General features: G+C 46.0%; 2 protein-coding genes and 2 long non-coding RNA genes across 6 annotated transcripts in view; 2 read left to right on the top strand and 2 right to left on the bottom strand.

Moving 5' to 3' along the window:
* The window catches only part of LOC126542313 (proprotein convertase subtilisin/kexin type 4-like), a 210,132-nt gene extending 207,828 nt beyond the window's left edge, over positions 1-2,304 (top strand). For all 3 annotated transcript variants that reach the window (XM_055077166.2, XM_050189332.3, XM_050189331.3), the window contains one exon: positions 440-2,304. In XM_055077166.2, coding sequence (XP_054933141.1) covers positions 440-1,005 — 566 coding nt within the window. In that variant the 3' untranslated portion in view covers positions 1,006-2,304. The remainder of the gene's footprint in view (positions 1-439) is intronic.
* A 13,207-nt stretch (positions 2,305-15,511) lies between these two features.
* Positions 15,512-18,018, bottom strand: LOC129387715 (uncharacterized). Its single transcript, XR_008614898.2, has 2 exons — positions 17,074-18,018; positions 15,512-16,010 (listed from the first exon to the last, which is right to left on the bottom strand). It is a non-coding gene; the product is annotated as an uncharacterized lncRNA (long non-coding RNA).
* Positions 18,019-25,231: 7,213 nt separating this feature from the next.
* On the top strand, positions 25,232-47,660 carry LOC129387714 (uncharacterized). Its single transcript, XR_008614896.2, has 4 exons — positions 25,232-26,579; positions 27,088-27,186; positions 27,420-27,485; positions 46,794-47,660. It is a non-coding gene; the product is annotated as an uncharacterized lncRNA (long non-coding RNA).
* LOC126542325 (survival motor neuron protein-like) lies at positions 36,291-54,075 on the bottom strand. Its single transcript, XM_055077168.2, has 8 exons — positions 53,763-54,075; positions 53,570-53,641; positions 53,422-53,487; positions 51,432-51,632; positions 49,092-49,151; positions 44,411-44,473; positions 42,906-43,025; positions 36,291-36,440 (listed from the first exon to the last, which is right to left on the bottom strand). Exons 1-8 carry the CDS (start codon positions 53,796-53,798, stop codon positions 36,408-36,410), a joined length of 651 nt encoding a protein of 216 aa, XP_054933143.1. The 5' UTR covers positions 53,799-54,075; the 3' UTR covers positions 36,291-36,407.
* Positions 54,076-72,089: the final 18,014 nt, after the last annotated feature.

The following is a 72,089-nucleotide window of genomic DNA, read 5'->3' as shown; positions in this document are numbered from 1 at the left end:
CATACTCTTTCACATAGTTTGTGCAAGCACTAAGCTTCAAGGGAACAATAATGCAGTCAATGTGTGTGCATGCAATTACATTTTAGACCAGATTTTTTAAATGATTTGAAAAGCTGCAATGCATGATAAAATTCAGCTATGCACACATTATTTTTACAATCTTTCATTGTGTCGCACTAAAGAGGGTACAACAGGGTAGATTTTATTTGTTAGGCATGATTAAAGGGGCTAAAAAAACTGACAGTTTTTCTTGAGCGCTTGTGATCAGCTGCTTGGCACAATCGGAAAGCTGGGTCTTCAAAATAAATTTTTGATATGTCGAGACACGCCTTTCCAGTGCACATTAGTTTCCATTATTTCCATCAGCTCTGTGGATTTAAAGGAGCAGCTATTTCTAACATCAAGTGCTTGTTTTTTGTGGCACACCCATCCCTTGCAGAGTGCCCGTATCCCCAGTATGCCACGTGGTCCGGCTGTGTCGACAAGTGCCCGGACAGCACCTACCCGTCGCAGTCATCCTCATCTCCACTGACACTTGCTGGTTCCTCTGAGAGAACTGCTGCACTCACGTGCGAGCGCTGCCACTATTCGTGCCGTGTGTGCCGAGGCCCCAGTGATGACCAATGTATGCGCTGCTTTGGTGATGCCGACTTGGTGGATGGTGGTTACTGCCAGTCCAAGGTCCTTCTGGCCAGGCTCAACACTGCGGCTGTCTGGTACAAGGCAATGACCGTGGCCCTAATGACCCTCTGTGTTGTCATCGTGTCCGTGGCAGGCCTTGTGCTGGTGACGCAGACCAACTGCTTGGCTGCTTGCTGTGGTGGCCGAACTAGCAGCCGAGACGCCCCTGGCGGCCGCAGCGCACGGTACTCTGGTTTGCCAGTGCACACGAGCACCTTTCCCGAGGATGGCATCATACAGGCACCAGTGACACCGTACCACTCCAAAGACAGCAGTACACCGAAGAAGCCCAATGTCAAGCCTTACAGAGACGACGACATTTAAGACATCTTCCTTTGACACAAGAAGCTGGCTGCTAAGTCTTGTGCAGCATGCTAGGAAGGGTGCAGTTTGAAAAGCTGGGAGTTTTATCTACTACTTGTATTGTGTATGAGCAGCCAAAAGCCATTTACCAGTTGAGGTACCACCTAGTAGTGGTATTTTACAAAGGTAGTCTGCTGCTTGAAAGGCCATTGAATTAAGACTCCTCTATGTCATACTGCCTAGCATTGTGTGCCAGGTCTGCGAGGTAGCTGATCCTTCCGGAAGTTGCTTCGAAGTGGCTGATGGCGTAATGCGCCGCAATCATCCTTTACCGTCGACCGAAGTGCTTTCGTGCAGTGTGGACTTGTCACTGATTGAGAGCTGTGCCAGTCTGTGGCTACAAGAGACTTACAAGAACTGCCATGCTGGCACGTGATGAATGAACAAGCAGTGAAAAACTTTAAACAGACATTTGTCTTTTGTGAGAAAGACTCTGCGACGCCAAGTGTGTAAATGTGGCCTACAAGCATGGCGCTGTGATCTCCTGTGCACGTTGCGTTGTCTGCTGTTTGGTGCATTATTGTGGGCAGTGCAGTATAGCCATTAATTCAAGTGAGGGGAGTAGGGAGCAGGCACGGAACAGCTCATGCTGCGTGTTGCTCTGGGTGATGCCACATGATCACTCATCTCATGGAATGGTTTCCAAGACCTCGCAGCTTTTATCAGCTGTTTTGCATTGTAAAACATCAATTTCAGCATGCGAACTAAATTGGCCTGCTGCCCTTAACTTATGTCGAAGCATCTGGTTACGTGTCTATGCAGTTCGGTCAAAAGTCGATAAGTACATTGGAGGAACGAATGCATGTGGCGCTTGTTTGGCTCTGATTAGCAGTGAACACGACGACTGTGTTGTGTCCCACTAGTTAGTTTACATAGGTTGAAAAATTGTTTGAAGCATTTACATTTGTACTTCAAGGACCAACCTGTTTCTCTTTACACGAACAACACTAAAGTGAGCCAATGTTTTATCTTCTTTTAGGTTTACTCTAAAAACTTGTTTAGCATGCATTTTATGCAGTCTTTCTATATACTTCTGTTTTCTGTTATACCTACACCTTTGTTTACACTTGCTTTCTAGTCTGTTTAGCTGCAGGATTCACTAGAACTTTCAGTAACAGTCTCTCTAAAATATTGATCATTCATTTGAAACATGTTGCGTACATTGTTGAAAATACACATTGCAAATACTGATCCGCTGTACGCTTTGCAAGTTATACAACAGAGCTGTTTTCTGTAAGAAAAAAATTTCTGATCAAATGATCTGCGTTTTTGTTGTCCTTGCAATACCTGAAGAATGGAACATCCACAATCGCTAAGCTACTGTCACTGGCCCTTGTCATGAAGGATGACAGCTGCCGGTTTCATTTCTTTTAGCAATTTTTAGACTTAGCCATTTATGGAGAAAAAAAGATGTGTGCTGCTATATACAAGTGCTATGTATTTAATCATTGCAAAAAATGCCAGTCTCCTTCTAATGCTTACAGTAAGCCTGTACCATGCTGTTGTGCATTGTATGAAAACACCACCATGGCAAGCAACTGAACAAGAGTAGGTTGCAGCAGTCAACCTATTTTGTCAAAGAAGACAGCGAAATAACTAAACTTTCTGTTAAGCAGAAATTAAACTAAAGAAATGTGTCAATGTGCGACCTTGAAGAATAGAGAGTATAAGCTTTTAACTTGCATGGAATGCTATTCCACAAGCCATCCTGGCATAAACCACAACTGGCATGTGATGTCTTATTATTGTGCAGTTTATAAGTTGAAAATAAGTCTAGGTACACATGGTGTATCGTTACTTCAACTGAGTTGGTGAACTGGGGCCTTTTACTTTCAGGCAGAACCCAATTTTACCCAGTTTTCACACCATAATTGAGTTCTTTACAAGCTGGGTTAAACTTGATTTGAAGCAGTCATCAAATGATATAGTTACAGAACGAAGTTGTAATTTCTCTTTGGAATGCCATATTCAAGAAATATATATTTGTTAAATAGCATAGTTGAGAAGACAGAGTACATGAACAGAAAGCAAATAACAGAAGACACTTTAGTGGGTTGAACATTAGGCAGCAAAAACTATTACAAGCTTACAATAATAACACAAGCATAACAAGCTCATGAATGATGGTAAATTAGAAACAACTAGGTCAAGGCTCTCCTAGAGTGACATTAGTGATTGTTGCATTGAAGAGTTTTGCTCAACTATAGCAATATGGAAGAGATTGCACATGACAACTGCTACAGAAGTGAACTGGAGGTGTTATAGCTATTGTGGATGTACTTCAGAAAGATCTCATCAGCCAATTGATGGAATAGTATTCAGCTTTGTTTTGAACAAATTATCCCAGATACAGCCTACCTTCAGGGTGAGTTCGAAGAGTAGCAGCTCTCAGTATAGAATATTGACCTAAATCTCGCAATGATTTTTGCACAAACAAATTCAGATCTGTTACTGTATGTTTCAAATGGCCGCTGCTATAGTCAAATGATGCTCCCCGAGTAGTAGGTACTCTGAATTTACAGCTTTTCATGCTCAGTCTTTCGAGTGACATTGTCTGGGAGCAACAATTTTTCTTATGAACAAAAAGGTATAGTAGTTGAAGAACACTTCCTTTAAAATAATTGTTAAATTTGTGACAAATTGCAAAATTTTCATTGGCTAATTGAGAAGTATTTCTGTTGTTTGCTTTTAGACGTTAAAAATAACCCAACATATCCCCATCTGCTCAAATACTGACAAGAACATACTATTTCCCTACTGTTATAAACTAAAATAGCACCTTATCTGTTTAACAAATAAAAGTTAAAAAATTATGCTGATCCCACGCACTGTGGGAGTCGATGTAACCGCTTTCTGTGCTGTTTGCTTTGACGATAATTAGCGGTGATGTTGATGGCGAATATTTTAATTTCTTCGTTTTGTCTAACATGAGTGGCGAGTTGATGTTAAAGGTACACTAAAGGCAAATATTAAGCTAAAGTTATAGATTAGTGCTCTGGAATCTCTAAGGTGCTAATATCGCGAACAGAGCCTTAATAATCGAAATTTAGGTAAATGCAGGACATGGTTAGACTTCCCCGGGACATTCAAGTACTTGCCTGATGACGAAAGCACTCCTCAGTTAAATTCTGGCACTAGTACTCAACCACTCGTTGCAGAAAACATCCTTGTATTGCATTATAAGATGAAATAAAATGCTACTTCTCCGGTTATATTTCATTTTTAGAAAACAGAACCCACTGAAATTGCCCCTGATAACGACGTGGGCAGTCGAAAAGTATAATTTTCACTCAACCCGGCGCCATCCATGCTTTTGCGTTTCAGATGTTCCATTATCATGTAGTACTGTGCTGGTTTTGCTGGCTTGAGAAACTAGCACAAACTGCAAGTAGCAGAGATTTTAACTTCCATGTGATGTCGCGAGATGCCGGAACAGTCTAGGCCACTCAACCAAAAAGCAGCTGCAGCGGCGAATCCACTGCTCAGTCTTGGCTCGGTACCGTCGTCTGTCGGACGCCGTTTTACTTGCCGACAGCAGCAAAGGGCGGTGATGGCGTATGCGATGTCACCAGCCCACCGGTTGGGTTCAAAAACGTTATTCGGACCCTTCAAATGCAATTTTCTTGCAAACTGTCTTTTCTTGGCAAAAAACAAGCCTTGCGAGGTTTCTGGAATGGTATTTAATTAGTCCACGCCGACCTAGTATTTGCCTTTAATGTCCCTTTAAATGTTACCATGTGTGCACCACTGCTGTTTGTCTGTGTAGCACACAAAACACAAAGGGAGAGGTGTTTGCTCGAGGCATTGTTGTGCGCCATATTTCATAACCTCTGAGAGCGTTGAGCATTGTCATTGCCTCACATGGCACATCGCATCGTGGCAGAAGCATTAAACTTGAATTGGATTATATGGCTGTACTTGCCAAAACCACAATCGGATTATGAGGCAGGCTGTAGTGGCGCACTCAGGATTAACTTTGGCACCGTGGTGTTTTGCAACGTGTCGCTAAATCAAAGTGCACGAGCGTTTTTTATTTCGCCCCCCATCGAAATGCGGCTGTCTTGGTCAAATCCACGACCTCGTGCAATGCCATAACCGCAAAGCTATCGTGGTGGGCACAGAGGTGTTTATTTGACATGCGACCGCTTCCGTTGTGTCGCCTAGACCCTGCAGTGTGCTTTAATTAATGCGGCTCTGCTTCTTGCCTTCTCACGTTACGTGAGAAGGCAAGGAAACTTGTGTAATGTCCACACCAGCTTTGCATTAAATCCACTTTCACAGGGTGGAACGCAGGTGGATTCTTTGCTTCCTCCATGCCCCTGAAATACCATTACAGTACTATTCCTCAAGAGGAGCGTCAATGAAGAACACGCTTTTGATATGGTACATGCTCTAGACCATATGGACAGCGCTTCATCATTTTGTAAATGTATTGTAAATGCATTTTCCTGTTGTCTGCCTCCAGGTAACATTGATGGAGGTGCTGGGGGTCTAACACAAGACGGAGCTCCGCAGTGGCCGCCAAAGTGCTACTCTAGGAATGTCTGCCGGTGGTGAAACTGCGTCAGCAGCGGCCGCCATGCCAGCCATCATCTTAGCTCCACCCCATGACTTTGGGCATCCCCTCCTCTGCCCTGGTACCCCAATGGCACATTACAGATAGGGCCCAACCTTGATGCTGGTGAACATCACGTTTTATCTAAAAGGAACTGCAAAGGCCTGGTTTGATCACAATGGAGAGGAGCTCATAAGCTGGAGCATTTGTAAGATACAACTCCATGAGTTGTTTGGTCAACTTGCAGGCTGCCAGTGTGCCGCCAAGAAAGAACTCGCCTCGTGTGTGAAGATGTCCACCGAGTCGTACCTGATGCACGTTCAGGATGTGCTGGCCCTTTACGGAAAAGTTCACGCCAAGCTGATTGAAGCCAATACGGTCGCGCACGTACTGAAAGGGATAGCAGACGATGCGTTTAACCTGATCGTGCTTAAGAAGGTTTTTGAGAGTCAATGAGAATGCCGGTGATTTGAGGATGCTAAAAGCCGACGTATCACCCACCACTTCGCCCGCCTTCTGAGCACGGCAGTGACATAAATGTGTGAGGATGTTTGCATGGCAACTCAGCCTTCAACATTGCAGCCTATCACCTAAATAGTTTGACAGCAAGTTGAAGCCGCATTGCCAGCACATTTAATATGCAGAGAGCCCAGTGATCCCCAACAGACCACATACAATCTATTGTTTGTCAAGAACCAGCAAATGTAGGCCTTCAAACCGTCTGTAAACCACCCTGACATTTACCCTTTGGCAACCTTCAACCTTTTCCAATACCATTGTCCTACTCCAAATTATTGCGATCCAAATGCATGGAGGATGCCTGACAACAAGTCAATTTGCTTCCGATGTGGACGTGTTGGACATTTCACTGTATTGCCAAAGCCCTTGGACAAACTTCTCTGCTATCCGCGCCGAAGTCAGCACCAGGTACCAATCCAAGCAGAATCAGAAACATCTGCAAAGGACACCATGAATGCTGCCCAGTACAGCTACTCGCCCTCACCACGATGCTGACCTTCTCGTTCACCTCCACCACGCCGTCCCCATCCTGCTCCCAGAGTTTCCCGAGCTCCTGGAGGTGATGCTTTGGTCGACACTGGTGCCTGTATTTCTGTTATGAGCTCCCACCTCCGTAAGCAGTTGGAGAAAGTCAGCACCCCTGCCCTGTCACGTGTTGTACGTATGGCCGATGGTGGTACGTCTCCCGTAGCTGGCCCCTGTATTGCACATGTCAGCATCATTGACAGTCAAATTTCTGTTTTGTTCAACGTCCTTGCCCACTGTTCCATTGACCTCATCCTCGGTCTTGACTTCTTATACACCAACTCCGCCCTCATTGACTGTTCTGCTCGTATGGTACAGCTTGACCTACCAAGTATAATTGATCAACTTAAACCAATCAAGAGTTGCCTCTGTTCTGCTACACACGTCCGTTTGCCACCACAAGCCATGATTTGTGTTGCTGTTACACCCTCTCCACCAATACCTGACAGTGACTATGTGCTTGCTTCGATCACTGCCATTCTGTTAACGCACAGTGTTGGGTTTTCCACATACTGTTCTAACTCTACGGGACAATCTTGCCTGTCTTCCTGTGGTGAATTTCAGCCTGTCCTCATAAGTGCTCCCACAGGGCATTTCCCTCGATATGCCGACACCCTCCTACAACTGCACTATCTCGGCCTTGTCTCCACCTGATGTTGCTTTCTCGCACACCGCTGATATTCCACCTTCCTCACCAGATCCGTCTCCTACCAGCTTGAACAAAATTATCGCTCCAAACCTTTTGCCAGATCAAGCTGACAATCTCCTTCGCCTCCTCTTTTCTTATCGGGACTTGTTTGACCTTTGTGACCGTCCTCTGGGTCAAACGCACTGTCAAGCAACACAAACACTGGCGATGCCCATCCGATCCACCAACAGCCATACCAGGCATCTCCAACTGAGCGCCACATCTTTCAAAAGGAGATTGACAAGATGCTCGCCAAAGATACAACTCAGCCATCCTGCAGCCCTTGGAGTACTCCTGTAGTTCTTGTTAAAAAGAAAGACGACAGTTCGAGATTTTGCGTGGACTACTGGCAACTTAACAAGGTCCTGGACCTCGTTAAGTTGCCAGTAGTCCATTTGGAGTCCACAGTAGTCTAAGGGAACTACTTGGCGCCTTCATGGCGCCAAGTAGTTCTCTTCAATCAACCTTTGGTCAGGGTACTGGCAGATTGCCTTTGGTGACATAGACCGTGAGAAAACCGCTTTTGTTACCCCTGACAGCCTATATCAGTTTAACGTCATACCGTTTGGTTTATGCAATGTCCCGCCACCTTCGCACGCAATTATAAATGGTCCATTTGCCTGCATTATCTTGATGACATCATTGTACTTTAACTGACATTTGAAATGCATCTCGATGGACTTTTCTCTATCCTTTCTGTGTTTTGCAAAGCTGGCCTGCAACTTAATTCATCCACGTGGCACTTCAAACGTCAGCAGCTTATCATGCTCGGTCATGCCGTCAACTCGACTGGTGTTCGCTCCAACCCTGACAAAGTTCGAGCCGTGCAGAAGTTCCCCGTTCCGACTTGCACAAAGGAAGGCCATGGCTTTCTGAAACTGTGCTCTTGCTTCCATCATTTTGCCAACAATTTCGTGGAAATACACCCTTTTACAATCTTACCGAAGAAAGGCGGCTTGCTTTTTTTGGGTGCTGCAGAGGCTGCCGCCTTCTCTACCCTCATCACGCCGCTGACTACACTGCCTGTCCTGGTTCATTTTGACGGCTCCGCTCCAACAGAGCTATGCACCGATGGCAGCGGCCACGGAATCGGCGCTGTTTTGTTCCAGCATCAGAACGGGCATGCCTGTGTTATCGCTTATGCCAGTTGTCTCCTTTCCTTAGCCGAACTACTCAATCATGGAGCTGGAGCGTCTTGCTCTTGTTTGGGTGGTGGGCAAATTCTGCCCCTACATGCATGACCGGCATTTCACTGTTACTCCCAATCACCACTTTTTGCTGGCTTTCGTCCCTTAAGGATCCCACTGGGTATTACTCCATTTCTTAAAGTCGGGCCGATTGCACCGGGACGCTCACTATTTGTCCCGCAATCCAGAGGATCCGCCTGAAGCCTCGGATGATGCGCCTGCATGTGTACTCTCGCTCTCCGCTTTAAGCCACATCTGTGATGAACAGCGCCCTTATTCCATCTTATGTGACCTTATTCAGGAGCTCAATTCCACAGCACCTGATCTGTCCCTTCGCCTCTTCAAGCTTAAAGGTGGCACATTATATTACCACAACGTCCACTTGGACAGACGAAAACTGTTGTCGTTGTTCCTAGGCACCTGCGCTTGAGCATTCCTGGCCAGCTCCACAACACCCAGACTGCTGGTCACAGATTTTCCTCAAGCTACCTTCTTTTTGCCCAGTCTTTAGCGCTCCATTCATAGCTACGCCACTGCTTCTGAACCACATAAATGCTGAAAGAAACCACCTATGCCTCCTGCTGGTCTCCTTCAGCCCCTTGACATCCCACCTAACCCCTTCTTTAGAGTTGGTGTCCTTGGTTCTTTCCCAGACTCTACTTCTGGAAACAAAGGGATTGCTGTTGCTACGAACCACACCACCCGCACAATTACACACACCCTCTCTACCAGTTGTGCTATGAAATGTCACCGATTTCCTACTACATGTTGGCATCTAACATCATGGAGCTCCCTGTCAACTCCTGACTGACCATGGCCGCTATGGTATCTCCAGAGTTATCAATGACCTGCTTCGCTTCTACATGTGCCACAAAACACAAATTTACGATGGCTTACCAACTGCAAACAACAGCTTGCCTGACCACTTCAACCAGATGCTGACATGCTTTCTATGTCTGTCTCTTCTGGCCATCAAGACTGGGACTTTGTGTTGCCCTTCGTTACATTTGCCTACAATCCAGTCATGCTACTGCTGGTTTTTCACCCTTTTATCTGTTTGGCCGCAACCCAAAGTTACCTTTTGACACTATCGTCCCCGCTGCCGTCCATTTGCCCACCGAGTGCACAGGCAATGCCATTTCCAGAGCCGATGAGGCACGCCAGGTTGCACGCCAGGTTGCTCGCCATTGCCTCACCATATCACAAGGCTACTAGAGGCACCGCTACGACTCCCGTCGTCAAGACGTCATTTATACTCCAGGTGCCCTTGTGCTTCTGTGGACTCCGACTAAGCATGCTGGACTCTAAGAAAAAATGCTTGCCTGGTACTCCAGACCCTGTCGTCTCTTACATGTAGCATACATCACGAGATTTCCCTGCTTGAGTCTTCCTCTCCATCCATTTTGCCACCTACAAACATTGTTCACGTATCGCGCCTTAAATCGTAACTCTCGCCCACGTCATAGCAAGCACTGTGACAGTGCATCAGCAGCCGGGGATCATGTCATGTTACTATTCCTCAAAAGGAGCGTCAATGAAGAAGACGTCATTGATCACGCGCATGCTCTCAACCATATGGTTCAGCACTTGAGCGCTTTGTAAATAATGCATTTTCCGGTTGTCTGCCTTCACATCACATAACGACATGAAGAATATAAATGAAACAAAATAAAGATCAGTGCAGTCAGATGGCTGGGCGGGGCACTGAATTATTGACTAGGCTGAAACAATGACACTTTCCTCTACTACCACCGATTTGGCAGCGCAACTTTTTACCCCGTCTTACAGCATCCTCCAAGAGCTGCAGGACTGTTACCACCCAACTACTACAAAACTTGTACTAAAACCTTAACCAAAGGAAACTTCAAAACGCACCCTGCAACAGCCAGACAGTACTGTGACTGTTTAATTTGCCCACCACTGCAGATGATGCCAGCTGCTTGGGCCTTGATGGAAGTCACATCCTAAGCAAGATTGATCAGCCTGTTTTGTTGCTCCTGCATGCTCCATTCTGCCCTATGCATGGCAGTTGGTGTTTTGACAGAGAACAGTTTTATTGTGACAGGAGCTCAATACTGGGTTTGCTATGTCTATCCACCCTTCTCGTAGCTCTGTCATTGTCATGCTGAGATTGTCAGGTTTTATCTCATCAGTTTTACCCTCACCACATGGCGAAGAAAAACTCAGCCTTTCCCACTGCTGCCATAGGGTTTTGGGCTCCTGCTTTGGTAATAATTTTAGTTGCGAGCCTGTCCCGTCAAGCACTAAGCTGTCACACAACATTCACAACTGACCTGTTGCGTTGGATTCTGTACGCTACAGGCTCTAAGGCTACATTCAAACTACACACAATGCACAGATATTTTGCAGCATGCATAAGGAACCCAACTATTTTATCCAGACTGCAGTCGTGTGGGGGTGCAAAGAGGACAACACACATACACGAGCGTCTTTTTTGGAAGGCCCGCTACTTTTACATCTGAGCCAGATACGACTGTTGCAACATGCCGCACTTTCTATGTTTTCGGTTACAGCATTTCTGAGCAGCCGTTGCCCGGCAGAAGTGGTGTGGTCGCTCAAGAGCAGTGGCTTTGCATGCAGTGGCCGTGCTTATGGGTTTTTAAAGTATTTACACTCCATCGGCACTTATTTTTGTTTGTGCGGCCTCCCAGACTGTGAAGATGTCGATTACATGCTCTGTAGCAACAGACTGGAACGGCCTTTCCAACGAAATCACAGTCATAACCTGTCCTAGCACATTTTTAAACACCGTAACAAATTATCTTACCCTGTAATAAAAATCTGGCCTTCAATTTCTTTATGTATGTACCCACCCCTTATATAATACCCCTTCAATGGGGCCTTTAAGGAAATAAAATGAAATGAAAAAAATATTCACTGGATAGGCACAAGGTATACAACTGCCTATGTGAACAGCTTTGGTAAATATGACAAACGGGCACTTTGTAAATGTTGCAACCACAGTATGAACAGAGGCCCAGGCCCACCCACATAGGTTGGGCCCAAGGCATTTCAACCTATTGCAGAGGGCCAATGGCAGATTGGAATAAAAACACAAAGAAAAAGTTTTACATTACCTCGGTTCAAGTCAACAAATAGGTATGCTTTTCCATGTAACAAAAGACCTAATAAAGGAATGGCAAAGCTGATAAACAAGAAAACATGTGATATTAAAAATTTAACGCTGCAAAGATTAAGGAAGCAGTAAAAATAGGGGCAGCATAATCTGTGAGAAGAAAACTTGGCATAGGAAAAAGCAAGATGTATGTCGTCATGGATAAGCAGAGCAATGCCATCAGCAATTTTGATGAAATAGTAAAGGCAGCAGAGGAATTCTATACTGAGCTGTACAGTCCCACAGCAGCCATGCAACCTTGATTGGAAGTAGTGACAAACAGGACAGAGAAGTTCCTTGTGTAACTAGCAATGAGGTTAGAAGGACTTTGCAAGCCATGCCCTGGCAAAAAGCAGCTGAGGGAGAAAGAACAGTAGATTTTATCAAATTTAAAGGGAATATCTCGTACAGCTTGCGACCCTTTATTCTTAATGCCTCAAGACTTCAAGTGTACCAGAGAGTTGGAAGAATCCCAACATTATACTAATCCATAAGAGACATACAAGAACTGAAGAATTGCAGGCCCATTAGCTTGCTTTCAATATTGAACAAGACATTCACCAAGGTAATTTACGATAGAACCAGGGCAACACTTCATTCAACATAGATAACAAGATGGCTTTAGGAAGGGGAATTTTATAATAGATCAGATCTGTGTCGTCAGGTAATTGAGAAATCTACAGGGTACAACCATCTCTCTGCGACTTTCTTATATTACGATAAGGCACTTGATTCAGTCGAGATACCAGCAATCACAGAGGCATTCAGGGTGTCTACCAAGTTACATTTTCAAATTCCCCCGAGTTTTCCAGATTTTTCCGTGATTGCCTTTGCAAAATTCTCTGAGTGACGCAAAACTGTTTTATGTCAAGACGGGCTAAACCATGTCACCCCATGCTGTCACTCTCTAGTAAGCAAATGAAAAACAGTTAAAAAAACGACTTAATCCAGTTTGAATACTAAGTAGTAGTGTTTAAGTTATTCAAGAAGAGAATAGAAGGAAGGGGTTAGTAAAATGCACAGCAAATAAAATGTCTACGAAAAAAATTGCAAATTGAGTCAGACATTCTCAAATACAAATAAGGAGGAGATGCATACAGAAGCAAATATTTTCGAATACGAGCTGTTTCTATCAGCTGATAGCAAGTTCAGTGGTATGAGGCCTGAACTTTGTCACAATTGAGATGCTCTCTCAACAGCTCCTAAGTCAATCTCAACTAACCTGACATACTCTCAGCCCGCGCACGACACCTCTGTGTTGTGTTTCATTGCTTTAAAGAGTTTGTTTGGGTTTGGGTGAGGGACACCTTCATCTCAGCATCAGCCAACACTTTGTCTTCTGAGCTCAAGCTCCTTCAAAACAGCGGCAGCATGCTTCCTTTCTCTTTCATTCCTCAATGCGTAGGTCCTTGTTATTCTTGTCCTCCTTCCACCACTCATTAGCCACACGGACCATTTGAAGCATCTTCTTGGTCAGTTTCACAGTCCATATCCGATTTTTCGAACTCCCTAGGGGCCGCAAAAACGTCCGAAAAATCGGCCAGTTGGAAAAAATAAATGAATGTCATTTACTGCCCTCAAGGCCTCAAATCGCCCCAGGCACATTCGAAAACGCTCTGATGGCCTGTCGGTACACGTATAAGGCATATCAGTGCTCATACGGTGACAGGAGATACCAGGTGCACGTGTGCATAATTAAGGAATACATACTGTGTCCCGCGGCAATAGCCCCTTCCCACGCTTATGCTTCATTAAGTAACATTTCTGTACAGAGGCGAAGCTGACTCTCGGGAACCGGCATTGTACAACGCATCGTGCTTTTCAAGCTTATAAAGCCAATCAAGAGGACCACAAAGGCGGAGTCGGTGCCATTGCTAACAACAGCGAATTCTTTCAACGGAAAACACGGCACTTAACTGCAAGAAGCTTAATAGCGAACGTCGAAGCAGCTAGGTGTAGCGTTGCTGCAGTGGTGGCTACGGGTGCCAGCGGATCTGCATGCGAGAGCGCTGGTTCGAGGCGGCGAGGTAATAAAACGGCAGTGGTGGTGGCTTTGATTAATGCCCTTTCGGACCTGTACTCGCAGCAAAAGGCGCCGGAAAATCGGACGGCAAAGTATGCTTGCGTCCGAAATTTCAGACGTTCTGATACATTGACTATGGGGTACGTGGTGGTGCCGTGAAGCCGTCCAGATTATTGCGTATCCGGAAGGTCGGTCAACTGTGCACTAGCAACTCCTCCAGCCGACGACAGGGCGTCAAAGATGATCCATTACGATTCCCGTCTGTTACTCGAGCCAGCATTACCACGACTTTCGACCATTTCAATAAAATTACAGCTAATTTTCCCTGATAGAGGCACAAATTCCCCGAGTTTTCCCCGCCTACTCAAAATCCCTGAGAATTCCCAGTTGGTAGACACCCTGGGCATTGTGTAGTATGAGTATAGGAAGCACACATAAATATCTTGGCAAATACCTATAGACTCCACAGCTACCTTAAATGTCCACAATAGCAGAAAAATACCAGTCAAGGAAAAGGCCGGGCAAGGAGACAATCTCTCTAATGCTATTCACTGCATGCTCAGATGTATTCAAGCTGTTCGACTGGGAACAATAAGGACTGATCATTAACAATGGCTATCTTGGCCACCTGTGGTTCGCAGATGACATTACCGTGTTCAGCAACGATGGAGATGACTAGCAAAAATGATTGAGGGCCTGAGTCGACAAAGTGCAACAGCAGGTCTGTAGAATAAGGTAATGCACAATAGCCTAGCAAGAAAACGAGATATGGCTATATACAGTCAGCCTATAGAATTGGTGAGAGTAATTATATTTAAACTAATTAGGCAGAGGCAACCTGCAATCTGAGAACAAAATTTACTAAATAAAAATGCATTGGAGTGCATGCGGGAGGTATTACCAAGTCATAACAGTAGATTACCATGACCCTTGATAAGGAAAGTGTACAATCATTACATTCTACCGGCACTAAAATATGGGCCAGAAACAAGTTCAAGGTGAACAAAAGAAGCTTGAGAAGCTAAAAAATGCACAACGAGCGATGGAACAAAAATGTCAAGTGTAATGTTAGGAAAGCAAAAGGGGGTGGTCAATATTCCAGTTGATGTTAAGGGGGACACTAAAGAGAAAATTAATTTGGGCTGTATAAGTAAATTAGCCTCCTTCAATACCAATAATGCCTCTCTTACCATGAAAGGAGGCTTGGTAAGTCGCAAAACATGAAACCAAGGCAGCATCGCCACCTGTCTTTTATGTTCCTGCACCAGCTTCTCGGGGCATCGTTAACTTTCATGGCATCTGATGGGGCCTAGTTAACTTTTTATAGGTAAAGGTGGAATAGACTATATTCTAAAAGAGCCAAAGACTGAACTTGGCAAGTTTCAAGAACGTTTATTGAGCAACGGCAGCCCAAATACTTTTAAATCTGAAACATTACACTTGCATCGTATTACAAGTGCTGGGATGAAATTCGAAAAATGGAACTTTGACTTTCCTTTTTTATGACATTAATTGACCTATTACTGGGAAATCAACAAAAATAGCATCATGAAAGAATACTTTATCATTCTCAACAGATTAAGCATTTCTTTTTAGTGTCCCTTTAAGACGAAAAAAATGACACTGTTGGAGCTGGGCAGACCATGCAAAGCATAGAGCAGATAAGCGGTAGTCTATTATAGTTGCAAGATGGGTGCCAAGAGAAGAGAAGGAGTCAGATTACAGAGAATTAGGTGGTGCTATGAAATTGCAAAATTTGCAAACACAAGATGGGTAACTGGCGATTGCTGGGGTGAAGCCTTCGTCCTGCAGTGGACATTAAAATAGGCTGATGATACGTTAAACCAACAGCAATTTTAATAAAAACATGATGCGAACGACGCGGAATCTGTTTGCACAAGCATTTTACACACTTTCGAGGACAATTTCTGTGAACAATTAGTCGTCAAATACATAGGTAACAAAAACTTCTTAATTCACCTTTCTGCTGTCACAATTATGGTACAAGTTTATATTTGAAACATCAAGACAATCGCATTTGAAGACAACACACTGATTTGATTCTCCTGGAGTGCTTGTGTTCAGAGATATCAAATTTGACAGTCAGCTAATTTCGCATTCAGGGGCATGGTTCTTGACGTCAAGCTGTGAGGGAACATCAATCCAAGGGAAAGGGAAAAAGTCATTTGTTGCTTGTTTTCGCCAGCCTATAGCAAAAGCACAGCAGTAATCAGCTTCGGCCACTTTGCAAAGGATATATAGCATAACAATGTGGGCTACATCACAATGGGGACTTGACATGTCGAGATCCAGGCTCCTGAATGCAAAATTAGCTGAAAGAGTCAAATTTTATGATTACCTCAAAACAAGCACTCTAGGAGAATCAAAATGAACTTGTCTTCAAATAAAATTGTCTTTAAGTTTAAAATATGACCATATATTTGCGATATAAAGAAAATCAAGATGTTTTTGCGACTGTCTTGAATATAGTGTCCACCTAAGTGCATGAACCACTAGTGCAAGCATATTTATTAAAGTTACTGTTAGTTGAACTTAAAAACTCTGTGTGTGTGTGTGCACGTGCGTTACTATACAAAATGATATGAATTTGCATTTATGAGTGGTACAAGTCAAGCTGTCGCTTACAAAGAGAAAAGCCAAGGTTGGTTCTGCTGGGATTTTTCACACTGCAGACGTTTCTAACGCATAACTTTCATTGCAGAGGCACATTCTTTAAAGAGGCTATGATGCGGTCATTCGACTATTGTCAGTTTATCACTGTAACTGAAAAGAGAGGGTCCAATGTGGTTGCATGCAGATTAACTGGGCTCTCAACACACATTTTAACTCGAAATTCCAATTTGAAATCGTCACTAAGCCCCTCCCACCATTGTGTCTAAATGGAACAAATATGTAACCAAAACCTTATCTTGTTTCAGAGTGAAAACTAAATATTTATCAGTTTTCGGTTCACTGGGAAAGTCGACAATCTGAAACAAGACGCCAGGCAAAATCTGAATTGTGCAGGGCAGGGATAGTGTAATAGCAGGTGTAACGCAGCACTAATCTGAGCCTGCCACTCAATGCACAAGTGGATCGGCACCATAGTAAAACCCAGGACTTGTGCGCTGAAGGGCTTATTTCGTTTTCTACGGGCACAACACTCTGTTACTGAACTTTTCTTTGTTAAGTTCATTTTATCAGAACAGCAATCTCGCATTTCATCGAGTGCACTCAATGACGTGTTGCTTCCGAGATCATGCTCAGTGCCTTGACTAATAGCATTGAGCATGATCTCAGAGTTCTTAATTCACTAATTCAGAAAAATAAATATGTTTTTATCATTACTTTGCTTCGAAAATTTTTGCATGCGAACCAAAACCGTTTGAAACTTACGGATCATTTTTTTCCCCCATTCCGGAGCGGAATGTTTTTCAGTGGAATGAAACTAAAACCAGAACAAAAAACATTTCATTACAACACCCTGCTTCCCACTGACGAGCGGCATTTTTGCATCAACTGTACAACGCCAAGGAGTAAGGGGCCACCACTGTGTAGTCTGCTCGAAACAGTTCCAAGACCACACGGAACATTTCACTGCACACGCTCTGGCAGCCAACAGCATAGCAAGGGCATTGTCATTGAATTGTGCCCACAATTCCCTCACTTGCACAATAAAAATCACCAGTAGATGAGATAAGATTTCATTGCTCTGAGAGAGCAGTTTCCGGGGGTATGATTTCATTTTTTTTTGCCAAATGCTGTATGGTTCAACTGCAATATAAAAAAATTCAAATTTTCTAAAGCACTGAATGGACACAAGTTTTTGCCAACTAGTAGTTCGACATGTACGGTTTAACATCCAATGCACAACTCCAGTTTAAAAATTTGGTGTTCTGGCCCCTTAAATAGACGTGCTGTTAAGAAGGTACAGTTCACTCTCAAACATTTTCTTAGCTAAGTTATTTCTTCACAGCTGAGCACTAGTTCAATATCCTGTCTTGCGCTTAATGTGGGCTCAGCTTTCAAGTAAATGATGCAGGTTGCTCTCGAGTGAAATTACACCAAGACAAAGAAAAAGTGCCTGGAAAAATTTATTTACAGCAAGCACCACCAATATAAAGTGTAGTTACAAAAGCCTCGTCGCGTGTAGGACACAAGTCTGCAGCTAGAAAGAGATACATTGAGAAGTTTGCCTGCAAAGTCCCCCCACAGCTTGCTCAAACTTGTGATGCAGCTTTCCTGCCAATTTTTCACTGGAAATCTGGAACCCCTTTTCGGGCATTTCTGAAGGGACGCTGGCACATCCTTGGTTTGCATTGGGAGGGATGGCCTCCCAACAAACCTCAGTCTTTTTGTCCAGTTTCTGTTGCCTTTTTCTGTTTCATACGCATCACTTCTGCATCCCTGTAAGAAAGATAGATAAGGTGTTACGATGAAAAAAACAAAAAGACAAAGGAGCAAAGCACAACAATATTCAACCAGGAAGCTCAAGACATTCGTATTCAATAATGCCATATCAAAACAAATGCTGACTTATACTGGGTGGCAGATAGTGTATTTGTGTCTTACAGGTATTTGGCAGATAGTGTGTCCTATGTATTTTTTTAGGTAAACCTTCCATTTATTTTGCACATAATTATCTTACACCTAAGAGCATGTTAAGTGCCACTCCCTTTATCTGAATTTTCTCTTGAGAACATACACTGAGGGAAGGCTAAACATTCTGTGCATGTTGCGAAGTCATGAATGCAGTGAAAAAGCCCTCGTGCCTCATTTTACATCCAGTTTCTGCATACTAGTTTTACAGCACAAGCAGGTTAAATAACGAGGCACAAAAAGCGTTAGTGACTAGTGAAAGATTCAAAACATGGAAGTCCCTGAGCCACTACACTCTGTGCGGACCTCACATCTCAGCACCTTGAGGTGAATATGCTGTCATGCAAAATATTCCTCGCATTGTTTGGGGCATTGGGACCATTCAAATGTTTCCAGGCGCAAGTGGTTTAAAAAAAAATGAATCTTTTTGAGGAATTTCCTTTCTTAGGCATGAAAGATCCCAGATTTTGGGCACTTTCCCTACAAAGGGCTAATAAATCCCAGCATAATTTTCACAGTGTATATGCAGTCCCAGTAGCTCAGTTACCTTCTCAGCCACAGCATAGCTGGCCAGAGTGAATGCCTGCACACACATTATTGTACTCCAAAGCATACGCAACACCTTTCACAGAAAGTTGTGAAATGTGTGTGGAATCTAAGGCCATCCTCTCACAAAACTTTTATGCAACAGAATATATGAATCGGTCTCGCATGAGCACAGTTATTGCCAATCAAATGCCATGCCTTCATGGCTTTTTCCTTTTTTTCTATTAGACTTAAATTACTTGTAATTCACTACTTATATTCAATTACATTTTCTGGTAGTTCTGCAATAGATCAATTACCTTTTTTTATTCTCTAGAGCTCAGTGTAATTTAGTTACTTTGAGTAACCAATTCAATTTTATTCAGTTGCACTGGACCAAGTAGGTGGGATTTTATACATCATTAAATGCAAAAGTAGAAGCACTTATACACGATACAATCTATGTAATTACATGTAATCAATTACATTATTGTACCTCATTGATGGGACAAACTGTTACAGGCAATGCAGCTTTGAACACCTGATTTTGGCAGAACTGCAGCAAAATGCCCACTTTCGTGCCACGCAGATGCACATGCTCATGCAGGCAAACCCGCTCGTTCAACACTTGTTTCCTCATCTTAACGACCCACCAGACACTGACTGACAAACCGAAGTCTTCACAACAAGAAAAGATGACCGACCAACATTTTGAAAAGCAGTTGTTAGTGATGACAAATAATGTGCAAAGAGCCGCAGAGGACTCAGTGAACAGAGGCAGGCAAGATCACTTTATTTACTACATTTGTGCAATGTTAAAAGTTAAAAGGAAAGTAATGTAGAAGTCATCAATTACTTTTTAGTAATTGCTGATTACTTTCATGGATCAGTAGTTGTTAGCTTTAATCAGTTACTTATTTTTTTTTCTGTAATATGTGCAAGTCTGCTTTCTATTGTTTCTTTAGCTCTCGAGGCTGTGCAGGTGCAAAGTAATGCCTGCATTGCTCCACCCATCATTAAGCTGAGCCTCGACAGACATGGCATCTGGTATCAGTTCATCCTGCCACTCAATCTCAAAGGCCACAGTATCACTACGGTTTGTTTCTCCGCAACCAGGTGCTGCCCCCCACCCTCATAAGTCACGTCCCCTCGATTCCTCGAGGGGACATGACAACGGAGATAATCAGTGGTGGAGGTATCAAGACACTGAAAGAATGGGCAGGCACCTGTTGAGTGATATTGTAGGTTCCCTGCTAAGGGAACAGGAATAATACCTGGCTCATGAAAGCAATGGTCTAGTGGAAGAGCAGGTTTATTTATCATGTTTAAAGGGACCCTGAAACGATTTTGACAATTTTCTACAAATGTACTGAGTTGTTAGAGTAGGTCCTTCTGATCATTAATTTATGCATCTAAGTGCCCCGCATAAAGCATGTAATTTAGTATAAGGTTTTAAAAATGTACATTGCTGCCGATCGCAGCACACTGCTCGGCGGGATTTTAAGCCGCGCCTACCCATATGACGTAAATCACCCATACGACGTCAGTGGGGTGAGCTATCGAATTGGCTGACCAGGGCGTGTGATCGATAATTTTTCCACCTTTATGGTAAACAAATGGTGTTCGTATAGTTGGAATGTTAGTTAATTTATTTTTATAAAAAGAAAGTAACAAAGAGAATGCACAAGAACAATTTTTCAGTACACGTTAAGCACATCCGGCACACAGCAAGGGTCTGCTTGTGTTACAACGTGCTCCATCTTTGACGAGAGCTACCCAGTCAGTGTCGGTCCCAGTCTTTTCGCGAGCACCATGATTCAACTTTGATGCACTGTGGACTGCAAACATAGCGACTGGCAATATGTCAAGCTGCGACATCGTGTCCCTGTGCAAGGCAGCAGACGAGTGAACTAGCTGCAGCGCATCGGACTGTCGCTATCCGATCGGCGCCAGGATTTGCGCGTTTGAGGCCATCATTTTACACCGGAAGATTACTAACGCAATAGTGTTTCGCGAGTCTGGTATTCGGGTAAACGCAAGCGCAAGGGGACAGGGCCTGGCCGTTTGACCGTGCCGTTTTACGGGATGAACAGAAGCGCAAATGTGAATGGTCTGCACGGTGCAGCCACCTGGTGGCACGAAGCTCAACCATACACAGTAGCAGTAACGAAACCTATTCTTCGCTGCTGGTGTAAGCTTTTTGCAGGAGTGTAATCATCGAAACGTTGTTCTTGTAAATGTTTAAAATGTTTTGCACTTGGTTAGAGCAATATTAGCGCTTTGTTTGGCTGGTTAAGCTCTGTGCCAAAAAGTTGACTGGACCGTGCACACTGATCAGACTGCTCACGTACGTCTACACTAAAGTTCCTTGATCAATTTGAGTTTATGCCTCCAGCCATCTGCCGAAACGCCCAGCTTGCCTGTGATTACCGGAATGCCAGACATGTTCGGCGCTTCGACAGAATGCTCACAATGCACACTGCTTTGATAGCTCTCGCTTGCAGTCGACTGCCAAGCAAGCTAATGGAGAGTTTGGAGAGGCTTCGCGCGTGCGCTCCTAGAGAACCGGAAGTCGACTACACGATGTGCCATCATGACGCAGAGCCAGTGAAGACGGAGCTTAGCCCCAGTCACTCAGCGAATGAGTTGAGGGGAAAATGCATGACAGTGGAGGAGTGCAACTTGTAATCGTCCGTAGCTCTCTTAATACGAGACATTTCACACAAATTATGGTGCAAATAATTAACTTTAGCTGTACCCTACGCGTCTACAAAATTTGTCTGAACCGTTTCAGGGGCCCTTTAAGAAGAGTTGCAGGGCCCCTTCAAAAAGATTTTGTGAGCACCACAGGTTTGTTAGCATGTACCCTTATGTGCAAAATGTAATTGATTCCCCTCTGGTATCAATGGCAATTGTGGTATCAGCTGGCGAACACATCATTTTACTTGATGATGTTCATCAAGCCTTTTAAGCAAAAACTAACAGTCACTATTCCATCAAATGATGTCTAATGCGTTTCTGAAAATGCTTAGGTGTTCATCCATCCTGCATACGACATACTTAAGTCACCATCTGCGTACTCCTATGTTTCGTGTGTGAATTAAAAAAAGGATACCAAAGCACTGTGCCCATGCTTTACAGCAACATTGTTTCAGCAAATTAGTTACCATTACCTTACTTTGTAAACGAGCAAATAGCAGCTTCACAGCTGCAGGGACTGGGAGGCACGGCTGGGAAACAAAGGTCACCATATTTTCCCCCTTGCCAATAAATAAACAATTAAGTGATATTCTAGCAACAAAGATACACCGGACTAAAATGTATCTTTTGATATGTCTAGTGCAGCAAGTCCAAGCATTAACATTTTGTGCATGTTGTGCCAAGGAAAACTCCTTACAGTAGTCGCAATGGCAGCATAATCAGACAGCAGCAGTCCCAGATCTGTGGTGACGCCAATGTTGTGTACACAATAAAACACTCAACAATCTGCAGCTACATCACACTAAGTAGTCAGCACTGCAAATTTGATAGTAAGTTTCTCATAATTTTAAGTCTAAAAGCACTGTCTGCCGTACTTTTCCAATATCACCATCACATTTCCCTACTTTCTAACATCTTGTATCCACAGCACAGCTTCCACATTTGCAGCACTGTAAATCCAAGTATAGATTCCACCTTTTCATGTTATCTGTATTAAAAATCCTTTTCTTGCTACTACAGTGCAGTGATAGAACAGGCTCCTGAGTGCAAGGCCAGGAATTTGTATCCTACCTGTTTGGATGTTTTACCATCACATTTAGTTTTCAGTTTCCAAAACAGTACTCTCAAACACTTCATATCTACTGAGTAATGAAATTATGGAGTTTTAGAGCGAAAACCACTATGTGATTATGAGGCATGCTGTAGTAGGGAATATGCTGAACAAAAACGAATTTTTCTCAACAGCCAGAGATTGCCCCATTCCGAAATGAATACAAGATGGCTGCCCGCTGTTCGGTCAGCCACTCACTACTTGCATGTGCCGGTGAGCATGGATTTCCGTATAATAAAGCTTTTTGCGGGGCAGTAAAATGTTATCGAGCCCATTAGGTATGTATAAGACATTGCTCTGCCAACTCTTCCTTGCCGATTATCTGTTTTAGTGGTATTCTTAACCTTCCACTGCATGCTGCTGCGATTTTCAATCAGCCACCGCAAGTTAAGTAAGGGAAAGCAGACCAATCGCAGATGCCAGCACCACCCTCTTCCTCCGGTTATCTACTTTCATTACTCTGGCTCATCCCCGTCGAAACCCGCTCCACTTCAGCGTGCTCAGCGAATAAGAAAAACCATCAAGTCGGCAATGTTGCTTGTTTTAAAAGAGAACAAAGGTGACCTCCTAGGAACAAGGACAGCATTTGATTGAGCTGTGCAGACAACACCGCAGGCCACTGCCCGATGCTTGTGTCAGCGGTTACGTATATCCGACGTCATGAGATTGAAATACTTTTATGTTATAGGGCCCCAGTTAAATTTCACAGTCCAAGCCCTCTCGCACCAAGAAGAATCTGGCGTCTCTCAATGGTGTAATTTCTTCGAGTAATTGTCTTATACTTCGCTATCACTAATATTGCTTCACCTCTCCAACGAAACTGCACCCTCTCTCTCTTCTATTTTTTTACTTTGAGTGCGAGTATCAGCGCTGCTGCGTATGACTATTTGATTTCGAGCGAATCCGGCTTGGCCTCATTTCGGTTACTGTGTGAGATATATATTTATGACCTCTGCATGCAAGTGTCGATATTTCCATCCCTAATAAACGTAAATTATTAGAAGAGTTTTTTTCGGGACCCACAGGCGCTGCCTACTGGACAGAGAAGCAATACTGAGACACATATCATTCACATGCTCTTCACTGTGTACACAATTGGTAAAAGACTCTGCTGAAGGGGTCACCGAAGTCTGCAGGTTTCTTTCAGGGTCAAAAAAACATGCAAAGCAATTTGAAGTGACATGAAGATGTAGCACCACATTCGTTCTCTAGGCATAGGACATCCATACCATTAAAAATAATTATTTGTTGGCTACCTACATCGCTTTAAAAAATATAGTAAATTTTGTCCTATGTGCATACTTAAGTATATTGTGTCTGTGCATGGTGTTTACAGTGGAACTAAAGAAGGATGCTGAAGTGAGAAAATAAGGACGAGGTTGCCTCTGGTGCTTCTATGCACTGGTCCTCCCATTTTCAGGATTTGCAAAAATAAAGCGAAAGTATGAATTAAAAGCCGTGCATGTCAGCACCAACAATGATGCAGTAAGCTTTTAGCCACAATAAAATTTTAAGTGAAAAGGTAAAGGCAATTAAAGAGACACCTCATGCGGGTGACAGACCAATGGTACTGACACTTAAGGGAGAGGGGGTTAGGGATCGGCATCGCCATGGGCCCCGAGCCCCCTCAGTAGTCGGCGCCTATGCGTCAACATATTCCAAGTATGCAATCAAGAATCGGCTGTCCTGGATTTCTGCAGCCAACTACCACATGCCTTAACTGCAGAAATACATGTTGACAGGTCCAATCTAAACATTACCGCCAAATAAATTCATTGTCCACTCAGATAAAATCATACTTGATTAAATTAATTTTAAAAACGTGCGCAAACATTGTCTTCGTGACGAGACGCAAGGTTTCAAAACACGGAGAGCTGCCTCAGCAATGTAGTCATTCAAACGGTCATATTGAATTGGTAGTTTCGACAGTGATAATTTGACACCAAGACTTAAAAGGCGCACCCAAAAGGGGCCACGTGATCGCGTACCGGCCGATCATGCTCAAGAGTGTTACCGAAAAGACCAATGAATGGTCCTCGCTCGTCGCAACGCTGCGTGGCACCTGAGAATGGGCACAAGGCACTTCCTTCACTAGGCCAGTGGCATGCGCGCGTTCTGGTTATTACCTGTGACGACGCTCTTCGAGGGTTAGACCTCTGTTGCCGTTTTTATCATTGGCACTTTTCTTCTTCGTCATCTCCTGCTGCTTCTTTGCGTTCTTAGCGCGGGCAAGTTCACGCTGGTTTCCACCTGCAAATAGTACGACTTAATAGCGGGAGACGTCTCGGTAAATTTATGAAGCTGCACATAGCAAACTACACAGCGGAATATTTTCACGGCACGCGAAGATGCATTCATTCACATTGCTTCTATGCAAACTAAGCTCTGCAAACCTCGGTGGTGCTGCGAAGCTACCGCGCATCATTAGAAAAAAATACTATGGCGTTAGGGTGCATTAAGATACCTTCCTGAAATGACAGGACGTCATGACCAGGACCTGTACGCATAAGGATAACGCAGACGAAAGAGGCTCACATTCTTCGATGGCATCAAAAGTACAAAACGAGGACGCAAGAATGTGTGGTTAGGCTTAACATCTCCGTTAGTCAACTTACGTGTCATACTGCTGCTCTCGAAAAGTAGTGAAATGCGATACAAGGAGAACCTCCAGAGGAGAACTCCTCTCGCTGAAAAGCAGCCAAGTGAAGTTCGGTTGTGGCTCCACACGGGGAGAGAACACTACGACCGGAACCGTGCGAAAGCGACGACGCGCCGAGCGAAACGGCGAAACCTAGACAAGCTCGATGGTTCTGCTCCTCCTCTAGGCGGCAGCAGCATGCAGCAGCAGTGAAAGCAACAGCTGCAGCCGCTGCAGCGAATGAAATCCAATGTGGAATCGCTGACGCTTGCAAACCGCCTGGCGATAATTGTTTGTGTTTTCCGCTCTACAGTGAACCAGAATAAATTTGTGCATATAATTTCTTTGTACCCCGCACCTCCACCAGATATGTTACGTAGGAAGACACCGCCGCAGTTGGCCAAGAGGCAACAGCCCGCGCTAGCTTCCAATCGTCGTCGTCGTCTTCTTACTGCTCGGCTCTTCGTCATCGGAAATACTATCCCGTAGCAATATGCTAAAAAAATGGGTTTGCGCCACTTGAAAGAGTATCCAAGATCTCAACAAGGCCAAAAACGCTCCCCTTTATTCGCGGCACCTGAGACTGCACATTGCGCAAATATGCGCCGTCGCAATCTCAGAGGCCATGCTTCATTGATCGGAGTAACCGTTTTTTTCCGACAGATAGCGCGACGTATTAATTTTTGGTGCAGAGCGTTTGCACCAAAAATGCGGTGCGCAGAGCTTTCGGGAAGTGTGATGTGATAAAACGGTATCAATAATGAATAGACGAGTAATAACATGCAGTGGCGCACCAAAGGTCGAGGGTTCCACTCTCACCAAAGGTCGTGAGTTCGACTGTCTTAATTACCTTCTCCCTAATTAACACCAAAGGTAGTGTGTTCGACTCCCACCAAATGTGAGTTCTAGTGTCATAATGAACGATATCCTAATTAATTGTACTTTAATTAATTTACCCTAATGCCATGGTTTTGCTCCTACCAATGGTGTGGGTTCGAGTGTCATAACGAACTCTAGCTTAAGTAAATGTACCTGCCTTAATTAATTTACCCTGCCTTAGCAGACTCTGCCTTAATTAACATTGGCTCAATTAACTTTGAATTAATTGACATCATCAACTGCCTCGATTGGCTCACTTGACTTTTTGGACCATCGGGGTCACACCAACGCCGACAACACTGGATTTTCAGCCTCGTGAGCCATATAATGTTCCCGCATCAATAACCAACATGAGGTACAAGTGCGCGATGTGGCAGTAAAGGGTAAAAATCAAAATCAAACCCAAGCTCGTTCAAAACCTATACAAGAAGAAAGCACTTCCAGTTAAGGGTGAGCAAGAACAGTGAGAACAAATATGAACTCATAATAATAGATCAAATTGCAAACGGCAATAGTAAACAAAATGAAGAAAAATATCATTTGCGAAGCATGTGCTGCTGATGTGATGCAACGAAATGACCCGACATGTAAAGTTGATATCGAGCATGGTCAAGGAGATAAAATTGTGGAAGTACGTTCCACTGCGCAATAATCTCGTGCAAGTAATCCAACACACAGTCAAAACAACTTATAAAAGGAATAATGAAGAACCTTTCGAAAACAGTGTAAACAAATTACAATACACAACATCCACTGAAATGGCAAGAGGTTCGGGAATAAGAAGATAAATTATATTTAAAGAAAAAGACAATTACCAAGGCCACTGAGCGTGCGTTCCCGATGTAACGCAATTGCCGAAATGCAATTATTTTCATCTTCTCGTTTTCAAGTGTTCTAGCTTTTCTTTCTTTGCTGTCCTTTCATTATCGAGAGACTTCGTGAAAAACTGCAAATGCAGAAGATGTTGCAAGCCCACCTGCGCCAACTCGCCGCAGTGCATGCAGGCCGCCAAGCAAACGACAGCGAAGAGCATAGCAGCTGGATGGATGAATGGAAGGTAGGAGCGTCCCCTTTTAAGTGGGGTGATGGCATTTGCCACCATGCTCAGCTTTTTATTTTTGTTTAACTGTGCTGTAAGTTATTGAAATTCACCATTTTCATTAAATATGTCTTCCTACACTTTTAACCTTATGTCACCTCTCTGCTTTTCAGCCACCAATATTCCAATCGCTTTTTGATAATTTCCACCGCATATTTATTTACATGACTATTGTTATCTCTGAACCCTAGGGCCTCGGGAAGTGTGACTGTGCCCTCATCGACATCAGGATGGATACCATCACATTTTAGTATAAGGTATTCTATTGTTTCTACAGATTTACCACGCACAGTACATGTGTCTTCTTCTTCGTTAAATTTCTTTTTACAGCTCCGCATTCTAAGACATCCTGACCTAGCTTCAAAGAGTAGGGCACTGCCTCTTAAGTTATCATAAAACGCTCCCTTCCTGATCTGCTGTTCCAGTATCGATATAGTTCAACACTATGCTTCTTTTCCATTGAATTTATCCAATTATTACCTTCCGCGTTTTTAACCTGTTGTTTAATGCTCTGTCTTTCTCCGTCCTCGTGTCTGGCATACTTACTGGTTAGCTTCCTAGTTCTTTTCCGCCATTGTGAGTCAACGATCTTTCTGTATAGGTATTTAAATACCTTAGCTGCCCGCCTGTTATCGTCCAATTTCCTCAGGCGTTTTTCATATAGGATTTTACTCTGAGCTTCCCGTGCTTCGAACGATGCCCAGCCCATATCCCCCTGTACTGCTTCGTTTGTGGTTTTCCCATGGGCATCTAGTGCTAATCCTCCAACAGCTCTCTGATTTACTTCTAGTCTTGACTGAACTTCTGCCCTTAAGCACAGGACCGCATTCCCGAAAGTAAGCCCCGGCACCATTACTCCCTTCCAAATACCTCTCAGTACCTCATACCTGTTGTATCCCCACAATGCCCTATGTTTCATTATTCCGGCATCTCTTCGCCCTTTTGCTATGAGAGACTGTTTGTGCTTTTCCGTGTACATCTGCCCTTTGTTTATCCATAACCTGAGATATTTGTATTCAGCCACTCAGGGTATTTCATGGCCTTGTATTGTAAGCTCCTGATCAGTTGTATCGTTGGAAAACATCCCACCGGACATAGCTGCACTAAAGCTGAAACCTAGACTGTCTCCTTCGTCTCCACAGTAATTAACCAGAGTTTGCAAATCTTCCTGGCTATCTGCTAACAGTACAATATCGTCCGCATACATTAAACGCGGTGGTCGTTGCTCAACAACCTTTCCGCCTAATTTGTACAACAGGTTATACCCCAGATTGCTTCCTTGTAGCCTTCTTTCCATACTTATCATATAAAGCATGAACAGCAGCGGTGATAGAGGACAACCTTGCCTTAATCCTTTGTGTACCTCGACAGTTGTCGTACTCTTAATTCCTTCCCCTGTCATTTTAACATTATTTTCGCGATATATTTCCTGTAGAAAATCAATTACCTCATGACCGATACCTTCATCTTTTAATATGTTCCACAGGAGTTCCCTGCTCAGGGCGTCGTATGCACCGCTTATGTCCAGGAAGGCTAAATACAGAGGTCTACTTTCCGCCTTAGCTATTTATATGCACTGGGTAAGCACAAACAGGCTATCATCTAAGCGCCTACCACTTCTGAACCCGTTCTGAAGTTCTCCAAGTATATCATTACTTTCTACCCATGACTGCATTTTTAATTTCACCGCCTGCATCGCTAGCCTATATATAACTGATGTTATCGTAATTGGTCGGAAGGATTTTATGTTCGTCTTATCGCCTTTCCCTTTATAAATCAAATTCATTTTACTATGTTTCCAGCTGTGAGGAATTTGCTTATTTGCTATGACTGCCTCCAATGATTTTATCAGCGTTTCCTTGCTTCTTGGGCCAAGTTCATTAATTAACTTGATTGGAATTTCGTCTATCCCTGCGGATGTGCATTTTGGAACATTTGCTTCCGCCTTTTTCCAGTTAAGATTGGTCAGTCCTAAGATGTTTCCTATTGTGCTATCCTGTGTTGCTCCCTCATTTGGGGCATTTACCCTATGGTCTTTCCTAAGTGACTCAGCTATAACTGAGCCAATGTAGTTCACAGCGTCATCTCTCTCTAAACAATTTCCCTTGGCATCGTGAATCTGTTCCTGCTTTCTGTGATTTGCTTTACCCAGGTTACAGAATTTTCTTGACCCCCCTTTAGTTGCATCGCGAACTTCAGCCAGCCAACGATCAGAGGACTGCTTTATTTTAGCCTGGACGAGGATCTGCACTTGTTTCTTTTGTCGATAAGATCCCCATTTTTGGCCTATTTCCTCTTCAGAGAACTGTGCCCTTTTTGCTTCTCTGTGTATCCATCCATATCCTCGATGTGACCATTCATGTCACCCAGCAGACAAATATCGGCACCTTCTCCATACTGCTTTATATCGTCATTGAGACACTTCACTAGATCCTTGTTCTCTTGCCTGCATTTGTCCCCTGTCCATATATAAACTACCCCTAGCCATGTCTTTTTACCGGCAATTGTGCCTGCATACCCAGACATGTTCTTTGCAAGTTGACTTTCTTCTTTGCCAATTTGTTCCTCGATGTATCAGCATACCTACTCTTCCTCACTTCCTCTCCCGTTTTGTTATGTTGCTCTCTTCCCAGATGTAGCCCTCAATAAACGGTGGGTCTTCTAGATCCCTGAGGTGCGTTTGGCATAGCGCGCATACACCTACTTCTTCGTCCTTTAACTGTTGTTCTATTTCTAACCACTTCGCTCTCTTTCTACTGCCTTGCATGTTTATGTACCTGATCCTAGTGTTAAATTTCTTTTTTTGTAGTTTTCTTCCTGGATCTCCTAGTGGCCATTTTATTGGCGTCAGCCCCTATTGTTGCACTTTCTACATCGCTTCTTACCTTTACGCCCTGAGTCGCAGTGGACTCCCTAAAGAAGCTACTGCCCGGCCTGTCAGGCGCCAGCTGATCTCGGCTCCTAGCTTTCCATTAAAGTGGATGCCATTTCGTGTAAAGCCTCTGCCAAAGCCTGCTCTATGCACTTCTCTGTTTATGTCTGCCACTTCAAAGCCTTTCTCCTGGCTTAGCTTTCTTATCTCTCGATTAACAGCCACAACATCCTTGGTAATTTCTCCGTCCATCCTTGCACCTCCGGCACTGTGCATACCACGATCTGGACTTGCTGTGCTATCGCCCTTAAATCGTCAACTCCCTCCGCTAATCTTTCCACTACTTTTGCGACTTCATCATTCAGGACATCATTTAGCCCCGCTGCTACCACTACCAAATTGTGCTCCGCAACATTCTTAGAAAGCTCGCTTTTTGTCTCTCTCAGTACTGTGTACACTGCGCGCATGTCCTGCCTGGGAATGCCCCGACTGCTACCCGCTTATCACCCTTTACACATTCCATTGTAGTTCTTTTGCACCTACTCATATTTGAGTCACCACCGATAAGTACTAGGGTATTCCCTTCCTCCCTCCTAACTTCCAGATTATGCTGCCTCTTATCATTGACTGTGACCTCATTCCTTGGGGTTAGCTTGTTCCCCTCCTCTCTTCGCGCCCGCTGGCGCCCCTGTGGCTGCAGCGTCGCCTCACTCGGGGCGTGTTGCGCTGCTTCGCTATAACTATACCGATTCACTGGCGGCGAGCCGACCACCGCTTGCTCTGCCTCCTTGCCTCCCACTTCGCCTGTAGGGTCTAGCCTACTTTCTGGGCTTTTGCCACCGGCTTGATGTCCCGACCCATCATTTCCGCTGCCCGCGTCTCAAGCGCATCTAGCCGCCTTTCCAGTTCGGCACTCCTTTCCCTCTCGTCCCCAAGCTCGGCCACGGTCCTTACTAATTGCGCGGCCTGGACCGCTTCCACCTTGACCAAATCGTCGACTTTCGCCTGCAGTGCTACCCGCTTCTCCCGCTCCTCCCTCAGGTCTGCTTTAAGCTCTTCAAACTTGGCTGCCCAAGTTCGTTCCAGTTTTTGGACTGCTTCCCTGACACCTTTGCACAGTCTGCCCTCCGCGTCTGCTAAACTCTGGAAACTAGTCTCGTCGAGGAAGCACCAGCACAGGCACTCGTCGCACTGCACTTGCTCCCCGTCCCCCGCGGCCTTTCCTTTCTTTGGTTTCATTGCTAGGCCTACGTCCCTAGGCTCAACGAGCAAGTCCGCCAAATAACTCGAGCATAGCCGATCTCGGTCAAGGGACAAATGTTTCCTCGACCGCAGGGACCATATGTATATACCTTGCGCCCGGTCGCGAAATATGCAGTCATTGCCGGGGCACAACGCAACCCCTCTCCCTCCCTCCCATTCCACTGGCTTCTTGCATGACGAAAGACGGCACATTTGTTCTCCGCCTTCCTCCCTCGCGCGCGCCAGATTGAGCCGCGTTCGCAGGCTCCCTTCGCATACTTTCACTCGCGTTTTATCAGCGAGAAGAAACGTAGCTTCGAACAAGCATGCTGCACCATACTCCTCCGCGCACTGGTTTGTGCGGATTCCGTTTTGCCTAAGGTGTACTAGCATGCACTGCACTATATATAATTTTCTCCCAGCGGCAGCTTGGGAAGGTAGTGATTAGTGCAATTCTAAAGTGTTCCATTGGAGATTTCTGCGATGGTACAGGATGACGCAAGGTCGACGGGCTACCCATAGGGCTACCACTCAGCTGTATTCGGCTGCAAAAGTAACTATTGGAAGCAAGCGTGAAGTGCATCTTCAGCTGTGGCGACTTCGTAGACACCGCCACTGCGATAGCAGAGAAGCGTCCACTTTGTATTGCCAGCATAAACAGAAAGGACTTGACGCTATCGCATCAAGTCCTTTGTGGTTGAGGACCTTAACAGAGAGAGTGTAAGAGTGGGGTAGAAGATCAATACGATAATGATGAATAGCCAGGCAAGGGAACAAGAGTTCAGGATTGCCAATCAGCCCCTAGAGTCTGTGAAGGACTTTTGTTTACCTAGGTCAATTACTCACAGGGAACCCTGATCATGAGAAGGAAATTTACAGAATAATAAAAATGGGTTCGAGCGCTTACGGCAGACTTTGTCAGCTCTTGAGTGGAAGCTTACCATTATCACTGAAAAGGAAGGTGTACAATCTGTGCATTTTACCACTGCTGACGTATGGGGCAGAAACTTGGAGACTGAGAAAGAAGCTTGAGAACAAGTTAAGGACCGCGCAGAGAACGATGGAACAAAGGATGCTAGGCATCACCTTAAGAGACGGAAAGAGAGCAGTTTGGAACAGAGAGCAAATGGGTATAGCTGATATTCTGACATTAAGAGACAAAAATGGAGCTAGGCAAGTCATGTAATGCGTAAGTTAGATAATCGGTGGACCATTATGGCCAAGAGAAGGGAAATGGAGCCGAGGATGGCAGAAGACTAGGTGAGGTGATGAAATTAGGAAATTTGCAGGCGCTAGTTGGAATCGGTTGGCGCAGGACACGGGTAATTGGAGATCGCAGGGAGAGGCCTTCGTCCTGCAGTGGACATTAAATAGGCCGATGGTGATGGATGATGAACATAGAGGGCAATGCCTTGCTATTTAAGGTCTGAGGTGGCTGTTTAAGGACAAAAACGCACCAGACCAAATTTTTGCAACAGGATGAGGCTTGCATCTGCCGCCTGAGGTGGCTGCCTAAGGACAAAAACGCACCAGACCAAATTTTTGAAACAGGATGAGGCTTGTATCTGCCGCCTGAGGTGGCTGCCTAAGGACAAAAACGCACCAGACCAAATTTTTGAAACAGGATGAGGCTTGTATCTGCCGCAGCAAAAATCCAGAGACAACTCAGCACATCCTAATGGAATACGAAGGTATTCACCCAGTGAGACCCATAGACAACGTCCACCTTCCAGAAGCACTGGGATTTAAAACAGATGGAAGCATTAAATGGTCAGCAGTCGCGATAAACAAGGGCTCTTTCACAGTATTGCTGGAAACGAATGCAGGGGAGAGATTGATAGATCCAGAGTTGCTTAACTGGCATGGTTGGCAATATTGACATGTACAGTGCTCACGGAATGAAACGCGACAGCGAGTATTTAGTAGAACCCTGCATATGTGCAGAGAACTCGAGAGTACCATGTCATGTCGCTAGGAATCTGGCCACCAAAGGTGACTCGGACTCCGCTCTAAGTGTACGCACCGAAATTACGTCGATGTGACACGAACTGCAGCCGGTGGAAACGAAAGTATGGGCATTAGTTAGCCCTAAATTGACGCGTTTCATTCCGTGAGCACTGTACACATGCACCATACACTCTTAAGCTACTAATAAGATGTGGAGCTCAGCTGTTGCTGTAATTCCTCCGAGTCCACTTCTCACACAGTGTGGAATAACAAGTGAAACGAGCTGAATGATGCTTGGACACCATTACGTCTTTCGAGTAACTTGTCCCACGACGTGTCTAGAGCACACAGTAGTTTCGCAGTGACTGTGAAGGGGGAGTATTCCAAGAGGGTAAAAAATCCTGGATACTGCCTTTAGTAGTGTTTGTTTTGCATTTGCCTTGGTTGACGCTACTCGATTATTGACTTGAAAGAGAACTCAAAATGACCAAGGCTTGTATCCCACTGCATGCTTAGTACAGCAGTAATTTTACTACACCCTCTACTTTCTTTTGCTAAAGAAAACTTCTTGCAGTTTCTTGTTATTAGTTTTCCAGGTATGGAGGTTCATTCCAACACTATTCATAATTGCCTTTGTACTCTCATAAACGTCAAGGCTTTCCTTGAATGTGTCGAAGTCAATAAGCAAATAGTCACCATAAAATGACTTCTTCAGACTTATTGCTAGCTTCTTGTCTTCCTTGCTAACATTGTCTAGACGGTTATCATTAGTTGGTGTCAGCAGAAATAGGCTTGGCGTTAATCTACAAGTATATGGCACTATACCAAAAGGCACGCACGTTATGCGCCATTCAACAGCATGGCCATTCTCGCTCGATATACTAGCCATCAAACCAAAGGAAATCAAAGGTGTATCTGCCTGTTTTGTATTTCAATCTGCAGGAACACCTTTTCGATGTCCAAGTTCAGGGCAACTAAAAAAACATTGAAAATGGAGTAGAACTTGCAGAAGCTCTCGATTTAGATTTGCTCCTTTTTCTAGAATCTAAACAGTGGCTGAGCAAGGGCGATCCTGGTGCATGAGATAATGCACTGAACATGAACCTGAGTTCGGTGGTTAACGAGTATTCAATGACCTCCCAATGCAATACGTAATAAATTGAATGATCACCACAAACTTTTTCGGGCACAGCTTTCTGCATGACTATGCAACACATACTGCCATACGGCTGTATCATAGTCGCCCAAGTAGACCTTCATGTCGTGATGATCTATTCACCAAGTTCCGTTACTCCAAGAGCGTTAAAAATCCTGGATGCCTTCTTTATAGCAGAGCCTGCTTTGCATTTGTATTGGTTGTCACTACTTGATTACTGACTTCAAAGAGAACTCGAAATAACCATTTGTATCCCACTGCATGCTTAGTACAGCAGTAACTTCACCATCAACTCCATCTATCCACTTTTTTTTTTCGTTTAGAAAAACCTTTTGTAGTTCCTAATAGTTGTCCGCTTATGGAGGCTTACTCTAGCATAATTATTTTTGTCCTCTCATGAATGTCAAGACCTTTCTCAAATGTGTCGAAACCAATAAACAAGTAGTAGATGTAAAATTACTTCTTTAGACTCATCACTGGGCTTTTGTCTCCCTTGCTAACATTGTCTAGATAGTTGTCACTAGTTGCCATCAGCAGAAATAAATTTGACATTAATCATCAAGTATATAGCACTAGACCAAAAGGCACGGATGTCATGCTCCATTCAACAACATGGGTGTTCTCGCTTGATATACTGGCTATCAATACAAAGGAAATGAAAGCTGTATCTGCCTGTCTCTTGTACTTCAATCTGTTGGAATGCTTTTTTTATGTTTAAGTTCAGGGCAATTAGCAACCATCGAAAATGGATGGTTTCGATGGTTTTCGCCTGCACCATATTTTGGTAAGCTCCGGTGGGTGCAGAGATTGGGTGAGCCAAGATGGATGGCGGCTACATGTGCACTGTCCTCGCACACACATAGTGCTAGAGGTCACGCAATATCAAGTTTCGGAGATGCATTGAAGGGAGAGGCAGCAGAAGTGTTCAATCCCATCTGCACTCTTCATGACTGCAGTATTGTGACTGCGAGTTTTCTCAATCATTCAGCGAGATCTGTTCATTCTTGCCTGTGAGCGCACGACACCTTGCTTGCTAATTTAATTAGTAAGCGGTTTAATGCAATAAAACTACGAATATTACTTCATCGAGTTGTCTGACATTTACTTTGCTATTGCTTTCAATGCTTTGCGTTTTGAGCAGAACTGATACTTTCCCACCTACACTCTTAACATATCCTGCATATCTCGAGCACTTATCAGTTAACACTCCCGACAGCTTTAAACCTTCTGGAAAGTGGAAATCTTCTACAGTTCTGGCTGAGTGAATGTCTTGTCATTCCACTATATTGTGCCAAGTCGTCCCTGGCTTTCTTCTGCACCAGGCACATGCCTCACCCTACTCATTGTGTGAACCACTCATTCTTTTTGCCCTTAGACTTTATATGAAGGATCGAGGTAGCAACAAGAGAAAAATTCGCCTGGAGTGTTCATATAAGTGCGGTTGTAATAAAGCTTTGCATTTAAGTGTGGCTTTACAGCAATGCAAGTCATGCCACTGTGAAGCTGTACTAAAAGGCAAAGTTTGCGCATAGCACTCATCCCCACTTTACAGTTTTACTTAAATATCTCAAGTTATGGCAAATGCGACACAAAAAAAAAATACAGTAACTGTAGAAACTGTCAAAGCAGTGACCACAGCTGGCACAGGTGACTGTGACACTTACAGTGCAGAACCATTCAGTGTTGAAAATTGTCCCCAAACTATATTCTTGGGTCATAGAATTTTTGCACTGTTTTCAATATGAATTTGCACCATGTGCCTAACTGTCTGTCTTAATTATGTTGTGTGCACTACTAAATATATTATAACCACAGGCATTTAGATTAATGACAATGATTCACACAGAAAGTGCAATATGTTTTTATTATTTTATTTGTGCAGAAGTATAGCTCACTTACTGCCACACTTACAAAAGAAATCATGGCTGAACCACTAGAAATGGCTTCGTACTTGAAATCACATCATTTCTGCGTCTGCCTAGTTTGTTGCAGTGCCTGGAAAGAAAACAACACAAAGCAAACAAGGCTAGCAATTATCTTTGGTACAGAACTGCACAAATAAGACATTTAAAAAGCCTAATTTTTTTGTACAGCAATGAAAAGCTAATTGCTAAAACCATTTAATGTCACAGACCACTCTGAACACTGTAGAAAATAGTCTAATGAAGTTTTTCTTTCTGTGATAGCTGAAGGTGATTGTGGCCATGTATTCCAAAAATGCAAGTTCCACTTGCTTCTGACACAGATTCTCTTGAGACAAAGACATTCCTCTAGCGTTTTTACATCCATGGTGTTTTAAGATGCCAAAAGATTTTATTCAGCGCCTCTGAAGCCTTCCCTCTCCATAGAATACCCCTATTATGCTAACAGCTTAGTAGGAGTGCTTGTTTATAACTTGCTTAGTTTACATTCCATACTGCTGTGTTGCAGTAACCATAGTCTTTAGGTGCCTGCTTTCCATATCGTGGAAAAAACTAGGCAGCACACACTTGCTCACACCTTTGCCCTGTTATTTTACCCAGGCATGCACTCAATGTCACTTATAGTGACAGTCTCACACAGTAACGATCACTGTCAGTCATTCACAGGCACTTGCTTGCATTCACACTCATACCTATCTACATTCACAATTGCACAGCTGTGGAATGGCTGCAAATGAGAGCATACGAGAGTGGAATATGCTGACCTGTTCTGCATTTTTTCACTAGGTTCCGTGTGGTTCATTAGCTGGCCTGCAGTCTCCTGACCACGTACAAGTCACGCGAAGGATGGTGGGGATTTAGGAAGTCACACTGAAGTACCAGCCACATTACGAGTGAAGAATTATGCTTTCAGCTTTGTGCAGAGGAGTAATGTTCGGTGTTGAGTGTGTATGAGTTCCTGATCTAACTTGATCGGTTATGTGCTGCATAGCCATTCATTAGGAAAAACAGATATGAATAATGATACTACAGTATCCCGGCAGCATGCCAACTGAGCTAACACACGAGTGACAGGTTTCGGAAGGGTGGTTTCACGGCAGCAAGCACTATGCTGACACAGATAATAATAATAATAATAATAATAATAATCCTGTCATGCAGGGGGCATGATGTGGGCATCACGTTTCGCTTCAGTGACACCCCGTCACTGGTCGGCAATGCCGGTTGCCACCGAAGCGAAACGTGATGCCCACATCGCGCTGCCTGCAGCAGGGAACGGTGGTGTGTTTGGATTATCAAATACTAAAACCGTGCGGTACGCTACCAATGGCACTACACACGGTGCGCTGTAAAACAGATAGGTGAAGATGCTTATTGTAACAGGTTTCGCAGTGATAGCTGTGAATGGGGCTTGCGACGACTCGGGCACAGATTTGCTGGTACCAGAATAAGAAGCTGTGCGCACAATTGTTTTCAAGTGAGACGGGTGGCTATATACCGTTCTCGATCCCACGCACTTCTTTACTTTTTTTGTTCATGTAAGATCTAGCAGGCGGAAAATGCGTACGATCACAGTCTGCAGCAGGGAATGGCAGCACGTTTTGGTTATCGCCTATTAGAAACATGCATCACACTTCCGACACCACCACGTGCTGTGAAACAGATAGACGAAGATGCTTATCGCCATAGGATTAACAGTGACAGCTGTGAATGCCGTGTGCAACGACCATGGAGAAGGTTTGCAGGTACCAAAATGAGAAACTGAGTGCACGCTGGCATTTTCATGTGAGACGGGTGGCCAAATATTGGAGTGAAGCTGCCGTGGTTGGCAGCTACAGTCAAACCTTGATATATCGAAAAGTGCAGTGATTGCGAAATAGTTCAATATAGCCAGAATTCAATATATAAAATCACGTAAAAAATGCATCAAAAGCTTCTGCAAATCAATCAATGAACCAAGGGCGCGATCGGAGATAGTTGTTCGGAGCGCGTGTTCGGTTGCTCCGCGCGCATTTGGCCTAGGCCGCGCAGACTTCGTCGGCAGCGAGCGCGCTTTCGGTTACGATTAGCCTAGGCCAAATGCGCATGGCACAACCGAACGCACGCTCTGAACGATGATCCCCAATCGTACCCCAATCATGGCGCAGTAGATACTCACTTGAAGCTTCACGCAAAGTATTTATTTATTTGGCTGAAAGCACTGCAACAATGTAGCCTGCTTCTTATTGGCAGCCCTGTGCTTAAACAAGGAGCCCTCAACATAGTCTAAATGATCCACAAGCGATAGGCGGTGCCCTCTATTGTGCTGCAGTAGCAGCATAGAAGGGCCAAGGCAACTACAGCCTCAGTTGAAGTCGGGATCAACCTTGACAGAGTCTTCGTTTGGTCGCTACTTCTGCTGCAATCTCCACGTCCGTCAATTGAAGCATTTTGAAGCACAAAGGGGCGTCTGCCTAGGCATCTATGAGTGAGCCAAGTGAGTGCCCACCGTCGTGCGTATTTGTGGGTGCAAATTGCCAGTCTTCGCGAGGCGCGGCAGGTGCAGAGCGTGACACCGAGGAGTCAGTACAACAAATGCAATGCGCCGTCGACGTTGTCAAACTAGCCAAGCCGCCGCGTGTGTACACCGCTAAGTCCAAATGGTGCCCTCGGCGTGATCGATGTGTGCAGCAACAGTGTGTAGCAGTCGGGAACACCCATCGCGCCACCGCTATCTTCGAGGGTGTTGCGGGAAAGCTTGCCGCATGTCAACAGAGCACACATGGTCCGGGGTGGCGGAGTTCAATACCGTATTTACTCGATTCTAAGCACCCCCTTTTTTTCACGATCGCGATGCCCAAAGTGAGGGGGGGTGCTTAGATTCGAAAAATCTTGAATGACCCCCCCTTCCCTCTTTTTGCTGCGACATCACGACGAGACGGGCGCGAGAAATAAAATTTTATTTTGCAAACATCCAAAAGAAAAATCGGTGCAGACAGTGAACCCAACGCTTGTGTCGGATGCTCAGTTATTATCACTGCCACTCGAGTTCGTCGCACCGCTTAAACTGCCGCTCTCGGTGCCCCACAGCAGGCCGTCTTCCGTTCCGTCGAAGTGGTTTGTGATCGAGCACTTCTTAAATGATTTGCCCACAACGTCCACTTGAACCCGCTTCCAAGCATCCGAAATTAACTTTGCGATGGTTGATGGGGATGCTTTCTGCAGCTTTTGCCGTACAGCCGTACAGTCCGGTTGTACGGCGTACTCGTGCCGCAGACGCCGTGCCACCTCGGGACTCGGACTATCCGATGGCTCCGGCTCGATGACAGAGTGAGCAAGCGCGCTTGGCAGCCTTGGCTACGCGCTCCTCCTAACAAATAGGGGGGTGCTTAGATTCGCATGCAAACTTTTTTCAGAATTTTTTCGCGAGAATAGAGGGGGGTGCTTGGAATCGCGAAAATACGGTATATCCATTTTACGTTCGACCCCGTTCGAAATAAAAAATTTAAAAATGCATACCTTTTTCCAGGTGATATAGAAAGTGCTTGATATATGCAATAATTCGATATTTCGTGTTCGATATGTCGAGGTTTGACTGTATATACTGTTCTCGATCACACATGCTTCCCGCATTTTCTTGTTTACATGGGATCTAGCCGTTGGAAAACGTATCATACAATATTAGTTTGGCAATATTCTTAAAGTTGGGGCTGAGAAACTGTTTTCCGGTAACGTATGAACGAGTAAAAAATGAGTGCAACTCTATTGGGTCATTTTTGTTTTCTGGATTGCGAGTGTTGGTGCCGGAAAAAGCATCTACGCCAACCTTAATTCTAAACCAACCCCTAAAGACCAACCCCCTAAAGCCCGAAGAAAAAAAAAAAGGAAACCCCTCGAATGTAGGCCGAACAAAAAAAAGCGAGGACAGCATTCACAAAATTCAAACAGCATTTATTGAATCTGAATGTGCAGAGCTCATTCAACGTCGTCGTCGCTGTGTTCCTTGTCACTGTCACCTTCAAACAGTGCACTATCTTCGGTACCATCAAGCACATTAGATATGCTGCACTTTTTAAAGGCACGCACGATCAAAGTAGCTGGGATGTCGTCCCACGCTGCAGCTACCCAGTCCGCCAGCTGCGATAGCGATGCACGTTTGATGCGGCTTGTTGCCGTTAGCATGTGGTCTTCGTCAGTCAACCGGCTGGTTTACTGACAAAGACCACATGCTAACGGTCCGTGTAATATTTCTGCAGACGATCCTTGAAAGCTTTGTTGATGCAGACATCAAGTGGCTGCAACTGGCCCGTCATGCCGCCCGGTATGACAGCGAGGTCCGTGTTCGCTTGGGCGAGCGCAACCTTCACGTTGTCAGTCAAGTGCCCATGGTAAGAGTCGACGACAAGGAGCAAGTTCTTTGTCAAAAGGGCTCCTGGACGCCGTCGCCACACAATCTTAACCCACTCTACCACCATCGCACCCGTCATCCACCCTTTTTCATTTGCCCGCACAATGACATTTCTTGGGAAAGTTTCTCAAGCAGGCAGTGTCTTCCTTTTAAATATCATATAAGGAGGGAGTCTACGTCCATCAGCTGTGCAGCACAGCATCACAGTTGCGTGCTGCTTCTCGTAGCCCGCAGAGCACACCTTCACCTCCTTGGCACCCTTTCCATTCACGGTGTACGTCACTGGCATATCAAAATACACAGCCGTCTGGTCGGCGTTGCCGATTAGCCCAAGGTTGTAGCCTGCCGCTTCTCTCTTTTGCAGCACATAGCGCTGAAAGGCTATCAGCTTTTCTTCGAAATCGCTTGGCAGCTTCTGGGTGATTGAAGTGTGACGTCGGAGGCGGAAGCCAAAGCGCTTCATGAATTTCTGAAGCCAGCCCCGGCTGGCTTTGAAATCCTTTGGCGTTAGGCCTTGCTCCCTCGAAAGTTCCCTAGCTTTCGCTTGGAGCACTTCTGTTGTCGCTGGAAGGGCAGCTGCTCTCTGCATCCGAATAAAGTCGGCCAAAACTGTCTCCACTTCGTGGTGACGGCCTTTCTTTGGTCCGCTAAATGCCATGCTCGTTGTGGCGCATGCAAAAAGCTGCTGTCGTTGTCCCCTCCAACGACGGACTTTTTCTCGTCGGCGTCGAAGTCCCGCCTGGCTTGAAGGTTCGACAATGCCTCTGTGGCTATCACAACTTTTCGCTTGAAAGCGGCACTGTAGTGGCATCTCCTGCTTGGTGCCATCGCGATAACACCACGCCGCACACCGATGCGGCCGACACAACACAGGTCAAAATGGCGACCTTGCTTGAGTATGATCGGCTACTGGCACGGCTAGTAGCGGCTGTGATACCGACTTTTCTAGATGGGTGCTAGCTATGCACCATATTTAGCAGTTTCAATGAAAAACTTCCACGTTCTTTAATATCCTCGAATCTAAGCCAACCCTAGAGTTTGGAATATGATTATTTGAAAAAAACTATCGGCCTAGATTAGAATAAATATGGTACGTAATGGGAACATGCACTATCAACGAGGTTCTACTGTAGTAGAGAAATAGGGCCAACAAATAACGAGTCAAACATGAAATATGTATGTGCTTCTACCTGTATAAAATTAAATATAGAGGAAAGGTGTCTAAAAAGTAAATGGCCAATTTATTTCTCTTTATACATGAAAAGCTATTGGAAAGACTTTTCAACTGGGTAGCTTGTAAATTAGCATGGTGTGGAAGGTCACCACAGTTCTTGGTTCAATCACAATGCCCACATGAAGTGTTTGGTGGACGTATTTGTATGGGTCCCATTACGTGGAGGGCAAGTTCCAGTAATCGTAATAACTCTATGTATATTTGGCCATAACTGGATATTTGAAGAAACTGAATATCAAATTCCTATATCAAACATTCAAATCAGAAATCCAAGTATGCATTCGTGTACCAAATGCTGAATACAGTCGCAGGCTCTCTGGCTTGCTCGATTAGTCGGACTTTCCTGCGGCACTGTCAAGCTATCCAAGAGACCAGTGTATAATGTGGCAACCAAAATTTGGATGCCGCATGGTGTCAACTCAAGTTTCTAGGTGTGACCTGCATGTGAGAGGTCACAAAGATGGTCATGGGCAAAGTTTGTGCCATTCAGAATGTCACCCACACCCTCGCTTTTGTCGGCGAAACCATTTCTCGGCTTTCCAAGTGCAGTGTGGTCGCTATTAGTAGATATGCATCAACTTACAACATAAAAAGTTTAGTTACCAACACCTGACTGTTTGTTAACAGTCAGGTGTTGGTTATGGTTAACAGCCAATGCTGTGCTGGGTGGCGTGACTGTGACGAAAATTCGCTGCTGGCCAGGAGATGGCAAGCTGCCACGGAAACCTTGCTACTAATATGTTCATATACGAGTGGTTCACTGGTGATCTGGCCCGAGAACACATGTACACGTTTGATTGAAGGCTATACTAAAAGCGACCTCTTTTCACTGCAAAGATAATAGTGCAACAATCAAGGTTGTTCGGTTGTAGTTTGCATTCTCTCAACAAAAAAGGACAGATGAAACGTGACTGTACCTGATAGTAGCCAGTGTGGTAGCCACTCAAATACCAGGACATGAGCATTGAGGAAAGTGCACCGCTCTCAGCACTATTCTCCAAGAACAGTGATGGATGTGGTGGTAGGGGAGGTATGCCCTGAAAAAGAGGGGTGATGAGAGAGTTAACGAAGGACCACGGGAATATGCACTTTACAAGTTTTGCTCATGAGGCCTCAAAAATGGCGTCCACTGGAACCTTGGGGTGACAGGGCTGGCTGAGATGTGCAATAGGCTAATTGCACAGAAACCTAGGGGCCACAGTGCTGTTGTGCAGAGCCCTTCAAAGGGAACAATGTGCAAGACATCATAGTTTTCTGAAGGGGGAGAACTCATTTTCAATTTAAAGCAGTGCCAGGTATGTTAACTATTCAAGAATGTACCCACATTCATTGCAAAATAGCTTTTGCACTAGAAGACACGAATGAAGCTGCATGGCCTGCATCGTCTAGTGCAAAAACCATTTCACAATGCATAACCAACTCTCCCAAACCACGACTTTGAACCACATTCATGCTGTAAAATATCTAAAATTCACATTTATTGGCATGCCCGCAATGCCTTGTGAACAAAACGATTTAGTCCAGCAACAAGGCATTTGCATACTTCTATATTTTGGTGCATGATAGTTGGGACACCCTGTATATTATATACTGCTTTTTCTGAAAAAAAAAATAAAGTAGGCAGATACAAAAAAAAAACACTCATCAAGATCAGTTTATGTTAATCCCTAAGAATGCTAAACTTTTTTCAAATTTCGGAATGATAGCTTTGTGTCTCCATAGTCATTTGAACCTAAATAGCTGTAATTCTTTGAAAAAGCACTCATTAAATTAAATTTGGCACACAGCCCAATTTCTTGCTCTACACATGCTCTCCGATATTCATTAGAATTGAGCAGGTGGCTCTAAAGTTAGCTTTCTTGGGTAGTGGCCCAAGTAATTCACTGTCCTGAAACTATGACTAGCCATCCTTTTCAGCTTTAAAAGGGCTCGCTTAAGTGTTTATGTGCATATGCATATTATGAATTGCTGTGTTGCACTATTTTGGGTTTCTAAATCTGTATTGAAGATTAGCATCACATGGTGCTGAGCTACTTTAATATTAGGCACAACAATGGACCAATGCAACAGCGCGACTACTTCTACCTAGTATTTGATGCACCCACAAGATATGTCAGTGTAAGAAAATGCTGGGCTGATTTGGAATGTTCACAATGGAACCCAGTTCCGAAAAATGTGACGATGTACAGATACCAGAATACTACTTCCTACTTCAACATTGTTTCTCAGCACTTCTTTCCATGCCGTAAGAACATCCCACACAAGAGGGGGAAAAAACAACCAAGGAACAGACGTTTTGTGTGTGCAGTGATACAAAGCATTTTCGAACAAGGAGAATTGGTGTGTCCTATCTTTTTCTTGCCCTCTTGTCTAGTACACTTCAAAACCAACATGCAGAAAAAAAATAGTTCTAAATACCTACATGAGCTGAGCTTGAAAGCGGTGCTCCCAAGCTAGCAGCACCCCACGGAGGTTCGTTGGGAAGCTGAAAGACCAGGATCATTCACATGAGCCTAGTTTGCAGGTAATTACAGAAACAGAGGCTGTACCGATTCAGACCCCTGAAAGGATAGTCTACCAGCTACACCCTAGAGTAGCTGAAAGAATGGAAGCTGTTGGGCCAGTTCAATTAGGACAAGATATGCAAGCACACTGAGAAGTGCTTGCCTGCCAATGTCATGTCTCAAGTAAGACCTTTCTTCAGCTAAGAATTGTAGAAATGGTCACCTTGCAGTGAGACCATGAAACAATCTACAACTACATAAAGTGCACTATTACAATATAATTTGCAAATATTTATTGTTCACATGCAAGCAAAACAATTCTGGAATCTTATTTGATGCCTCTAGCTCCTACACACCTGTAGTAGATTTTATGATGCTGCACCCAGCTGTAGAATGCAGAAGTTGCAGAAGTGTAGTGTCTGAGAGTGCAGTCTACTGTCCTAGGCTGTCAAACACGTCACTATTGATGAGACACCCATCATCTCAACGGAACCTTAATGGCTTATCTGTGTAGTAAGGCTTATCGGCCAACCAGAGCACATTCTGTGGTGGCCATCTTGGTAAGGATCAGAACGAGGGTACAGCACCAGGCCGCTGGAACTAACGTGTGCAGCACTATACAGTCCACTTTGAGTTTGCTGTAGTCACAATACAAATACACCTCACATGCTATGAAGTATCAGAAACGTGGTAGCACTATGTCAACAAATGCCCTAACAATCAAAACACTTGTCAATGCATGGCTTCTTGATGGTATGCGGAATATTGTGGATGGAGAGATAAAACCAAGCACTAATGAGCTGTATCACGGCGTTCATGTTGTCCACTTCTTTTCTCTTGTGTCTGTCTGCATGCCTTACCCCCTTTTTTGCATTGTGTATCCCACTATGAGGCATTATAACACACATTAAAACAAGCATATTAATTTTTTTATGGCAAAGTGACACTGGTCAGAGCTGGACCGGCACTGGCAACAGTGGACAAATTACTGCCATATATATCATTAACAAGCGACAGGACAAGGTGGGTCACTGGGATATAAAACTTTGTAAAGTATTACTGCAGTAGCCGACTATGTCGGCGATCTTCATTTAAACTGCAGTCGAGTCTACGTGTAATTAGACACTCGCATGGGATTCATTTCCTACTGATTGGAGCTGACACACTCACAGTCAGTGGTGGCAGTCTACACTGGTGATATTAACAAGCCATGCCTTTTTGAGAGACCACAGCTCTTGTGCCTTTTGCAAAGTTTACAAGAACTGACATTCGGGTGAGTTTGTATGCATGCACGACTGCCTTAACCGCACAAGAAAGATGACCACAAAGACAAAGAGACAAAGTTTCACAGAGTTGTTTATAACGGTAAGCATCCCTAATGTAGCTTCACACCTGATGAGTAACTTGACATAGAATCTCCCTTGACTAGGAACAACCCTGCGTAAACTCAGAGCACCTGAGAGTCAGAGACTGTGCGCTACATATCATCATCATCAGCATCGGCCTATTCTTTACATACACTGCAGGACGAAGACCTCTCCCAATGATCCCCAATTACACCTGTCTTGTGCTAGCTAATTCCAACTCGCACCTGCAAATTTCCTAATTTCATCACCCCACCTGATTTTCTCTCGTCCTCGATTGCGCTTCCCTTTCCTTGGCACTTATTCTGTAACCCTAACGGTCCACCACTCAGACAACACTTGACGTCCTCAAATGGTACAAACGTCCTCACAGTTTTTATGACGTCCTCAGGACGACATCCACGGGTTCAGCCTGAAAACGTCTTTTGCAGGACTTATTAAGGATGTCTGATTGTCCACGGAACGTCCACTACAGGACATACTGAGGACATTTAGTTTTATGTTAGAAGAAACCCTAAAATCAAAATTATTACGTAATTATGACCACGTAACTTACAGAAGTCGCAGTTTCACGAGTAGCGAAGTACCTTTCCTCTACATTGTTTCAGATGATGAATGAAAAATTTGGTGTTATACTTCATGTGACATTGTTACTATGCCATGGAGCTTGATTTAGATTTTTCTTTTTTTTCATTGAGTTAAACGTTGATCAACTGCTCTTGATACCTCACCACTGTTTTTGATTGAACCATTTTTTTTAAATTTTGCGCCATTTTGAGTACCCGCGGGCGATAGCATTTGTGGTTGGCAATGAAAGAGTGAACCAGTAAGATATCCCACGATGTCAGCGACCAAGCCACCCTATTTTATTTTTTTGCTGGCACCATCGTGACTGGTACCGTCGTGGCTGGCACATTGGCACTTTCAATTTGAAAAGTCAAGCCAAGCCAGTCCAAGCGAAGTGCAGCATTGAAGAAAAACATGGCAGCGGACAGCGGGTAAGTCCCTTTCATATTTTTCAGGGTGGCAGAAAGTGAATCGTAGATTTGTATGGGGAAGAAATAGACTCATAAGCGCATGTTTTTAATTAGCTAACACCGCAGACAGTGCCTTCATCGATTACAAAGTGAATCGGACAGCTTCGCACGACTTTGCCATGGAGCTCTTTATGTCGGATGGAACGGGTGCTGGAACTCACGGTGTCGCGTCGCTAAAGTGGACAGTTTCAATGTGATGATTTCAGCATTTCTGACTATCGCTTATTCATGGTTCAATGCTGCTGTAACGTCACTCTCAACCTCTCCACGCTGTTTTTACGAACAAGAACATTGTTGCGGACATCCAAGCAATCCGACGTTTTAGCACTGGCCGGCGGCAAATATCGTGCTGTGTCGGCCTCTAAGCTAGATGCAGTTATACTTAATGTTTTTCTAAATCATGTCACGGCTAAGATGGTGAAAAGTATTCGTTATGCAAAAAAAAAAAAAACTGGATTGATTTTGCCATAAAGAGCAACATTCAGTAACCAGTAGTCAATTGCTTTGGTGCTTCAGTGCTTCTATGTATGTGGCATAAACTCTTTCATTTGTCATTTCTCTGTATTTGGATCTAAGTTGTTTTTGACAGTGTGCTGTTTATTATTTCTACCAGTGACTCCTGTGGGCTCTCATGCTTCAGTGTTTTTGGATAAAGACATTTCAAGCGGAGAATTCCCCTGGCTTTGTCACTGTTCTTTCAACCTTTTCTGTCAGTGTGACATGCGCCGTTATTAAGTAAAATTAACAAAGTGGTTTTGTGTGCGTCACTATGGGTTTACTTTTTCATTTTGTGTGGCCCTCTGCAACAGGGCTCAAAAGTATGCTCTGTCAAGCAGAAAGTGCATGCTGTAGTTTTAAGCATAAATTTCTCACTTAGCAGATAGAAAACAGCTTACTTTAGTTATAAAATCATGGATTTTTACTGGTCGCAGCAAATGCCTAGATGTTTAAAATGTCCTCAACACGTAGTGAAAAGATCCTCGAATGCTTTTTTGAGGACGTCCTGAGGATGTGCTGAGGCCGGACAACAGGACTTGATAGGGATGTGTTGAGGCTCATGTGGGGACGTCCAAACGTACTCAATTGAATGTCCTGAGGATGTCCTGCGGATGTCATTGCGTTGCGTGGGCAGTTACCTTCCCTACGCATTACATGGCCTGCGCAACTCCATTATTTTTCCTTTTATGTTGACTAGAATATCGGTTAACCCCATTTGCTCTCTGATTCACTCCATTCTCTACCTGCCTCTTAAAATGTTACATATAACATTTTTTGTTCCATCAAATTTTCGTTCCACACTCTCCATCACACAGCACACACTTTAGCGAAAAGAATATGAAGCAAAACCCAGAATCATTAATCACATGCCTGCAGAGGAAATTGTTGCTCCTCAGTGCACAAAAGGTGCATTTGCTCTAACAAAGTTGCAAGACAGCATAGGTTTGTCTTATTCAAAACACGATACCATTGCAAACATATAAATAAGGTATAATTTCACTCTGTAATAATTACAAATGCTTGCTAGGCTGCTGTGTGTGAGCTACAGAGCTGCAGAGGCAAAACTTGGTAGTGTTGCATCTCAAAATGGCATTGGGCATACTTTGGTGCTTCTCATGAGGTTACCCCTTCACCAGCGCCCGCCTAGACAGCGAACACCAAACAAAGAAGCTCCATTGGAGGCGACAACAAACGCCACATTCTGTGGAAGCAGTAACAGCTGTCAAGACCCATGTTTCCAAATTGCCTTGTCATTGCATCGTAGGCAGGTTCAAAGGTTGAACAACAGAGATGGAACACAGCAATGTGGTGACACTATGGGCAGAGTGCAGTGTGTTAACAGTGCAACCCCTCTGATTGGCCAGAACAAGGTAATCAAATTGCCTTGTGTAGAGAACTAGGGGAAAAGAATTGCCTTAAAGAACCTCTCAGATGAATGAGAGCTCGGACTAGAATCCGACTACTTGCATTAATATGTAAATAAACCTCTTGTTTCACTTCTACTCCCGTACATACTAATCCCTATGCCTGGAGGTTTCCTGGCCTGAACGCTGCCCTGAGTCACAACAGTAGTTCTTGGACGAAGCATTCTCTATCACACTTGAGGAACCACCTTTATGCGCTGTCATTACCTCTCATATTTTGTGGCCTCCTCCAAACTTTCACTGCTACAAGATGATTTTACAAGACAGTGTACTTACATTAGGAATGCCTGCGCAATGCTGAAATGAGCCAGACTTCACATTGCTCGTGTGGACACTCTGAAATATGACACAAGTGCTGTTAAGGTAATGCGAAATTGCATATTAATTTGGTTACTACTTAAACATGACAAAAGATATATTCTTTTCTGCCACTGTTTGACTCCACACCACCAGCTTTGTAAAATGTTAATTTCATTTCTTACTGTATAACAGTAGTGTAGCCAGGGGGTAGCACAGCGGGAACGTGCCCCTCCCGAAATTTCAGTGTTAATATTGACATGTGTACTTGTTTAGTTGGTGACTGTGTTTCACCATTGAAGAAATGTTATCGCTCAGTGCAGGATGTGCCTGCATGTGTCGGAAGTTTCTCGAATGTTATCGAGGGTTCTATCTGCTGTCTGTTGTCACTGAACCTTGTGTCATCTGATTGCTTGTATGCACAATGCGAATTGCATAGAACTTTCTGGAAGACACGCAGGTAGCAGTGCTCATTCTGGAACCTTCAATGACTCATGTATAAACGCCGACGTGCTTGCCCTGCAGATCAGATTTCGATGATCGCCAACTGTGTTCACCGCTATTGCTGTGCTTTGAGTGCAACTTGTTTTTATGGGCACAAGTTCGCCAAATAAAAAGTTAGTTTTGTCATTCACAATTTTACCGCTGTATTATTCACTGTCACTACCACGTGACATCTAGTGGAGGTGCTAGTGCGTTCATGTACTGAACGTCCCAGTAAAGCCGTGAGCCAAGCCCGAGCAATGAAGACAACACCAACGTTGCCTAGGACCAGCGAGCTAGCCGCAGGCTGCAAGGACTGCCCCCGGAGCACGAATTTTTGCCTGAGAAGACCAGGAAGTGCACGGCCACATCAGCAGCTATAATGACAGCCCCAGTGTCGGCAACACCAATCGTGCTGCAGCAGCCCAGGGAGCCACAAACGTTCCGCGGTTCAACATTTGAGGACCCGGAAAGCTGGCTGGAGACGTATGAGGGTGGCTAGGTTTAACAACTGGAACAACGATGACAAGCTGCGCCATGTCTTTTTCGCATTGTAAGACGCCGCCAGGACGTGGTCTGAGAATCGAGAAGCCACTTTAACGATGTGGGACCTGTTAAGAAGCGGCTTCCTGCAGGCATTCACAAGCGTGGTGCGCAAAGAGTGAGCCAAAGCTCTACTAGAAACCTGGGTGCAGCTGCCCAATGAGACCATCACAATATTCATGGAGGAGATGGCCCATCTTTTCCTCCACGCCGACCCAGAAATGTCGAAAGATAAAACAGTTTACTTCCTGATGTGGGGCCTCAAGCAAGAACAAGAAGACTGTAGCTGAGTTTTTTACAGAGGCATTGAAAATTGAGAAAACTCTGGAAATGCGCACCAGGCAATATAACCACCAAGAGCTCACGCCGCAGTGCGCCATCCAAGCACTGGGTTCCGACGACTTCCAAGAGATCATTAGGGCCATTGTGCACAAAGAACTCCGCAAGATCTTGCCTTCGTCGCAACCTCAGGTGGCCTCGGTCACTGACATGGTCAAGGAGGAACTGCAGCAATCACTAGGAGCTCCTCAGATACAGCTCCAATTGCCGCAACCCCAGCCAGAAGTGATGACATATGCCACCATTGCCCGCCGCCATGGCCCACCTCCGCGCCCGTGCCAGGGCCCCGCAGCACTACAATTCCATAGTCCACTACCGCCGCTGCCAGCCCGCCTGGCAATCGCCTAGCACAGCGTTCCAAGGAAGAATGAGATTTGGCATGCGCCTGACCATCGTCCGCTATGCTATCACTGCGGAGAAGCGGGCCACGTCTACCGCCGGTGCCAAACCGTGAAATGGGACTACTACGAGGGTTCGCTGTCAATAGTCCGCGCCCGCGGCAAGGCGAAACATGGTCACCCAATAAACAAGTACCCGTGTCAATATGGAGCCGGCACAGATACCTTCCCCCTCTTCATCGTCCCTGTCTCCGGTCAAATGTGTGCCCCCCTCGCCCTTGAAAAAATTTTCTGGCTATGCCACTATTAATGTATTCTACTGATTTGGTCTCAAACTACATCAATTCAGCACTGCAGGGAACTGCGTTTTTGACTAAATAACTTGCAGCCATTTCACTTCTGCAATGCACAGAAACCAAACTATGAGCTCTTCTCTGTGCAGGTCCAATAGTATTGACTAATCTTGGGTACAGTACTTTAAAAATTTGCCACTTACTCCCACAGCAATCAGTAGTTCATGAATTCCTCTGCAACATTCAGTTCTCCTTGATAGTATCATACAAAAAAATTATGTAACGTTCCAAATTAACCAGCACGTCATCTTGGGTACACTTACGCTCCCTGCTCGAGCTTGCTGAGCTTGTCGTGCCTTCTTGCCCTCTGATGGATGGAGGTCTGACAAAAGGACACGCTCCTCATTGCCGTACCCAATGTAGTGAACAATGCAGTGCTTCCCTCTAATGCACTTGATCTTGGCCTCATATGGAAGTTTGTCTCCAGAGTAGACTGCAATGCAGTAGTCACCCTGCTTCCATCCCTGCAGTACACAACAAGAAGAATGGCTTGCCAATTGGCATAAAGGTCACCAAACGCCACTTCAGAGATAATAAAATTTGCGAAAGAGAAAATATGAGAAAGGGATTACATCTTGCAAGGAAAACACTTGATGAGGATGTGTACGAGAGGTTAAAATTGTAATGTGTGCATGAAAAGTGATGAGAATGCACCTAGAACAGCTGTACACAAGGGCCCATATTCTCAACTTTTTGGGGGAAATTTCTCATGCACAGATACTCTCACTTTTGCATGACACAGTGTTTTGTACAATGCCTCAATGGAGTCAACCAGAATCCAATAAAAGTGGTATTGCCAAAGGTGACTGGCCCAGAATACTGCTCCAGGTGTTTACAAATCCCCTTTGTTCCTTTAGTTTTCTTGTGAAAGTACACACTGTCAGGTGCACCTGCCTGTCTTGGTAGTACTGTTGGAAATCATCCTGCATGAGTGTGTGCTTAAGACGTTTAATGGATCACTGGGTGTCGTGGATAGTGCAACAATCACGGCTGGTCATTCATGTCAACTTTGAGAAAAGAAAAAGGTAAGCAAAACTGAAACTGGGCAAGTATGAGAGTAGTGGAACTGTGGGAATGCCCTTTTGCATCAATGATTTCATGAATGAGGGCACTGTGACACAGAGCACCACCATGGTACTTAAAAGTTAGGCTGCACGCAACAAAAAAAGTTCCACGTAAGACAATGCCCTCCTTGCAGGTGATAATGAAATGCTGCATAGGTTAACAATACTGCAACGGCAAAAACTGTCAGTGGGACAATTATCTCACATGAACTTGCACTCTGGCCCTTTGGAAAAAAAGTTAAGCATTGCAATTTCTTCTTTTGATGTGGGAAATAAATATGCCCAGTGTTCGCACATGCCTGCCACACTGGATTGCTAGCGATGTGCTCTATTGCCCTGCCACGGAAGCTGGTGAACCAGCTAGCGTTCAGCTTTGTTCTACTTGTGTGTGCAAGGAGTGCACTGCTGCAATTGAATGCCGAGGAAGATGCGTGCACTGTACATGAACTTCAATTTGAGGCTACCATCATAGGACTAATGAGAAAAAATGTGCCGGAAAACACTCGGGAGCAAATCAAGTGTAAGTAGAAAGTTGTGCCCAAGGAGGGTGGATATATCCATTGATTCACGAAATAAAAGTTGAGGGGTAATACTGCTGTTTGACAGATGGGTGACTTTTAACCACTTAAGAGTGTTTTAATATGGTGTGTGATGAAGGATACTCCTGTCTAAACAATTCTATAGGATACGAATAAATTCGCCTCAGGGAAGATTCTTTTCTCCAAGCTGTGGCAGCACTGTGATGCCAGAAAACTTACTGTAGCACATGTAGGGCACACAAGTTTGCCAGGCAAAACAAAAGTATATTGTACCACAGTTAAATATGGGCACACGTTCTTGATGTATTCAAATATAAGAAACGCTAAGTATGCGTTCGGCTCATGTATGTAGCTTTCTCTTGCATTCCGAAGCTCAATTAATTTATCAAACTACATTTTAATTGTGCAGAAAAGTAGGTTGTTGAAGCAGTGGAAGTAGACATAAGCAATGATCTTTAAGAAAAGTGTGCAAGGCCGCACCACTTTGTATATAAAATGACTTGTAGTAAACGTGCTCACCTCATCATCAGCAAGACCAATGACACCCATCTTAGCGACTGAAAGTTGCGTTTGCCAAAAACAAGCGTAAAAAAACCCGAGATCGCGCCACATGCCCAGTAAAGTGTGACATGTTCCTTGTGCTAACTTACAGTCGATGGTTCCTGTCCTGCTGATGAGTTTTCCGACGAAGTAAGGTTTCTTTTCTCAATTTCTTTCTGAAAAAAAAAAAAAATCGTGACAAGAATCGCAGAGACCTTCCGAACAGAACTAGCCTGCGTCGCAATGTCGCACACTTGCCTTTATTTTCTCGTAAGCCCGGTCGTAAGCTGCAATCAAGTCGCTGTCGTCCCACATGTCCTCGTCGATGGTCTTCAGGTGCAACAGGTTTTCAAGAAAACAACACCCAAGCAGAAAATTGGCTCTATTCTACACTTCACCCGCCATCAAAGCAGCTGAGGTAATAAAGAAACCAAAGCTGACGCTTCTGTACCTCGGTTCGTCTCCACAACACGGATCCTTTTGCCATCGTTGCAGCTCACTTCAGGATGGTATACCACAAAATTTGATTAGAGACTCTCGCTACGTATTTTACGCCGGGTGTGCTGTGGTTCCAACGCATATGAACGCGCGTGCATAAACCATTGGCGTAAACACGTCGTGGTAAACACAGCCAACAGCAAGAGAGTATATACACGGCATAGATCAATGCAAGAGGCAAGGGTCTCTCAATGCAATGCAATGCTCAACGCAATGCCTGAGGCATTGCTCAATGAAAGGACGCGTTGCTCAATGGTTTCTCTATGCAGACTAGACATATGAGGCAGAAAAGCAGGTGGCGTCATCTGTTACCCCTGTCAAGCGGGCAAGTTATTAAAGGGACACTAAAGGTTAATATGAAATCGAGTTAAAGTAATAAAGCAATGCGCTAGAACGTCTAAGGCGTCAATATAATTGCGAACACCGAGGAATTGAGGTAAATGCATGACACGATTTTAGACCCCCAAGCGACATTCCGGTACTAGCCCGATGATGAAGGCACTCTTTATCATAAATTATGTGACTAATACTCAACTACTGGTATTAAAAAGATAATTTCATTAGGTTATAAGACGGAATAAAATGCTACGTGTCTGTTTATGTTCGATACCAAGAAAAAATAACATTTTAACGTTACCTTTCAGTAGTATGGGTGGTCGAAAGGTTTCGTTTTCGCTCGACTCTGCGCCGCGCGCGCTTTGGAATTTCAGTTGTTTCGTTATCGCGTCGTGCGGCGCTGGTTCTGCTGGCTCGCTAAACTTCCATTTGGAACAAGAAAGCGAGAATGCCACTTCCATGTGATGTCGTGGGATGCGCGAATGGTCCGCGGAACTTGGCCAAGGGCAGTTGCAGCGGCGAATCCAACGTTACTTATCACTGTGTGCCAAGAGTGAATCTCTCTGTTCGAAGTGGTTAAGTGCGATACCTCTGCCACAGCGCGTTGGCAAAGAGCCGAAAAATCGCATTCTGTGCTTGCTGCACTTTCGTCCAGAGGATTACGAGTTCAACGCCGACTTACTGAAGTCGTGTGGAGTGCCTTTCAAGGCAATGCTTTCCCGTAGCGCTGTTCCGTCGGTTTTGCCTGCATTCTCCGAAGCGCAAGAACAACTGCAGGTCGAAGACGGGGCGGTGAGTGCGGCATTTGATTTTCACGAAGGAAAAGCTACAAATATGCGAATATGTACAGCCATGACATACAGTTGCCGTCGTAGTAGTACGCAACGACGCCAGCAGCGCGAGCCCTCAGCAGCAGGTCACTTTAATCAGTGCTTAAATCGCTGAAGTCGAGCCCAGCATCGCGAGCCAGTGTGTCGTTGTCAGGGTCGTCCATTGCAACGAGCGTCTAAGTTGGCGTAATAAAATATCGTACCGCGTTTTCCCTTCCGCTAGCCACCATAGTTCCGCTTTCGCGCTGCTGTCGGCTCTGTCTTGGCTCTGTTTCTGGCCGCGCGTTTGCGTTTTGCGCAGAAAAGCCGTAGCGCCGTCTGCGGGCGCCGTTTCACTCACCGACGGCACAATGTTATTTAGCCACCCTAACAATGTCACTATGAGACCATGACGTCACTAGTCCTCGATCGGAGGGCGGGGGACTTGAACTGCGGTAGAGGTACGCGGACGCTTCAAAACGCATTTTCTCTTAAAATAAATATCTTCTTCGCACGAAACAAGCGTTTCGAGGTTTCTGGGATGGTATTTCAACAGTCCACGTTGACTTAATATTAACCTTTAGTGTCCATTTAAGCACTTCGGGACCTTGAGTGACACTTTATGCTACGCGGTGCTGAGCGCACTCGCACTAAAAAAACAAAAGTGGTGACAGACTAAAATTATGTTTTTTGAAAATGTAAATTGAAATAAAACCCTTCTAAAAAGCAGTTGCTTTAGTTTTATTATACATAAAAGTAATCTTAGTCTATATTTACTAAAAAAAAAAAAACGAAAATATCTTTATCATAAGAGTTACAAGTCAAGGCCGGCCAAGACGAATGTCTAGCTAATCCAGAATAAAATGGCGTTCAATCAGGCGGCATTTGATCCTGCTAGAACAGAATATCAGCGAGTTCTGATTATTTTGTTAAAAGCTGTTCAACTGCTAGAATGAACTTGTGTGTCCTTTTTCTATGCATTACATTTTGTATCGTTGAAACCGCTGGCGGCGAGGCTACGTACTTGACCAGCAAAGTGCGTTCTGTGAACGCACTCCGACCGACGAGACGTTCAATTGTCTCGTACTCCGACCGGAGCGCTACCTTCTGCGAGTACACTCCACTTGCGACGTTTACATTTGGGAAAGTGCACTTAAAACGGAGTGCACTCTCTGTAAGTGCACTTGCCCGCTTGACAGGGGTATTAAAAGAACTTGCGTCGCCTCCGAGATTGAAACGGCGCCGGTGCCAAGGTGCCAAGGAGGTTATACTCATAGAGTTTCCTCTATGATTATACTAAAGATTTCTGCTGGAGCGGCGCCTATATGTCGAGGCAGTGCCTCCTCTAGAGAAGGCACTGGTCGAGGCGGTCGAGGTGAAGCCACCAGAACCGGTTAGCGGCCATCTTGCTCAGGGAAAAAGGAACTGCCGCCGCGCCCTGAGCGCTTGCAGCCGTGCGTCCTATTACAAACGATGAAAGCCTGCCCCTCTCCCCCCCTTCGTTTTTTTCTTGGGAGGCGAGGGAAGGATGGAGTGGCTTCAACATAAATCGAATTCATTTTTTGCTTATGCAAAAAAGGTGAGGGGTGCAGACAGGACACATGACCTTTTTGCATAATGAATCCTTACCAACTAGCTCAACTTTCTGTCGTCCTAAGCTAATTTTCTTGCTTTTCAGCCCTTTTAAGAGGGGTGAAATTCTACGACAGGCAAATAGGACAGTGGAATGTCAGTTCGCGTAATTTTTCACACAGTCAACTCACTGCATGCTCCTAAAGTAGTATTGCGTGAGGGGCGGATAAAAGGAAAGTAAAATTTAAGAGAAGGAGGGAGAAGAACATATGCAATGCTAGCGGGTAACGGCGATATAAAAGTAAATAATAACACAATGAATGGAGCAAGAGGGACGTTTACAACTACGCCAGCGCCAACTAAACATGCATAGTACAATGATTGATGACGCAGTATGGAAATAATTTACTTGGACGTGTTCTGAAGGATACACGTTACATTGACCAGAGTGTGCAACAGCTCCACAATAAAAAAGTTAAATCTTGCAATAAAAAATTTATATCCAAGAGCAAAAATGAGCCAAACACTGATAGGGAGTTAGGCCAAACTGAAATGCATGTAAACCAAATTGTTCGACATCTAAATCGACTTTACAGGTTTTTGAGGATTCATCATCATCATCATCAGCCGATTTTATGTACATTGCAGGACGAAGGCCTCTCCCCTCGATCTCCAATTACCCCTGTCCTGCTCCAGCCGATTCCAACTAGCACCCGCAAATTTCCTGATTTCGTCGCACTGATTTCCTGATTTTGTCGCAATGCTACCTGAAGCTACCCCACACATGCTACCCACACATGCTACCTTCAGGTAGCATGTGTGGGTTTACTGACCAGTTGCCTTCACACAAAAAGATCACGTTCTCGTGACGCCTGCGGCAAAAAGGACGTCCCACGTCCACCGCCAAGGTTTGTGAGTGGTGGCGCTGGCTAACACTCCCAGGGTTCTACTAGGGCACATGAATACCCAAAAAGTGGATGGGGAAACGGCGCCGCTGTAGCTCAATTGGTAGAGCATCGCACGCGAAATGCGAAGGTTGTGGGTTCGGTTCCTACCTGCGGCAAGTTGTTTTTTCATCCACTTTAATTTCCATTAGTTTATCGTTTCTGTATTTCACTTATTAAGCACAAGTAATTTCATTATGTTGTCCTTGGTGTCAGTGTTTGTTGGCTTCTTATGATATGACTAATAAAAATCGGGCCCCTCGGTTAACCCCCTTTCTTCTCGTTTTTGGCCGGGTATGAGTGTTTCATATGTCCGCCACCCACGGAGACTGCAGCAAGATCATCGTATTCATACGACGTGATCCTACGTATGTCCATCATCCAGTGCCACCTGACCAAGAAAACCAGTACGTATTTCTGACAGTGAAGAAAGACAAGTTCACTTTCACAGTAGTTCGAGCCTACATATCGCCCTCAAGTCGGCTGGACTGCGAGCGGTTACGGCGAATCACGACAGCGACTCCGCAGCCTTTGGTGATGACTGGAGATTTTAATGCTCACCACCATCTCTGGGGAAGTCCTAAGATAAACTCGAGAGGCAGAAGATTAGTGTCATTTGCCTCCGAACAAGAACTGTGCTTGTTAAATGACGGAAGCCCCACCTTTCTGCGTGGAACTGCCTACTGTAGTTGCCTGGACCTCACCTTTGTTTCACGCGCCTTCACTGGAAAGGTCAGTTGGTTTTCGGATATTGAAACGCGGGGAAGTGACCACCTATCCACTTATCTTAGGATTGAAGGGCTGACGGGCTCGCCGCCGTCACACAATGCATCGACTGGCCAATGTTCAAATGAATTGTCGAAGACAGCTGTAGTGATGACTTGTCCTCTAGCCTCGAGGACATCATAAAGGGTGCCCTAGAGGCTGCCACACATTCGCTTCCGAGACTCTATACACGCACCGAATACGACATTGAGCTGGAGAAGCATCGTGCAATTAGTCGCCGCACAGAGCGAAGATACAGGCGCACGAAGTCTGTCTTGAGGTTGACCAGAAGAACCCAAAAGAAAATTCAGCGTCGCATGGACAAACTTGCATCGCAAATATGGAAGTCATTCTGCGAGTTTTTGGATCCACGAAAACCTTTGTCTCACATATGGAGAACTGTTCGTGGTCTCCGTTGAACCCCTCAGCAGTGCCACCCTTTTCAGTCTTTGGCCCTTCACCAACAATGCAGCGAGATTGATGTCGCTGAATCTTTCTGCAGGAGGATCGCTGGCGAAACTAGTTCCGCTGGAACATCGACGCTCCACCATTCACAGATTTCACGCGACCCCCGCAAGGACAGCCCTTTCTCCATCGACGAACTCGAAGATGCACTGGCCTTGTGCAAGCGTTCATCTTCACCAGGACCTGACGGTATAACCTACCGTGCCTTATGTAATTTTGGCGAAGAGGCTCGGAAAGTGCTCCTGCTCTCATTCAACAACTCCTGTCAGACAGGTACGGTTCCTCAGAAATGGAAGACCAGTCGCCTAATTCCACTGCTCAAGCCTGGCAAGTCGCCTACAGACATTGCATCATACCGACCAATTGCGCTTGCCAGTTGCATAGGAAAACTAATGGAGAGGATGGTTCTAGCACGGCTAGAATGGTACCTCGTACATTACCAGGTATATCCAGATGCAGTGGCCGGTTTCAGGCGTGGCCGTTCTTCCATTGACAACGTTATCGACTTGGTGACGTATGTCAAGCGTGGCGTATGTATGTTGTTAGAATCGCACCGCTGGCACGAGTTGTTGGAACCTCAGTGCTGATGCCCGTTATTGCAAATGGGTCGCAAGCCCCAAGGGTAGCGTTGGCCTGGCGGCCTGGGGCACTGGAAGCATCCGAAGGTCCCGGCAAAGCATGAGTCGACTGGTAACAGAACAACTGGTTTATTCTAACATCGCAAAAGAGCGCGCGGTCAGGTCGACCGAAGTGGAGAGACGGGAGAGCACGTAACTCAACAGAAGAAATCGGAGCCTCTCTTCTGGCGTCCGGGGGCAGCTGCTCTTATACTCTCGGCGTCGCGGGCAAGAAGGAAGGTCACGGGATGAGACCACGTGACGGCGGAGCACGGACGAGCTGAGAGACATGTTGAGACGAGTGTAGTGACTCAGCCGCCGAGCAGGCGCCGATCAGACCTCCTCGCTTCACACTTGGGGAGCGCCTCTCCCCGGCTGCCGCGCTTTGACAAGCGTGGGCACACACACACACACGCACACACGAAGACACGTGGCACTGAAAGACGCCTGGACGCGCTTGGCGGGGAGGCTTTGCGGCAGCTCCGAACGGGCCAAAATGTCCGCCGCTTTGAAGGAAGCCCCGGCGTGCGTTGCATCCGCGCCGGCTATACCGCGCGTCGTAGGCGAAACGTAACAATGTCGAGCATGGCGTAGGCGACGTATGGTATCCCGAGACGAACCTCGTTCTCCTCTTCAGTCCCTTGCTGCGCCACACCATGTGGCAATATTGAGTGCCACCAGCATGAAAACACAGGCATTCGTCGCTTGTGGAAGACTGCATCAGGCCTTTCCATGCCCATGTCCACATATCCGAAAACTTTATTGCCCACTAGTTGGAGTGAGTGAGTGAGTAAAGACTTTATTTGAAAACATGGTATTGACGGGTGTCCTTAACTTGTTTTTAGGCAGCCACGAGCCCCTGGGCCCGGGCGGCTTCATCAGCTCTCTTGACGACCTTGGCCTGCAGGTCAGGGTCGGAGCTGAGCAACACGGCCTCCCACTGCTCAGTATTACTTATTTCGTGATTTGTGTGATTTTCTGCTGGGCACGACCACATAATATGGAACAGATCCGCTTTTTTCTTACAATGGTTACATGTATTAGGGTATTGGTCCGGGTAGTAGTGGTGATAGGCTACGGGGTTGGGGTAGGTGTTTGTCTGAAGTCGTCTCCAAGCTACTTCTTGTCGCTTGTTAAGCGATTTGTGTGCTGGCTGGTATACACTGCCCTGGCTAACCTGTAGTGCTGAGTTATTTCCTGGTAACTGACTATGCGATCCCTCTCTGATCCTAGTGTGAGCCGTCCGGGTGCTCGGTTGACGAGTCCTCGAGCGGCGGTGTGGGCGGCATCGTTGCCGGGTAGGGAGGAGTGTGCTGGTGCCCAAATGATCTGGATTGGTCGTGGGTGTTGGTTGGTGTCTAGTATGTGTTTTACGGGAGCCGAGATCCGACCTTTCGCAATATTGCGTACTGCTGCTCTGGAATCGCTAATAATGTAATGACAATGTGTGGAGGCTATTGCCAGAGCGATAGCCGCCTCTTCCGCTGTTTCAGAGCTTCTGATGCGGATTGAACCACCAGCGCGTATTTGACTTGAGGAGTCCACCACTGCAAGGGACATACAGTTGCGTTCTGTGTATTCTGCTGCGTCGACATAGACTATGTCTTTGAAGGCGTGGAATTTCTGATCTAGGGCTTTGGGCCACTCGGCCCTCCTTTCCTTGTGGAATTCGGGGTGCATGTTTTTAGGGAGTGGATTCATTTTGAGATGGCGCCTCTGATCGTGGGGAATGTCTGCTTTAGTGCTTTGCATCGACTCGTAGTTGATGCCGAGATTCTGGAGGATGTTTCGCCCGGCGGCACTCTGAGCTAGCCTTTCGTATTGAGATATAAGGTGCGCTTCCACAAGTTCCTCGAGGGTGTTGTGCACACCTAGGGCTAGCAATTTAGCATTGGCCGTTCTTATAGGTAGCCCAAGAGCCTGTTTATAGGCCCTCCGGATAATTCCCTCTATTTTCTCTCTCAGCCGCTTTGAGGCAGAGGTACGGGGTGATGTAGGTGATGCGGCTGAGCACGAAGGCTTGTACCAACCTTAGGAGGCTGGCTTCGTTCATGCCAGAGTGTCGGTTGGCAATTCTTGAGATGAGTCGCATCGTCTGTTGAACGCATGCTTCTAGTTTATGAATTGTGTTGCCGTTGCGCCCGTGAGCTTGCATGAAGAGGCCGAGTACAGGGATGGTGGTCACCACCGGGATCGCGCCTCCTCCGGCTCGCACAGTGATTTCTGGGTGGGGTGCAGTGCCGGATTTGCGGTTTGTAGGGGCTCTGAGTAAGAAGTTTTCTGATTTTTGCGGAGAGCAGGCGAGGCCTTTGTCGGTCACGTACTTTTCAATCGGGTCTACAGCTTGTTGTAGCGTTGTTTCTATATCTCCATCGCTACCTTTAACCACCCGCTATAGTTGGACATATTTTTTAATAGACATGTCGTCTACCATTATTGCAGCAATCAGATGCTCGTATCGGCATTGCACTATGTTCTTGATAAAGTCGAATGATTCCGAAGTGAAGTCAGGATCATCATTCACCACCTTGTACCATTCGCGAAGAGTGCGCTGGTTTGGCAGAGCATTGTTGAGTTTAGCTCGCACATAATCATAAGCTCTTGGCGAATAATAGGGCAGAGTAAGCGCAAATGCTCGAAGTTCGGAGGGATAATGCTTGTTCGTCTTTTCACGGACTTGTTCGAGGAGTTGCTGGATATTCGGAGAAAAGGATGTTTGAAAAACTTCCAAGCCTTTCTTCGATAAAAGGTTCTATTCCTTGAACCACGAGTGCGTATTTGACCTGAGGAGTCCACCACTGCAAGGGACATACAGTTGCGTTCTGTGTATTCTGCTGCGTCAACATATATACGTCTTTGAAGGCGTCAGTGCGCCGTGATAGTCTCCGCTTGCTCTGCTGTAGTGTGTCTTTTTCAGCTGCTGCAACTCGTTCGCTGTTTCCTCGGCTTTCTGCCTGCACCACTCTTTCGTCTGTGAAGACTGCTAGGATGGGACCTCAGCAGCCCCATCAATAACAGGAGCTTCGGCCGAAGGCATTTCTCGACATTTCGGAGGGGCTCATTTTCTTTTCTTCTACGTAAACAGAAGCAGATCGTAACAACGTCAGAAATTGTAGCAATTAAAGGGTAAACATGCATATAAATATAAGAAACTGAAAATCGCAGAGATGCATAGCCAGCGCTACATTTGCTACCTTCGAGAAACAAGCGTTCAATTTTACGAATCGTACTCACTGGCTTCTGTAAGTGGATTGGAAACGTTGCAAACACGGTAAGAATGCTACCCGCTCGTAGCCTTGTCGTTTGTCCTGTCCTGTCGAAGCAGTCGGCTTCAAAGTGCACAGGACATAGGACATCATCCTTTTTTGACGCCCAACCATCCCGCCGCACAGCACGCTCCCATGCACTGCGCAATGCAGTGTCCTTGGGAAACGTGCGTGTGTTTTGTGACGCCTGTACACAAAAGGGAATTATGTTTACGCGCGAATGCGTTTGCACTCAATAATAAGCAAAAAATAAAAAATAAGTCAGTGAGCGAGCGCGTGCGTGCGAGTGAAGCCCGCTTACACGTGGAAGGTTCTTCGAAGACGAAGAAGTTCCGGCAGAACACGCTCTTTCACATGGGCTACGCCGACTATCAACGTTTTAGCCGAAAACTCGTCAACTGCACCAGCCTTGACTAGCCGATCGGGTTCCACTCGACAAACACTCCGTTTCAAGACCAAGTTCAAGTCCGTGAGTGAATTTTTAGTTATCCCACGCGACTTTGAAAATTCGAAGTGGCGGAAGCCCCGTTAGGCCTCGATGGGCTTAGCGCGTGAGCGACCGGCTCACCACTTAATAACCGGATCGCTTCTGCCGAGCGTAGGAGATGGCTACATCAGAAGACATGGACCTACAAATAACCCCCCCCCCCCCCCCCCGCATCCGGTTAACAACGCGGACGAAAACGGAGACACAAGAATAATTTCCGAAGCGGGCACTAGCAAAAGCCAAGAGATTGCCGCCCACAACCAGGCGACGGACGGCTGGCAGTTAGTTCTATCGCGGCGACAGCGAGAGGCTGTCAAGCACAACGGCAGGGAAACGGCTTCCAACAACAAGAATAACATAAACGGACAGCCATCAGCACGCGGCGCGAAAGGAGACGGGCAAATCGGTCGTCGCAGCATGCGCCCGAGGAAGGGGAAGCCTCTGCCACCATTACCGAAGAATGACATCAAGATAATACTGAAGCCCCACAAGGGACTAATGCTCAAGGAATATCTGAGAACAGAAATACCACAAGTGATTATTTGGGTTACTGGGACGATAATCACAGGAAACGCACTGAACCAGCGAAAAATCACAGGAGAGGATTTCATACTGCGAATCCGAGAGGGAACGAATATCATCGTCTCCACACCTTCACTGGTAGTGGCGGACGTCATTCGTCGAATCACGTACATGGAGCTGCGAGGCGAGCAACACCCCTTCAACGTGTACGTAGCGGATCCAGATGATAGCTACAAAGGGGTGGTGCACGCCGTGGGGATGCGCGACTCTCACGCGTCCCCTGATATGTTGGTTTTCCCGCATGGCTCGCGTGGCCTGGCGCCCGCGGCGGTCGGAGTGGTTGAGGCGCAGTACGATAGATGGCGCGAGTGTTGCGCTGCTAACGCCGCCGACAGGCGGGGTTACTGGGGCACCGAAAGACAAGGCGCTTCCTCTTTGGTTCGGGACAGCAAGCAGTACGGACGTGCCGTGCCGCGCGTGCGCCGATCCATGCTTCTGCGAGACCGTCTCGCGTGGCCGCCTTGGAACGCGTGACCGTACATGCGAACGACCAGGCGTTGGCATCCAGCATGGGGCGAACATATTCGCTCGCTATCCGGTCGCGGTGAGTCGGACTTCTAGATTTGTCGCGCGCCCATCGGCATGTTTTGGGGATAGCAACTCGGCTAGCAGGCATTAATCTATGAAAGGTGCAATAAATGCCCTTGTGATTGTTTGCACTACTGTGTTGTCGTTTCTTTGTTCCAAGAGTACGGATGGAGAACACCACAACGCATTCACAGCACACACCGAATCAGCAAATCTCCAGCAACACCTGCGAGTCAGCACCCAAGGAGTCACCATCGAAAGGGCCCGAATACCAGGAAGCTTAAATACCGCTCTCCTCACCTTCTCGCGAGGCACGCGCCCCAAATGCGTGTACTACATGGGAGTAGAGATGCGGTGTACGGAGTACAGGCCAACAATCCAAATGTGCCTGGAGTGCATGCAAGAGGGACACCGCTCGGACGTTTGTCCGAACCCCAAGAACATATGCCGTGGCTGCGGACTCGAAAATCCACCCCCACAAGGACACCAATGTGAAGTGAAGTGCGCCGTGTGGAGGGCGGTGGGGCACGAGACGCATAACCGAAGAAACTGATTGCCGCCAAGCGCGTGAGGACGACTCGCCAGTCTCGATCGCGGGAGCGGTCGGGACAGAACATCAAAAAGGCACCGGGGTGCTGGTTCGAGTCGACGGAAGAGGAGGACTTCTACCGGCACCGATCGAGATCCATATCTCCACACGGAAGCAGAGCGAAGAGCAATACGCCCTCGAGGGACCCCTCCAGCTCCAGGGCTTCGCAGTGGTCGAATTCGCCACTGCCTAAAAAAACAGCAGTTGAGCTGGGCAAGGGTTGTTTCTCCCGCTGCTCCAAAACAGAATACTGGTGAAAATGATAAACATATTGAGAAATTGGAAAAGGAAAATGCGCGACTAAGAGAGCAGCTCTCAGGAGAAGAACGCCAGCGACAATCACTTGAGAAACAAATGTCAGAGTTAGAGGCGCGCTTCAATAGCACAATACAACAGCTGGAAACGCCGCGTCATTCTGAAGAAATAGCCAAAACGAAAGCGGTGGCAGATATAAAACTCCGTCTCCGCGCAGTCTCCGACAACCCAAATCTCAAATAACGCGCAGATAACGGAAGTGCAGATCCAGACAATGATCGCGGAAAACTTGAAAATATTCATGCATGAAATGATGACGTTAGTTACCCAAAGGTTAACGGAATTTCAACAACTATGCACGAACGACATCGAGAAACACAAGGTATTCGTGGCGGAACAGGTTAAGGCAGTCTCGAAGGCTGTTCCCACCGAAAAACGCGCAATTGCGATAGGAGCGGGTTCGGCAAAAACTAAAGTAAGCCATTGCGTAACACAATCCGACGGCTCGGACACGGAGACGTCACGGGCTTAAAATAAGAGTGGGCAACATGGCTAATCACGCTAAGAAATCACAACGAATACAAAACTCAGAACAATTAGAGATATGGCAATGGAACTGCCGCTCCTTCTCCAGGAAAGCGGCAGTGTTCCACCAGTTTATCAAAAACTCCGGAATCGCTCCGGACGTGATATGTCTGCAGGAGGTCGGGGCCAAGCCGACCAAACTGCAGGGATAGTACACTCTGAGCGATCCTCAAAATTCGAAGGTCGCCGTGCTGGTGAGCAGGTCGATAAACGCTCAATTATTAACACTTCCGCAAACTGAGGGAGAGACTAATTCCATAGTTATCAGTGTGATGCCAAAGAAACGAAGTAAGGCACACACACTAATCACAAATCTGTACAGTCCTCCCAAAAGCGAAGGGGACGACCTACCCCACATCTCTCAGCAACAGAATATTTAGCGGGCACCGGGGATAAGGCGGTGATAGTAGGTGACTTTAATGCACCCCGCATACTATGGGGATACGCGAAAACGTCGCCCAAAGGGTTCCTACGCGAGCGCACCACAACGGCCTTGGGCTTACGGGCAATCAATCAGATCGGCAAACCGACGCGCACGGGTAACAGCGTCAGCAGAGACACGGCGCCCGACCGTGCCTTTACAATTAACATCAGAGACGCACAATGAGTTTCCTTTGACGAAAACCTGGGAAGTGATCACGACATAATCCGAGTAGCGCTCACGCCCAACATACGGAGAACAATAGGAATGACTAAATTAACTGACTGGCCTCGTTATGGAGAACTCCAGAGAGCGCTGGAGGAGTCGGATACAGCCCCGACCAACATGCGAGAATGGACTGAATTGCTTCGACGAGCACACGGAGACACCACTAAAGCCATTGAGCGTACAGCGGAGGTGCCGGTGATAGACTCTCACCTGGTCAACTTATGGGAAGAGAGGCGGAAACTGGCCAAGAGGTGGAAAAGACAACGTCTAAACAAACACCTGAGACAACGCATCGCTCTCTTGGCAGAGCAGGCCCAAGGTCACGCCAACGAACTCGCTAAAAACGAGTGGGCGACGTTCTGTGGAACCCTATCAGGAACTCTGGGAACGACCAGTACGTGGCGAATACTACGAAGCATGCTAGACCCGATGAGCACGCGTACTGATAACAAGAAGCTCCAAATTATAGCAGACAACTTCGAGGGTACCATACCAAGATCTAGTCCATGCTCTTCAGAAAAAGTACATAGAACCCTCACCTGCCACGGTATCGTCGTACGCGAGGAGACAATACGCGGTGGAGGCGAACCCTAAATTAGACGAAGAAATAACGTACGCGGAAGTGTATGAGGCGGCACAATCCGCAGTTAAAAACTCGGCACCGGGCCCAGACTCGATCACAAATGCAATGATTCGAAACATGGATTCGGTAGCCCTAGCGAAAATAACAAAGATTTTCAATAGCGAGTGCTGGGGCAAGGGAGACTTGCCCCAAGAGTGGAAATTGGCTAAAATAATCATGATCCGCAAACCAAAAAAGAATCCCTCGATTGATACGCTACGGCCGGTGTCGCTCACGTCCTCCCTGGGTAAGCTCTATGAAAGGGTTATCCATAGCAGATTGCAGCGATACCTGGAAGAGCGGAGCTGGTTCCCGGACTCCATGATAGGATTTCGCACGGGTTTATCTTGGCAGGACGCGTTCCTCCTACTTAGAGACGAAATTCTAACTAATATACCGTACGGCGACGAGAGACTATAGTCCTAGCACTAGACTTCAAAGGAGCCTTCGACAACGTCTCTCACGACGCAATATTGGAGGAACTCGAACTCGCGGGTTGTGGCGAGCGCACATACAATTACTTAAGAGCGTTTCTTTCCAACCGCGAGACGAGCATCAGTATTGGCCAAATCACTACGGATTTATTTAAAATGCCTGACAAAGGAACACCTCAAGGAGCTATATTATCTCATCTTCTCTTCAACATGGCAATGTGTCGCCTCGCGCGCGATCTGGATCGGATACCCGACCTAGGTTACATGCTCTACGCGGACGACATCACGCTGTGGACGAGCAGTGGTTCACTAGGGAATAAGGAATATACGCTCCAAAGCGCAGTATTAGCGGTGGAGAAATTTTCTACATGGAGTGGCCTGAAGTGCGCACCCGAAAAATCTGAGGTCATCCGGATACACGCGATAGGCTACAAATCCAGAGGATCGATTAACATCGTGATTGAGGGCCAATCAGTCCGAGAGGTATACCACGATGCGACTCCTGTGTTTGTGGCTTCAGAGCGACGGGATAGCAGTACAGACACTCAAGACCCTCAAATCCACAGCCCACAACATAGCCCAAATGATACGTCGCGTGTGTGGGGTCTTCGGGTCTCACAGGAGTACCGACCACCGCGGGTTCGAGCTTAGCGAGCCACAGGGCCGCGTCCGCCGTCAGCCACTAGCGCCGCTGCGCGCGAGCTCAGGCCACCAGGAGCTACCGAGCGACGCACGCAAGAACACAGTATTGCCCTAAGTTGACGGAAACCGTTTATTGTGTCCGACGGCACCCGACACTGCACAAACGCCCGGTCCCGGGGCGGCGGGGAACCAAAGGGGTCCCGCACCAAGGGCGGAAAATACAGTTAGGTGCGCCTGTAGCACGTCGCTGCGAGAGCACATGTAGGCTCAAGCTGTGACACGCCGCTAGGAAAAGTCCCGGCGGCTATGCTACTTGCTCTCGCGATAACCGATGGGCCAACTCGCGAGAGCTCGGGCTTCGGCTTGGGCCTCCGATGAGTGCGGCTCGGCGTGGTACGACCTCCCGTGAGCACTAGGCACCCGTTCTTCGTCTTAGCGTCGGGATAGGATCAATACGAGGTACGCGCTCCCCGCACGGGCAAACGCACCGTGCGTGAGCTCAGTCCTAGTCACAAAGGTGTCGGCGGACGAGAGGAAGCATGTACGTACCGGGCGCCGTCCCAAGGACCAAGAGAGCCGCTACCGTCACGGCAGTAGCCACCAGGGGCCGCTTCGTGACGTCACTAGCTCCGCCCTCACCGCGAACCATCGCGAGTGGAGCGCCACCGCTGACAACTGGTTCGGAGCGAGGACGATGTGGCTTAAGGATTGCAGAACATAGGTGAAATGCGCCCGCGCAATGGCGCGTCGAATTCCCCAAATCCCCACAAGTGACGTATCGAAAAGTGGGAATGCGAGAAGACGATACCCTAAGGCTCGTACAGGCCTTAGGGTCGATTTACGCTCGAGCCGCCCATCGCCGCAAGCCGCACCGCACGCGTGCGGTCGCGCGAAAGATTGCACGCATCAAACACTTGTGCACAAATTTCGGTTTACAATGTGTAAGGTATACACTGTGCACACAGTGTAAATGGTAATTTGTGCACAAGTGCTGGATACGTGCAATTTTTCGGGCGACCGCAAGCGTGCGGTGCGGCTTGCGGCGATGGGCGGCTCGAGCGTAAATCGGCCCTAAATTACCATTTACACTGTGTGCACAGTGTATACCTTACACATTGTAAACCGAAATTTGTGCACAAGTGTTTGATACGTGCAATCTATCGCGCGACCGCACGCGTGCGGTGCGGCTTGCGGCGATGGGTGGCTCGAGCTTAAATCGGCCCTTAGTGGTTAGTCGAATGACGTATGGCTTACCGTACCAAATCCTAAACAGGGAGGAGGAAAAACAGGCTAACACAATAATCCGAACCGCTTTCAAGGCTGCTCTGGGCCTGCCTAAATGTACTTCAACGGAGCGCATGTTAGCTTTGGGAGTGCACAATACTTTTCGACAAACTGAGGCAGGCCACCCTGATGCGACAGAGGGAGCGCCTCAGCCTCACAAAAACTGGTAGGGCAATATTGGCCAGACTCAATATCCCAGCATACCCCATTTATCTCACAGAGCAGGCCGTACCTCTCCCTCCTTCGATGAGACCCAAAATTACAGTAGCCCCAATTCTAAAGAATATGCATCCCGAGTACAACAAAGAAAGGCGCAAAGCACGCGCACAACACATTCAATCAGCGTACTCTAATAACCATAGGTAGAACACGTACTACACGGACGCAGCTGTGTATGCAGAGGCGAGCGGGCAGCGCTACCAAAGGAGGTACGCCCTGGCAGTCGTGAACGCGATCAGCTAACAGCAAATTACCGCGTCGGCCATCACGGCGGGATCCCCCACCTCGGCTGAAATATTAGCAGTGGCGATCGCACTCGCTCACGCGGAGCGTTCGCAAAGGGTTGTGGTCACGGACTCCCAGGAGACATGTCGCATGTTTCTCAAGGGGCACGTGACTGCGGCTAGCCTCACGATAATCCCCAAATCCTTCAACCACCATCATCGCCGACTCTGGTGCCTGGGCCACGCGGGGGTACAGAGGAACGAAAAGGCTAACGCGTTGACCCCAACCACCCGCACTATCACTCACAAAATTCCACCAATTTAAGTGCCAAAGACATCCTTGCTCATCAGCGTGGAGTCCGCAGAAAATACCCGCCGCCTCACCCACAACTTAACGGGGAAGAGGCCGCCGATTGGCGTAAAATACAGAAGGGGGTATTACCCCATTTAAAATTGCTAAACGCCATGTATCCCACTCGTTATAGGGCCAACTGTCCTTGGTGCGGTGGCATACCTACCCTAATACATTTAACCTGAGAGTGCACTAAGCACCCTCACAGGCCAAATACCAGTAGGACAATGGAGCAGTGGGAGGCACAGCTCGCCCGCTCCGACCTGGCAGGACAAAAGTCCTTAATTAGCCAGGTCAGGCAGGCGGCAGAGGCCAGTGGGGCCCTGGACTCAGAGACTCCGACCACCCCTCCTTCAAATCTTTTCCATTGCAATAAAATTTCTATCTACTTATCTACACGTGGAAAGTTATCCCCGGCATTTTCTTTGCACGATTCGTGCAGCCAAATGCTGCGCAAAAGCCCACCATCGCTTTTAGGGGTGATCACAGTCGTCTTGCAAAGACACCAGTGGCACCGCACTCAACAAATTTAGACGCACCTGCACAAAAAACAACGTAAGCACCACACGCACCTGCACACACCACATTGCGCCCGTCCACTTTCCGCCCTGAGCAATATGACGACGCGTCGACGACAGCCGGGGAGCACCAACACCACTCCAGAAGACTTAGTATAACCCCCTTGACTAAAGTTGTAGTATTACCCCTTGACCGTAATTGTCTAGTTCACTATAGCCGCAACCCAGCAATAAGACCTGAGTAATAAGTACTAACTAGGGCTAATTTTTTAGCCTATAACACTGGCTACACAGGTGTAGCTACCATGGAGGAAAGAAACTAAATAGGAGAGGCCCTGACGCATGGAGGAAGGAAAAATATAGGAGGGAGCATTACGTTACGCAGCCATCCTTGGCAAGCGAACGCTCCGAGAAGCCACAGTGTTGGCCCAACACGTGACCTCTTTCGTCGAGACCGCGAGAAAGAACCGAGATTTGCTGTGACGTTTTGTTCCCAGTAGCTATGTCAGCTATGCTGCAGTAGTTTTTATTCGGTGCGCGTTTGTTCGGCTGCCCTGCCGTGTCTCTGCCTGCGGAGCTGGAACAGTATACTCGCGGACAACTTTCTGTGGCTATGAAGGGAAAGCTACGGAGGCAAAGCGCGCACAAGTGAGAGCGCTTCTCAAAAGAGTCCCATGTTTTCGTCCACGTTAGTTTAAGCTGGGGAAGAGAAAACATATGCACCTTATTAACAACAGTTAAATAAGACAGAACACACCATTGAGTGTAAAAGTTTACTTATTTTACGGCTTGGGCAAACGCGAAACCGTCGCACGTGTAAGTTGCGTCAATTCACCGTTTGTTCCGAGCAACCAAACGCACTGTCAAATGGTGGCGGACTACTTGGAGCGGTAACACATGCGCAGAAGCTCTGCCCCCGTTGCTTTCCCTTCATATCCACGGAAACTGCGTTCCAAAAGCATCGGAGACAGAGACGGAGACAGAGCCATCGGAGACATTAAATCCTATATAACTAACGACGATGTGTACAATTGTGTTTGCGTTAATTCAATGCAGAATGCAACGCCATGCAATATTTATGTTTATCCGCCACAAAGGTCACAAGATATGTTCACAAAGGTTAATCTGGTGCAATTTTCATGTCTATGCGCTATACCACTCACAAGATATGCTGACAATAAAAACGCCAAATCAGGCGTATGTACCGTGCGGTACGTCTACTAAGTGTTGTCAAGAAGACATAGAGGATAGGTGTATGATGCTTTGAGATTAATAGGCGATGGTAGGCGTATGCATTTCTACATTCAGGGTGCTGTGCTTCTTGTGCTCCATCGGCATATTTCCATCCTGGAAGATTGGAAAAAAAGGGGCACGCTCCAAGTGGCACATATCGAATGGCTAAATCAAATCAAATAAAGTGAACGAAACAATCAGTTGAATATAACGCGCTCTGCCATTAAAAGGCCGGCGTGCTTTAGATACACGTGAAGCTAGGCTACAAGTCGACGAAATGCTGCGCGACAAAATCATCAAGCC

Source organism: Dermacentor andersoni, chromosome 2 (genome assembly GCF_023375885.2).
Source record: "Dermacentor andersoni chromosome 2, qqDerAnde1_hic_scaffold, whole genome shotgun sequence".
In the NCBI taxonomy this organism is placed as follows: Eukaryota; Metazoa; Arthropoda; class Arachnida; order Ixodida; family Ixodidae; genus Dermacentor; species Dermacentor andersoni.
Note: the sequence above shows the minus strand (reverse complement) of the source record. Positions and strands in the feature narration are given on the sequence as shown.

Coding starts and splice junctions, on each gene's coding strand:
- LOC126542325 (XM_055077168.2), bottom strand. CDS start 53,798: ATGGCAAAAGGATCCGTGTTGTGGAGACGAACCGAG. Junction 53,488..53,569: donor GGGCTTACGAGAAAATAAAG/GCAAGTGTGCGA, acceptor TTTTTTTTTCAG/AAAGAAATTGAGAAAAGAAA. Junction 36,441..42,905: donor ACCACACTGGCTACTATCAG/GTACAGTCACGT, acceptor TTTTCTTTCCAG/GCACTGCAACAAACTAGGCA.